General features: G+C 33.9%; 3 protein-coding genes and 1 pseudogene across 3 annotated transcripts; 1 reads left to right on the top strand and 3 right to left on the bottom strand.

Annotated features, from left to right (window-relative positions):
* Positions 1 to 15207: 15207 nt before the first annotated feature.
* On the top strand, positions 15208 to 17567 carry LOC128235867 (putative nuclease HARBI1). Its single transcript, XM_052950657.1, has 5 exons — positions 15208 to 15412; positions 15872 to 15986; positions 16417 to 16558; positions 16731 to 16872; positions 17497 to 17567. The coding sequence occupies exons 1-5, from the start codon at positions 15208 to 15210 to the stop codon at positions 17565 to 17567; spliced, it is 675 nt and encodes a 224-aa protein (XP_052806617.1).
* Positions 17568 to 33444: 15877 nt separating this feature from the next.
* Positions 33445 to 37996, bottom strand: LOC128236285 (uncharacterized). Its single transcript, XM_052951172.1, has 7 exons — positions 37095 to 37996; positions 36519 to 36712; positions 35421 to 36264; positions 35073 to 35189; positions 34644 to 34789; positions 34320 to 34377; positions 33445 to 34085 (listed from the first exon to the last, which is right to left on the bottom strand). Exons 1-3 carry the CDS (start codon positions 37780 to 37782, stop codon positions 36169 to 36171), a joined length of 978 nt encoding a protein of 325 aa, XP_052807132.1. The 5' UTR covers positions 37783 to 37996; the 3' UTR covers positions 33445 to 34085; positions 34320 to 34377; positions 34644 to 34789; positions 35073 to 35189; positions 35421 to 36168.
* A 3923-nt stretch (positions 37997 to 41919) lies between these two features.
* Positions 41920 to 47467, bottom strand: LOC128236197 (uncharacterized; annotated as a pseudogene).
* Positions 47468 to 57614: 10147 nt separating this feature from the next.
* Positions 57615 to 65738, bottom strand: LOC128235353 (interferon-induced protein 44-like). Its single transcript, XM_052950167.1, has 7 exons — positions 65716 to 65738; positions 63064 to 63611; positions 60256 to 60323; positions 59844 to 60026; positions 59382 to 59525; positions 58956 to 59127; positions 57615 to 58613 (listed from the first exon to the last, which is right to left on the bottom strand). Exons 2-7 carry the CDS (start codon positions 63590 to 63592, stop codon positions 58267 to 58269), a joined length of 1443 nt encoding a protein of 480 aa, XP_052806127.1. The 5' UTR covers positions 63593 to 63611; positions 65716 to 65738; the 3' UTR covers positions 57615 to 58266.
* Positions 65739 to 72089: the final 6351 nt, after the last annotated feature.

The following is a 72089-nucleotide window of genomic DNA, read 5'->3' as shown; positions in this document are numbered from 1 at the left end:
AATAAAATTAAGGCGACTTGTTAAAGCTAATGTTTTCTTCCAAATGATTATATTTACCCTGTAGAATATTTGAAGAAAGAGACGTCCCATGCAAACATTCCTAGCCAGCCAAAGACGGTTTTAAAGATAACTTGGATCTGCCAAAGTTTCATTAAATCAAAAGCCTGAGAGTCTAGTTATTTGTAAGGACGCAATATTCAACCTTATATATTTTGTTTGAGGAATTCATCTTCAAAAACCAGTAAGCAAGTACATTTTCAAAGTATTGCCGTTATATCCACGGTTTAAATAAAATCCAAGCAACTCATTGAGTCTTTCTGCCCACTGACTGCTGGTAACAATTTAATTTTACGAATTTTATATGAAACTTCACCATAAAAATCTGAACAAGCAATACTGTTAGCAATCAGCGATTTAAGACTACCATTGTATTTTAATATAATATTATAACGACCAGAGGTTTCCTTAATTTATAAGTCGACTATATTAGATTTTATTCAAAACATTGCTCCAACTAAAGGACAAGTTCATAAATTTCAGATCAATGTTTTTGATAGTTTCGACGCTGTACGATACAATATTAAGTTCAATATGTTTTATAATAATAATAATAATAATAACTTTATTTAAAGAAGGTAACACATTAAGACATGGACATCATATTATAAACAAACATAACACAAGACTTATATACAATGTGGCCTTCTGATAGAACATACACACGCACACACACACACACACACACACACACACACACATAAATACTTAGAATGACAACGTATGCATAAATTTGTTATTTCAAAAGGGTACGTATTAAAATGTTGTAAGAAAACATAAAGAAACATGAATATAATACATTAATTATAACATCAATGCCGAACAATACATCAATTTGTAAGGTTAACAAAACATTAAAATTAATTAACTGAGTAAGTAGGACAGTCACACATGTATTTAACACCTTACCCGAGATGTATAAAATGTTAAAACAATGAACAGAACAGAATTTATTACACGTAAACTATACAGTTTTTTGTGTTTCATATACATAATAAATATATTACAATTACAATTATACAGTGAAGTGTGAAATATTAAATAAATATTATAATCAACTTTTTTGAAGGATGAACTGAAAAGTACTAAAAAGTATACAGAACAGAACATATTCTATAACACGTAAATTTAACAGTATGTGTGTTATGGTTACATATAAACATATCAGCATTACAACTAAACTAAGCTGATAGCGACTGGTATTATTGACATACAAAGGATGAACTGAAAAAAGTGTTATTGCAATCATCAAAGTTAGTACAAGGTTTTTATTTGACATTTGTATATGAATACATGATGGAACAATCATTTTCAATATATAATTGAATACAGACGACAATAGAATTAAATATCATAACTTAAAGGTAAAACGTGATTTAAATATTCTAAATGATAATGTAAAAATAAAAAAAACTACTTATTACGATGAACAATTAATGATATGGTTTATATATTCATTAATAATGTATTACGAATCTTAAATGCTTCCGATATATATTTACCTAACATAAATGCTTCAGATTTATTTTGTGTATTTAACAGCTGAACAAGTTTAAACATACTAGGTCTAACTCTGTAATAACGTTTAATATAATTTTGTCTTAACATAACATATAATGAACACTTAAACATAAAGTGATACTCATCTTCTAATTCATTAGAATCACATAATTGACAATGACGCAAGTTTCTTTCCAGTCTATCATATCTACCAGTATGTATTCTTAGATTATGGGAACAGATACGTAATTTTGTAATAGCAATTCTCAGGCTTCTTGACGCGATAGTGTCTAAATAATATTCAAATTCAAATGAGGTTTTTAGTTCTCTATACAAAGTTAACATACCATTTTCGTTGACATTTCGTTGCCATTGCTGTAAATATTCGTCTATTAGACGTTGTTTAAAAATACAAATAAAATGGCTTTCGTTTATCTGTGAATCATCACACCATACATAATAAAATCCATATCGTGTAAGAAGGTTCTTCACATTACTAAACCAGTTTGACTTATCATTATCAATATCTAACATAGCATCTTCAATGACCGATTGAATAATTATATTATCGCTTTTCTTAAGTTTAAACCAGTATTTTAAAATCCGTATATATCTATTAATATGTAACGGGTATCTACCCAATTCACCATATATAGCAGCGTTGGATGTTGTTTGTCTAACCCCAAGTATAGTTTTGCAAAACTTCAAATGTATCCTCTCCAACTGTGCAGATTTTGTAAATCCCCATATTTCACAACCATATGTAATAATAGATGAAACGAAGGCGTCAAATAACTGCAGTGCTAGCCTTGGTTTACATTCATACCTTTTTAAATTAGACAACAACGTGTTCATTGCTTTTAAACCTTTACCGTACAGTGTTTGGGTATTAAGATTAAAATTACCAGTATAATTCAACGTAACGCCTAAATAGTTAAAATCGTTAACAATCTCCACGTTTACAATTCCATATATCCAAGTCTCATTTCGTTTTGTACCACCCCTTTTGCGAAATACCACAATCTTTGTCTTAGCAATGTTTACCTCTAAGCCCCAAGTAGTACAGTAATTATGTAATCTATTTAGTGACATTTGTAAATCTTCTGGGGTTTCACCAAGTACGACCATATCATCGGCAAATAGTAATAAAATTAAACATATATCCTGCAAAGCTAACCCACAATCATTTCTATTTTGTAAATATAATTCCAAGTCTTCAACGAATAGAGAAAACATTATTGGGGACATTATCTCCCCTTGCCTTAAGCCTGCTGCGATATCAAAGTAATCTGAATAACTATTACAGTGTTTTACACAGGACTTAACTGACTGGTACATACTGCGTATAATACGTAACATTTTACCATCTAAATTGGATTTATACAACTTCAACCATAACGCATTCAAATATATGGAATCAAAACAACGTTTCATATCAATAAAACAGCAATATAATCGTTTGTTCAAGTTTACATATTTTTGAACAATTGTGTGAAGAATAAAAACTGCATCAACTGTAGACCGACCTCTTCTAAAACCAAACTGGGCGTCAGAAATAACATTATTTTCGTCACACCATTTTGATATTCGCTGGTTAAGTACACATGTAAACAGTTTCGAAAAATTGCTTAACAGAGTTATTCCTCTATAATTTTTAACGTCAGTCTTATCGCCTTTTTTGTGTAATGGTATGATAATTCCCTTAGTCCAAGCTATCGGAAAATTTCCGCAGTTTAAAATGCTATTGAAAATCTCTGTAATATATCCACCTAAGATATCACATGCTTCAATAAAATACTCATTTAGCAATTTATCTTCACCCGGAGATTTATTCTTCTTAAGCAGGGCAACAGCTTTACGAACTTCATCGTATGTTATCGGGTTATCTAGGTCTCCCAAAATATTATCAAGTTCATTAAAATCATAGTTCCTGTTAAAGTTTTCAGCTTCCTCATTATTATCATGATTAATATCAGCGAACATTTGCTCGAAATGATTTTTAAAATCCTCCAGAGGTACATTAACACTTTTATTTGCGATCTGTGAACGAAAATATCTCCAGAATTCTTTAGGCCTATTACGTTTCAAATTTTCAAACTCTTTCAAACGTTTAAATTTAAAAGCTCTACGTTTCTTTGACACAGTAGTTTTATACAAACTTTTCAATCTACACAATTCAACTCTGTCTCGATCACTATGCGAATTATTATAAACATTCAAGGCGTTTTTATACAAGTTCTTAGCATTTCTGCATTCTTGATCGAACTATTTAGCAGAATCAGTGATAAAGCATTTTTCAAAACTTGGGTATTGTATTACATGCCTAACAAATAATGGGTCGGCAACCTCACGAACAATATCTGTAAAAGTATTCACCATAAAGTCAACATTAATAACATTTTGTACATGACAATTTTGAACTAAATTATTAAAATCGACAGTTCTAGCAATTAATCCATTTCTGAATGCGTCCTTTTCTTCATCACTCCATTTTAGATATTCACTTATGTGTGGTATTTCTTTAATTACATGTGTATTGCACGCAATATCAAAAGACAATGGTGCATGATCACTGAAATCATTGAAATGACCAACCTCAAACTTATCAACAAGATTAAAATTATGTTCATTAAGTATTAAGTAATCGATAACTCTTGAGCCATTTGTATTGAAACATGTATAATTGCCGACGCCAAAGTCCGCTCCCAAACGGCCGTTAACAATTCTTAGTGCAGTGGCCTTACACAAGTCTAATAACTTATTTCCATGAGAGTTACTGCCCCTGTCCATTGAGTATCTAGGTAAGGGATTGTCACATACATAATTATCACCATCAATATCTGGGACATACATGTCACAAATAATGCTATCTGTTTTACATGACGTTCTGGCATTAAAATCACCAGCAATCATAACTGTGCCTAATGTTTGATATTGATTTATATCATCCTCTAAACTCGCAAAAAGATCAGTGTCTATCAATCTAGCAATAGGTGATGAATCCCCCCACATGTATACTGCTGCAAGATATATATCAGTATCAATGTTAAAAAAGTGTTTGTCAATTTTTAACCAAATAATTGTATCATGCCTATTTTTAACTATCGAAATACCTTCCTTAATAGTGTTGCGAACAAAAATAACAATACCACCGCTATTTCGTTTTGCCTGCCTATGCCTATACTTCCTATAATAATTATAACAATGGTACCCTGGAATATCAACATTGCTTGATTTACCGGTCCAAGACTCAGTTAAAACTATTAAATCATGCTTTACAATAAAAGAAACAAAGTTAGTGTCTTCACGCTTTGCTGTACTCAGCCCATTACAGTTCCAAATTAAGCACTTCAGCCCATCCGGCCCGTCCTATGCTTCTTTCACGGGTCTACCGTCTATGTACAGCGTGTCGTACGACACCCATGCCCTCCTTCCGGCCTGTTTTTCTTCTTTAACCCGTTTAAAGAGACGCCTCCTCTTCGCTGCTACTTTCGGTGGGAATTGCTCTGAGACGTAAAAGTCAGTGCCTCTCAAATTCCTACTGTTACTGCGCACTTGTTCGCGTTCACCGAAAAAACAAAATTTGCCGACGATGCTGCGGTGTTTCCTATCGTTTCCGTTTCCCGTGGCTCCCCTTCCGTCCGGTTGGCTCTGCTTCTGGCCCATCCTGTGCACCCTCTCGAAACGCATACTATCTACTACCTCTTTAGCTAGTTTTAACTTATCGATGATAAACTCCCTCACAATCTGTTCAGACCTCGCTGGGGTCTCGCCTGTTTCTTCCGGAATATTTCCAAAGATTAAGTTGTTCCTCATGCTCTGAGATTGTACATAGTTCATATCCTCCTTCAACTTATCTTTGTCACGTTCCAGATCCGCGATCCTTCTCCTGGCCCCCTCCAACTCAATATCCACGGAGTCAACCTTGTTTTCCACTCGGTCAAGTTTAGCACTGTTTTCCTTCGTAAAATTGTCTATGTGTAGCCATAACTTTTTTAAATCTCTGTCGAAATTATCCACCTTTTTGTCAAGCCCGTCAAGTGTCTTAAGCCTTATATCCATATCAATTTTAAATCCATTCTCCCCAACATTGCTATAATATCAGAGTTCGTTGGTCCTAAGCTATTGTTGCCCGAATGGTCTTCCATATTTTCCTGGGCTTTGTCACACAAATGATTAAGAGGTTCGAATAAGTTGCTGATTGGTACGCTAATCTCCTCGTATAAAATAGAATTTGCTTCATTCAACACCTGGCTAATTGATTCCGATCCCTCCGGCGTTTTTTTGTGTATTGATACGTTTGTTTTCACTATAGTCATCGTCACTTTCACTCCTTTTTTTTTCTTTTTTCTTCTGCTTTTACCAGTCATTTTAATTCCATTTTTATATCAATTTCAAACTCTTTAAAAGCACTTTCCGATGGTATAACTTTTATAAAATCCTGATAATTTTTTCACCGTAAAACTCCCAAATTTACTTATTTTAGCTCACCACCCCAAAACACGTCTGTCCACTACAAAGTATAATCCAAAAACAATGGTCATGGAATTATGCATACAATTCTTACAACGGTTTTTGCAATTGATGATGTAAAAACCGCTTCTTGCAGCAGGCTTTACATGTCTTTACCGTGTTCGATTTACGTATTCGTTCTGGTAAAGAGTTTTAAGTTTTAGGGCAAGTTGAAATATTTATTATTAACTTCTATATCTTTTGTTCAATTGACTTAATACTTCACATAGTTGTTCAGGACCATCACACAATGAGGTTACATAACTCCATATTATCCTAAATACAAGTTATGGCCCCTGATTGACTTAGGTTAAAGTTTTAGGGCAGGTTAAAGTTGCCTGCATGCATGCATATACTCTTTATTTCCACCCGTAAGTGATTTAACAATTATAGGAATGAACATATATACAACAATACAAGAAGAGAAGGCTTGCCGAAAAACGAAATGCAAGCATACATGTCAGGATGAAAGTTTATAAATTGTTCTGTTCTATTCAGCAGAAGGGTTAGGGTTCCGGCGCCTTGCACGAATAATGTTTCTAAGTTTGTCTATAACTTGTTTCACTGATTTCGTTGACAGTCGCTCGCACTTCTGCAACCGAACGGTTAACGCGGTGGGTGTACTGAAACAAACATTTTGTTTAAACGTTACTTATCATTATTCGATCATTATACAATATGCTATTACTCAACATATTTTACAGCAGCTGTGAAAGAGCCTTAGCACTAACTTAGTGTCCAACACTGGTTGTCTATTTAACTGTGCTATTATCTGAAAAATATAAAGAGTTATTGAAAACGATATTGAATAGGTACTGAAAATATTTACCGTTCGACCTTTGCCCTCACCTCCAAGTCTATATACGGGCCAAACAGACCGAACAAGTCCTCCTCCTCCTCCTTTGGCGTCCATTTCACTCTCTTTTTCCCCTCAGTTGTTGTTTCTTTTGAAAGAAAAGTAAATTGCTTTTTATCTAAATTTAAATGAAAAAGAATCTTCTACAGTACATATTTTCTTGAAAGAATTACAAAAACATTTAATCCATGCATATAACTAGCAGACTAAGTCCTAAAATTTTATTTCCAATCATGGGTCATGTTGGTGTGACATGTTACACAGTTTATATAATGCAAAACAATGATTGAAACAATAACATAATAAGTAAATGTGACCTCTAGAGTGCTAACAAGCTTTTCCTTTGATTTGACATAATGACCTAGATTTTGACCGCACATGACCCAGATTTAAACTTGACTTAGAGATTATTAATATAAACATTCTGACCAACTTTCATAAAGAAACATTTAAAATGTGACCTCTAGAGTGTTAACAAGCTTTTCCTTAAATTTGACCTGGCGACCTAGTTTTTGACAGCATATGATCCAGATTCAAACTTGGCCTAGAGCTAATCAATATACACATTCTGACTAAGTTTCTGAACATACAGTCATAAGTGCTGACAAGCTTTTCCTATGATTTTACCTGGTGACCTTGTTTTACCTGGTGACCCAGATTCGAACTTGGCCTAGAGCTAATTAATATAAACATTCTAAGTTTCTGAACATACTGTCATAAATGTGACCTCTAGAATGCTAACAAGCTTTTCCTATGATTTTACCTGGTGACCTAGTTTTTGACCGCACATGACCCAGATTTAAACGTGACTTAAAAATTATAAATATAAACATTCTGACCAACTTTCATGAAAATACAGTCATAAATGAGACCTCTAGAGTATTAACAAGATTTTCATTCAATTTGACCTGGTGACCTAGTTTTTAACCCCAGGTGACCCAATATCAAACTCATCCAAGATTTTATTGAGGGTAACATTCTGACCAAGTTTCATTAAGACAGTGCCCAAATTGTGACCTCTAGAGTGTTTACAGTCAAATTGTTGACGACGGACACAGGGCGATCACAATAGCTCACCTTGAGCACTCCATCGATAATCGGTTACTTAAGTGGAACCAATTATCGATAGTGATATTGGAACTGATTACCAACACTACCTTTAAGTACTTACTGAAAAATGCATTCAGAAAAATATGAATTACTGATAACAAGAATTGTTTAAGGAATTTAGGGCGGGATTAATGTAATTATCAGGTTATGAATGCAATTGGGGTGGTTAAAGTGTGTGGAGCCCGAAGGTTGGTGTGGAGAGGTGGTCAACTATTTTCAAAAGATTGATAATCACATGAAGCACTTTCTTTTCAGAGTCCCCCTCAGTTAGCCAGTGTTCAGGGAAAATAACGGGGCCATTCCCAAGTCATCCTCCGTGCTGGCTCAAAATGTCAGCAGGGCATGGAAAATGTAAGTTTGTGCAATATACCCTAACTTTTGAACATTACCTATTCAGGTGATGTGAATGTGTGGTTAAGCAGTCTGGTAGTTCAGTCGGTAAAGCACTCGCCCTGACAGTGAAGGGTCCCGGTTTAGAGGCCAGGTCCGGCAGAACACTTTTCTCGCCCAGTGACAAAAGCACTGTTGTTAATTTGTTGTTTGATGTTAAAACAGTTTTACATTTTTTCAGATCTGGAAGCAGCAAAGAATTTTCTCTGACAAGGTCACGAAAAATGCATGTGGTGGAGGGAAGGTCGAGATTCCCGGAGCAGCTTGCGGTGCTCATGTCCCACCGGCCAAGCACTGGAGACCGCTTCTACGATGTTAGAAGCAAGCGATCAACCTCCATGGCCACCAGCATGATGCTGTAGGGAGCAATGAAAAAAGATTTATTGAACTGAAACCTGGCATAAACTGTCATATTATAGAAAAACAATAACACTTACACAGGAATCCCAATTTATGCAATTACAAATTCCACAATTCTCATTCATGATTACATCTTAAGCCATACTTGTTTCAGCACCAGAAGATTCTGCATCTGTATGCATAGAGTCTCTCCCCCCCCCCGCTTACCCCAACCTAGAGAAGGCCACTTCGTCCATTGATTTGCCCGCACCTGGCAAATTATTTTAATATTTTTATCAATAACAATCAATTACCTGGACACAATTACCAGAACCAAGTCCAGGCTTATTATAACAAGTGAGGCCAGAACTTAACGAAATAAAAAGCAATACAATAATGTATGAACCTATTATATCCACAATAATGCGTGTTTCAGGATATTTATTATGTCTCCCCCTCTCTGGGGGAGACATATTGTTTTTGCCCTGTCCGTCAGTCCGGTAGTCCGTCAGTCCGTCCGTACGTCACACTTCGTTTCCGATCGATTACTGGAAAACCGCATGACCTAGGACACCAAACTTGGTAGGGAGGTTGGTCGTGAGGTGTAGAGGATCCCTATTGTTTTTGGGGTCACTAGGTCAAAGGTCAAGGTCGCGGCGACCCCCAATATAAAAAACATTTCTGCTCAAAATCTTGAGAACGGTTTGACCTAGGTTCACCAAACTTGGTAGGGAGGTTGGTCATGAGGTGTAGAAGATCCCTATTGTTTTTTGGGTCACTAGGTCAAAGGTCAAGGTCGCGGCGACCCCCAATGTAAAAAACATTTCCGCTCAATATCTTGAGAATGGTTTGACCTAGGTTCACCAAACTTGGTAGGGAGGTTGATCATGAGGTTTAGAAAACTCCTATATTTTGGGGGGGTCACAAGGTCAAAGGTCAACGTCGCTGTGACCTCTAATGTAAAAAAATATTTCCGTGCAATATCAGGAGAATGCTTTGATCTAGGTTCACCAAACTTTGAAGTGAGGTTGGTCATGATGTCTAGATGATCCCAATTGTTTTGGGGGTAACAAGGTCAATAGTCAAGGTCGTGGTGACCTTCCATGTAAAAATCATTTGCGTGTAATATCTTTATGTCTCCCCCATTCATGGGGAGACATATTGTTTTTGCCCTGTCCGTCAGTCAGTCCATCAGTCTGTCAGTCAGTCAGTCAGTACGTCACACTTCGTTTCCGCCCAATAACTATAGAACTCTTAGACCCAGGAACTTCATACTTGGTATGCTAGTTGGTCATGACTAGTAGATGACCCCTATTGAATTTGGGGTCACTAGGTCAAAGATCAGGGTCAACGTGACCTTGAGGTGAAGAAACGGTTTCCACTCAATAACTAAAGATCCTTTGGGTCCAGGAACTTCATACTTGGTATGCTAGTTGTTCATGACTATTAGATGACTCCTATTGATTTTGAGATCACTAGGTCAAAGGTCAAGGTTGCCATGACCTTGAAGTGAAGAAAAAGTTTCCGCTCAATAACTAAAGATCCTTTGGTTTCAGGAACTTCATACTTGGTAAGCTAGTTGTTCATGACTAGAAGATGACCCCTATTGATTTTCAGATCAAAAGGTCAAAGGTCAAGGTTACCTTCAGGTAAAAAATGATACGTTGGCGGTGACCTTAAGCTTAAAAATGGTTTCTGCTCAAAAACTTAAGAACGCTTGTACCCAGGAACTTCATTCTTGGTACGCTAGTCGGTCATGACTAGTAGATGACCCCTTTTGATTTTGAGATCAGAAGGTCAGAGGTCAAGGTTGCCATGACCTTGAGTTGAAGAAATGGTTACCGCTCAGTAACTAAAGAACACTTGCACCCAAGAACTTAATACTTGGTATGCAAGTTGGTTATGTAGATGATCCCTATTGATGTTGTGATCAGTAGGTAAAAGGTCATGGTCACGATGACTGTGAGCTGAAAAATGGTTTCCGATCAATAATTGAATAACGCTTGCGCCCAGGAACTTCATACAATGCAAACTTCGTTTACATTTTCCATGATTAATCAACAACACTTTCTTCTCTTCACTATTTAATATAATCGAATAAACCAAACTTCACTGTTGGTTTGTCTCCAGTCCAAAGTTACAAATTTCATGTCCATCATTTATTTTTTCTCAGCTACGACCACACAATAGGGGAGACAAGCGCTTTTTCAAAAAAGCAATCTCTAGTTAATATTTGGATATTCTTTTTGTTCCCTAGACGCTACAAGTCAACTGAGCCATACCAAATTAAAATATATTGCATTACCCCTCTTGTTGTATAAATGTATCATATGTTGAAGTTTTTCGGCAACTGGACACTTCTTGTTCGATAGTCCTCAGTAGGCCCGTCGTCAACGGGGAAGGACAAATTCTACAAGTCTCATTCATGATTACATCTTAAGCCATACTTATTTCAGAACCAGACATGAAATGGGTCTTGGATGAGGAGGATTGTGAGTCGGCATGGCACCTCCAGCTGGAAGCGGACTACATCCCCGCCAACGGATGTTCCCGATTCTGGTAAAAAAAATCCATTAACATTTAATTAACGAAAAACAATTAGCTTAACAAACTAAGGGCTTAGTCCAAATAACTGTACGTTTATGTTGTATCCTACAAATAATTATGAGTTTGACGTGGTTTTTTTTCATTTCTTGCTGTCAAAACATAGCGATATATACATGAAGGGCACCTGCAAGGCTTCAGGGCACATTTTTTAAACAATCGAAACAGCCTGGCCGAGCTGTTACGATTGTATTTACGAGGTCTATCTCAAAGCTTGTCGGAGGTGGCCGAGTTATTACGATTGGGTCGAGTTGTTTCGCTTGGCATAATTGTTGTCTGTGTCAGTCAACTTTCGTTTTATTGGAAAGAAAAATAATGTGTTTTAATGCATTAAAATTCCCTCTTAATGTATAGTATTTTTATCTTCGTCCTATTTACTCATAAGAGTAAAATGTGTTCACAAAAACAGGTACAAAACTTAAAGCCTGGAATTCACATATCATGCCGGTACAAATAAAAGGTGAATTTCATGCTATTGGAATTCATGTAATAGACCATTGACATTATTGTTTCTGAAGTAACATTTTTGGTATAATTGTGAGTTTTTTTGTACCGTAGGATTAGCTTGGGAAAACCAGAATATCTATAACTCCTGGCTATAACTATTGCAACAATATTATCAACCATAATGCCCTTCGCACATATGTATACACGGTGATTATTTTTACCGCCTGTTCCTTGCAAATTGGAAAATATGTTGATTTTTTTTTTTTGGGGGGGGGGGGAATCAGACCAAAATAGCTAACATAATATAAACTATACATGTTTTCTTTTTTTATGCATTCATTATGCTGTGAAAGAGTTAGTATTGTAAAAAAAAAAATTGTGTTCATTTTTCAAGAAATGTATCGCTTTTTATTCATTAATGTATGTAATGTAATTTTTTAGCAAGGGGAAACAGCCTTTAGAATGCATTATATTGTACCAAAAAATCACTGATACCCTACATATTACCATTGAAATAGTAACTTTTTGGGGTTATCTACATGCACGTTTTTCTTCTGATTTTATTGCGCCGATTTGATGCGTATTATACGTAAAGATAGTATTAATGTAGTATAAACGTCAACCTATGATTACATTATTAGCTGCTTGGTCAGCTGGTACAAATACCAGTTTTTATGTAGACATGATATCCATGATAAGTTTTGGAATTAACGAACTAGACTGGGGGAAGGGGCAATGGATTATTTAAAAATATCTATTCTATGTATTTGGTGCAGGTATGAAAAGGAGTCAAACCTGAAAAAAGTCATTGTTATGTATTCCCGACTGCTTTTCCGGACATGTCGTTATCCTAGTTTAAAGTGGTAGGAGGCTTCTGATCATCCTCGGGAGGCAATTCCTGTTTCTCCCCACAGCTTTGCAAGGTTGTACAGTACAACGCAACCAACACCACCTTACTCACTTTTTTTTTAGATGAATGGTTGACATATGTATTTAACTTAAAATCAGTATTCAAGTACATAGGCATTGGAAACACATACGAGTTCCTAGAACGTTGGTGTAACTCTGTGCAGTACATGGAATCGCCTCCTGAATGCACCAGTCTCTTTCAACTACGTTTCTTGTTGAACAATGTGCATCATTGAAACGCTGCTGTACTTCATTTGCTGAAAATACATAATCATCAACATCACACTGCCAACACCACCGTCATCATCTTCACGATCACTTACACCATCATCATCATCACACTGCCATCACTACTAAACCACAACAACAAGAACAAACACCACCATTATCAGCAGCAGCAGCACAAACCTAAATCAGCAACAACAATGGTAACTTAGCTATCTTCATTGTTATGAATATAATTATCAACTGTTTCAAATATTCATCCAAATTAAAATACAAGAAATATGAAGGATAAGCATTAGAATTAATAGAAATGTTTATCACAAGTGCGTGAAATACCTTGGTGCAGGTATGGGGTAAGGATAGACACTGCGCCCTAGCAGCATGTTAACTTACAAGTCCTGGAAATTAAGCATAATCAAGTAAATACAAATTTTGTTTTATGTGCAATGCATTAAAATCATTTTCATGAAACAGACATGATTTAATTTCAGTTACTTGAAACATATATCATATCAGAGCAAAGAAATAAAAAAATAATGATATTACGTACAAGCTCATAAATTATACGAGCCACTTGGAATAAATACTTGTAGATAAATGTGACATATGATTTAATTTTATTCACTAACAATTACCATGATGATGCGTCTCCATGAAGTGAAACAATTCTGAATACATGGGCATCATGGGTACTGCCAGGCCAGATATTGATGCCCCTGTGAAACACAAACAAAATATATCCATTATCATTTGTAGAAAGCATTTCGTAACATAATGTACATAAGTCATTTTTTCATATCATAATGTAAATTGTGCATTTTACTTTATCCATAGTACATGCAAATACCTCATGTGGTGCCCCTATCATTTATCGAAAAAGACTATAGGTAGCTGAAGAATATTGTACATGTATAGGCATTCCTTGAAACTGACATTATAACTTCTTCACATTTACATCAGCTGACAATATCAGTCAGACATTCATGTTGATGTTGTGGCGATTCCTGTGAGATTTTGTCGGCATCGCCACTACATAATCTTGCGAATAAAATTGAAACATGGATTTAGAAGAATTTAGGTACTGTCTTGTATTTCAAATTAATTTTACTGCATTGAAGTTGAATATGTTATTCGGCCTGAAAACAATTTCATTATACAACGTTATTTTCGTTACCTCTCTGGTCACAGTTGGCTTGCACATTTATGCTGAGGAAATGTTTTCTGTTTACGTACTGTTTCTCGTCTTCACTAGGCGTTTGTGACTGTATATTCTGCGAAATTGTCGAGGTAGCCTAGCGTTCACAATGTCAAGGTTGGCCATATTTGTTTTGGTTAAATCAGCTAGCCAAACAACTTGAGACCGGTTAGATTTTGTCCAAAAAGTTAGCCGAATCGCTGGTTAGGATAACTTATTTTTTATACAACCGGTTTTCGAATATCTTGACCAAACCAGTGAGAAACAAAATATAACCGCTGGTTTGGACTTATCCACAGTCGGCTGCAGGTGGCATACTTAAGGGGCCGGTTGCTCAAAACCACCGTTAGGCATAACGGTCCGTTAAATTTCAACATGGCGTTAAATTTCCGTTGCTCAAAGAAATGTGTAAGTTTTAATGAAGGAGTTAACGGTGAAACTGACCGTTAAAATTAATTGAGATAAGACAACTCGATTAAAGTTAACGGCAGATTTATCATGGCAGGCATAGTTTTACCAAATGTCAGGAATCAGCATCAATATAGACATACGCTCCAAGTTCAGCATCTTGATGATGGCGAAATGCACGACAGGTATCAATTCACAAATAATAGAGTAGCATTTTCGGAGGAAATCATGACGGAAGAAAAAAAAAGAGACACCGAAACGCCCTGACACTCAGTGTGCGACAGATGGTGCTTATAACCTTTCGGTTCCTCACCACAGGGCCGTTTTGAAATGTTGCTGTGATCTGGCAACCAGTCACTTTCATCAATTATTATAACCAGTCTAATAGAAGCTGATGTAGGGAACCAGCTAACAGGAAACAGACGGACTTTGACTGACCACGACTGAGACGGACTAATTACTTCTTGACGATCACCTTATATCCATCATCATCCGATACATAGATTCGACGCTAGTGCTCATCTTTATCAGGTATGTTTGTTTGGATATTAGTTATTATGTCGGGATCACAATAATGTTGTAGGAGACAGCCTGTTACCACAAATTAACAGTTTCGTGTGTGGTAATTCACGTGACAGATGTTATTTGTAAAAGAATGAAACGGTTCATTGTATGGCCTTCCGGCGAAGAGAGGAATAGAGTGAGGAGCGGATTCTTCACATCGACTGGCTTCCCTCACGTAGTGGGGTGCGCCGACAGGACGCATATCTGTATCCAGTCCCCTTCTGTTGATGAGCCGGCTTATATAAACCGAAAAGGCTACCGCAGTCTTAACACGCAGGCAGTTTGCAACCATGAAGGTAAAAATGAATTTCATCAGAAACATTCCAAAGATATTTTTCTTGTAAACGCTTTATCAAATAATTTTTGCTAACTCGTCTTAGACCGAAACGGTGATAAAATCTAAAACTCGCCCCGATGATCGATCTATTATGACCAAGTTCGGATTGATAAGAAAGTTATAATTATCATACAAAGTTTTACAAATGGTCCACCTAAATGCTTTGCATTTAACCGGACACAGCTTACAACTCAAACCCAACCATACTCAGGGACGCCTCCAGTATTTGATGTTTGAGGGGTTTTACTTGTGTGCTCCCTCTCATCCTACACCGACTCAAATAGACTTTACACGTGAGATTAGGGAACTGTCCTTGATGATAAAAAAGGCGTATGGTGTTTATAATCATGTCATAAAATTGTAAGACTGAAAGTTCTGGTAAACTAATTGATAAATAACTTAATCATTATTTTCCTAGGATTCTTCACAAGTGTCAACGCCAGTTGGCGGGGCTCGTGCAATGATGCACACGTGTTCAGGACATCGGGCCTGTGCAACAGCCTACCACGAGACAATGTGTGTCTGGAAGACGGGTGCTGCTTGGAGATAGTGGGTAAGTCGCATATATAAAGCATGATGTCATCAGATGAAATTCGTGACGGATCCGTGGTCTTGTTGTACTTGACTATCAATCCAGGGGTCGTAGGTTCGATTCCCCGTCGCATAACTTAAAATACTAATCGTCTTCCGGGAGGGTCGTAAACTATTGCACGTTAAAGAGTCAGGGTAGCTCTTACCACGGTTACATTCTGTCTGTGCACAGTATGCTCCTAAAACCTGAACTGACTAACAATCTTAACGGAGCACTTCTCGAATGGGCAAGGCCCGAGCGCGAGTATAAATAACCTTCCACACCCACTTAGATAAAATCAGTTGAGATATAGAACTTTGCATAACATGATTGTAACATCGGGACGATGTTATTGTCACTTTTATTATTGATGTTTTTATTCCCCGCACCAGGTATCCTTTAAGGCCATTCCTAATGACGACGTTTATGAACGCTGACACTCCTGCCAAGGAGTGGTATCAGCTAGCCCACGTATGCATAGAAAGGGCCTTTGGAAAGCTCAAGCGGCTATTCCACGTGCTGCTGCACAGTGAGGTACTTTGTTTAAAATGTTATTCGAATAATGCAACTATATTCAGCCAATAATTTTAAATGCATAAAGTGACTGCTTTCGTTTTTAATGTTACCACTATCCTTTCTTAGTTGTGATAATATTAAAAACCTTGGCTATGTTTACTATTTATTTATTTATTTAATTTTATATCAGATCAGACTTAGTCCGGTCAAGGCCTGTCGCATAGCTACAGCCTGTGCTATTCTGCATAACGTACCAGTCCTGTTTAACATGCCAGAGGTAGAGGAAGGAGATATAATACCGAATATTGAAAATAATGTGCAGGATGATGTTGGTACTGGAACAGCGACACGGGATTTTATTGTAAACAATTACTTTTAATCAACGTCATGATCATGGTAACATCATCATCCTCATGATCGTCATCGTGGTGGTATAAAAAAAGCATTTACTGTTTGTTTTGTTTGTTGTCATTTTTACATTTCTGTTCACAATACAATTACGAAAAGAACACTTGAAGAATTGACTTTTGATGAATGAGTTAACTTCCTCATTGTCCATCCGCTTATCGTATTTTTCGAGTACACGTTGTTGTGTCTCAACCAGCTTTTGCTTAAACAGATTATTAATCTTGTAAATAATAATAATAATAATATTAATGCTACTGCTACTTCTATTTACTGCTGCTGCTGCTGATGATGATGATACTAATGCTGCTGCTACAACTTTACTATTTCTGCTGCTACTACTACTACGACTCATACTACTACAATTCTACTACTAATTTTTTACTACTACTATTATTAATAATAATTGGCAGGAACAGCCACAAAAAAAACTTAGTTCGTATGCATTTCATGTCACAACAAACTTAAGTTTACACTTTTGACAGTTACACGTTCGTTAATTTATGATTTTGTGTAGAGAACAAATAACCATATTACTTAAATATTATAAGCTTACACAGAAGCTCTCATTGCAGAAGTTGCCCGTATGCTTGAGGTGCTGGGATCCGGTTTCTCTTCATGAACTGGGCATGTTGCCTCGAGCGTAGAGGGCTCTTCTACCTCCTGAGGGACCACGGATGGAATGTTTGCAATATAGCTCAAACCACCTGCAATAAAATAGCAAAAGTTGACGTTTATTTCATGATAAAGGAACAAGACAACCACATTGTAAATAAAAAAAATCATAAAAGTGTCAAACAACTGTGTGTTAAAGAACAAAGAATCAAAGTACGTTTTGACATCTTCCAAAATTTACCAAAAAAAAAGACAGAAAAATTAATCAATAGTGAATGACTATCGATTCTCATGCTATTGAAAGTGGATTTAATTTATTATATACAAATTTAACTATTTAAAGTTGTAAGGATATAACAATTTTACTTAACCAAGACTAGTTTCCCATTGAAATTAAGCAACATACTTTACAATGTATTTGAATACAATTATTAATAGTGTTTCATTTTGCAACAGTTTGTAAAGGGAGCTCACTGCGTCGCAATTCAACTCTTGGTATAGTTTTCTTTGCGGGTTTTTTTTCATGGAAGTATAATGCTTGATGATCTGACCATGTGATCGTGTTTCTATAAAACTGGTAAAACAAATAGTGATTACAGTGGCTGTGTCGGCAAGTGAATGGAATGACAGGTACGTGTTAATGTTTATGTTTAAGCCTGGGCAGCTTTGAAGAGTTAGACTTCCCAAAATTGCCTGATTCGTCAGTCATTTTCAGTAAGAATGCATTTCTTTAAATAGCAACAGGTTCTACGTTTATTTATAGAACATAGGGTTTTCCACATAGCAGACGTTACTTTGAAATCATAAATTACTCTAACCATAAAACTCATAAGTTCAATCCAATTATGTCGGAGTCACTCCCTCCCGTAATGCCACTGAAGCTTGCTCGAATGCAACGTTTAGACTGGCAAAGCCCCTCCCACTCTCTGGTCTCTGCAGCTTTTCACTATATTTTTTAAGGTTTTTTTTATTATTCCATTACCAATAACTTCACTTACAGTTTAGTAACAAACATTTTCAAATGATTAAAACTTGTGTGTTGTAAAAAACTTCAAAACAAAACAACATAGCAGAACAGTGAAACTATCAACTTCTCCATTTCTTCTTTTTTTAAGATGACACTTGGTATTATTTATTATTTTGCAGTATAAAACTAAACAAATGAAATTCTTCGGCAGATCTTATGGCAAAGCCCAAAGATGAAATTATTGCTGCTATTCTATGCCATTCATTTTTTTTCTGTTTAGTAACTTCGTTTCTAAAGATAGAGCGAAGTAGCTCTTTGGTTTCTACTACGCTCATCAGCTCTTCTAACATTAAAACATTTTTATTAAAGTTTGTTTTTCTCTTTTGTGCAGACGACAAGTCGGCCATCTTGGAAGGAGAATGATGCATTATGGGACGTGAAGTAGAAATTTAACAGCCTGTTTAGGATTTAACACTGGCGTGATGGCCTGAACGCTGACGTTATTTAACGGCAGCATTACGTCTCTTGAAGCAACAGGATTTTAACGGAGCGTTATCTTACGCTCTGTTAGAGATTGTACGGTTTGTGATGCTCATAGTTTCAACCAATGACTGCATCGTTTCTTTGAAAATAAAATGCCTGATGTGCTCTGAAATGTATTCTTCCGTCTGCAGATAAGAGTCTTTCAAGAAATTATGCTCCACTCTCCTCAAAACATTTTAAAGACCGAGTTCACTATAAACATAATCTGAATCACGGCGCGCATATCTATGACAACCACGAATTATCACATATCCATACCCATTTTTTTCACTATGCACAAAATGGTTCCAGCAAAAACAATATAATTTTACTTAATATTGTTTAACTGAGTTGGGAAAAAAGCATCTACCATAGCTGCTCGTGTAAGGTAGGTTCATCCCGACCTTCGCGCAGGGTGTTTTGCGGAAACACCCTACCACGGCTGCGAAACAGTGGCTCCAGCTCTTTAAGGAGCCTTGTTTATAAAAAAAGAGCCAATGACACTTCCTAGCTAGAGCAAAAGAACGGATATCATCATAAAACGAAAGTATGACTCGTTATTTTATGTAATAACATAATTATGAGGGCTTATGTGAGGAATCGGGGAATGCGGTGCCTTATAAATATGTTTATTCTTCACACGTATTTCGGTTATTTTGTAAACATATTGTTTGTGGAGTTATTAAACCGATCCTCCCATCAAACACATGCATGTTAACAAACGAAAGTAGAAAGTTTTCTCCAATTTTCAGTTGAATTTCACTCAAGATGCTTACATTTAAGATAAAACCAGTATTATCGAGTGCTTTTATTTTGTCGGGAATAAAAATGACCGCCTGTTTACAGGAATAAGCATGTTTATACTCTTTTTCTGGGTTGAGCTGGAGCTTAAGAGGCTGGGCCTATCGTATTGATTTTTTTTAATATTAAAACCAAATCGTTATTTACGGCTAATCTTATTCAGGAGTTAGAGTGTATCTTTAATATAATAAAAATGGTGTCGTTTATCCCCCGAGATTTACAAACGTCTATAAGGTAAACATCAGCAACCGAAAATGGTCTTAAAGATAACTGTCAATCTCAAAGCTCACGTCAATCGAAAACTGCCATCGTTATCATGGGATATGTTCTAGTCAGTCATTGACTAACAATATTACAATCATGCAGTTGTAGTTCGATCAGTATTTTTTTTCGTATTTTATTGCTGAGATATGTTGAAAAATTCATGATGTCAAACATTAACAAACAATGCCAATTCTCACAAGTAGTTTGCTTTTATTTGTTTGACAAACTGAAATTTTCGTATTGCTTTTTTAAAAATCATTAGGCAACACCAAATTGATATTTCTTTCCTCGGATTTACCGCTCCTATTTTTTTGAAAATGTAAACCTCCATTTTGATCGCCAAACAATTTTTTTTTTCAGGTAATAATTTATTAAAAGGCTAAAAATAATCAAGTTTAATTTTTCTACGCTAGTTTTCGTGTTTTTTAAAGGGAAGTTACCGATGCGTAGTGTTTTTATACTGTATCTCGATCGGTTTAGCTTTAGTTTCAATAAATTCAATCAAAATGGCGGCTCGAAGTTTGGAAATTAAATCTTAATTTTGACAATAAATATGCTTTGAGCATGCTTGAAGTCATTGTTGATCGTTTCATACACTAAAGGATCATTATTTAAAGCAATCATTATGCAATAAAGCATGTGTATCTGAGACTGGTAGCGATTATATTGCGTAATTAGTGACTCGTTTTGAATGGAAATCGGAATGATCAACTTAGTACTATTTTATTCAAGTCATAATACAAGGGACCAAAATTTTACCTCGTTACGACGATGCTGAAGATGACAGGTCATCTTAACTGGAACATGAGTCATTGTTTGGTCCAAATTGATGTATCAAGCTCATTTTTGATCAAATTCTGACAAAACATCAGTTTTGAACAAATATATTTTCACAAATAGCGATATAAACACTGGTCTGGATATACCTCAACATAAGTAAGCCTTAGTTTATCACCTTATATTTTGTTTTAATTTGCAGCATTATCCGGGATTGTAATGCACTTGTCAATTGTAACCACTGCCCCGCCCACCCCTCGCCCTTGTTCCAGGGGTATACCGGGGACAGCAGAGGCAATGGGCTGTGTTTTTACCTTTCAGGTGGCCCCACAGTGCCTAGTGAATGTGGTTTTGTCTTCATATTGAAAATAGTCGGGAAAGGGCCTCACATAGGTATTCGGGGTTGCAGGGCCATTTGGCAGGGATTTTACCAGCAGTTTGTCCCTGCAGGTCGGGTATTTTACCCGGGTTTTGAGAGACCGGAAGTCAAAGTCCGCGCTTTTCCGGACATAGGGGGGGAGGGCATAATTATACAATTGGCTGGTGCATTAAAACATCTAAATAACCAAAAAAAGTACTCTGAAAAATACCCTTGTTCTTTTTGTTTTAATAAGCACATGTCATTGCATTTCCTGTGATAATAAAAACAAAATTTAGTCTATGTTATATGGAGTCTGCTGTTGGATGATGCCAGTGTAAGTGATCATTTTTTACAAATCCAAAATCAATCGTAAGTTATGTCTAAATACAGTTGCATATGATGTTAAACTGATTCAGGTAGATTGATATAAGTCGTTTCAAACTTTTTACTAAAAGCGGGGTTATTTATTATTATGAATGATCGTCATATTAAAGTACGTTTTAATTATATAAGAAATTAGATTTATCCATATAATATTTGTACTAAACACGGATGAATAAATAGTATGTATTCCGACATTTTCCCAATGTCCATAAGAGGTTCATTTTCAAAATGGCATTAAAATGGGTTTAAGGGCAATTATTTTGAACAATCTTTCTTATTTATATTGAATATAAGGAAAAATATATTTTTCACTCTTCGCTCGCTTCGGTGTTTATGAAAACTGACAAAAAAATAAATGTTTTTTTTTCGCTCGCTCGCTCCAATTTTTTTTGGCAAAAATCCGAGGAACTAAACATTAATTTGGTGTGGCCTTAACACACATTCTGAAAATTGTGTCGAACTGCTTCTATAAGAATTTAAAATAAAAATCATAGCATAAAAAGGGGGATCTTTTGAAATAAAACTTTTATGTTTGTTTATGAAGTATAAAATTGAACAACCAGTTCAAATAAAAAGGTCCACAGTTAAATATTAAACTACTTAAGTTTGAAAAAGAAATATATGGAAATGTTATGCATTTTATGGTAATAAAGTTAAAGCTTCTACATGTTTGTGTATTTTAAGGTATTAGCCATGTAATACAACTCGGGAAACATCGGGTAACATCGACATATATCGCCACTCGCCGTAACAGATCGCGACGAACATCGGGCGTATTCGGCCTGTACCGGATGTTGCTATTTTTAGAAACAGATGGTATTTCCCGGCTATTCATAGGTCAATAATAGAATTTCTACATCGTAGGATTTGAAAACATTGTGATGTTTTTCTCATGAATATACGTTTAAAATAAATAAACACTAAAAGTACACGCTGACAGTTGATTACGATACATCCAACAATTTGAGTCATTACAGTTAAACATGGATTATAAGTGAAATATACGCGTAAGAGAAGATTTTCTCTCGAAAAAACGAACTGTCAACAATCGGCATGGAACTGGGATATTCGTATCAAAGGGCTCTGAATGTAAGTATCCTTGAGCAGTTTTGTACGTTGTTGTGTTCAAAACGTTTGTTTTTAATTTATCTTTGGAATTCTTAAATCATTTTTATTAGCTAAATGTTATGTACATGTTACATATTTTATATGTACTTATGTACATAACTTATGTTTAAGATATAATATGAGTATGTAATCTTTAAATTGATTGTTTTATCTTAGAAAAATATTAGACTTAAAATTTTGTTTAAAAATGATGTGTTTTGGTACGTGATCTATTTCTAACATACCACAATACATGTACATACCCGTTACTTGTTTACAAAATGCATATTTTCAAAATTAACCTGTGAAAAAAAGTTGTATGTGGTTTGGGGCTTGAAGCCGCATCTACTAGGACACTATTGGCATTCATTGGCTTGGTGTAGGTCTCGTTAAAACCCCATACTGCTGTGAATCATTATCAACCATATGCACAACAACTACACATTTGTGCCTACCAACCCTTACTCTTGGCTAAAACAGATATTAGTGTAGAATGTATAATACTTGTGCATTTGTATTTTACGGTGGTAGTTTCTGCTGGTTGATAATCAGAAGTCTAATTTCTTCCAGGCAGGAAAATGACTGAATATTACTTAGTCAACAACACTGGGTTATGAAGAATTTCAGCCTGCATTAAATACTATGTTGGATCCTTGAGAGCGGATTTGACAGCCATGTCCATCCACAAGGCAGTCGCATCTGATCGAGATGATGTGAGTATTTCATATGAAACATATTTGACTTGGTTTTTGTTTTTATAAACCTACTGTATTCAATAATCAAGTGGTGGTGGTGGTGGTGGTGATGGTGGTCAAGTGGTGGTGGTGGTGGTGGTGGTGGTGGTGATTATGATGATGATTATGATGATGATGATGATGATGATGATGATGATGATGAATTTTATTGATAAATTTAATAATTTTCTTTATATATATATACATGTATGTATCAGCTTGTTGTTGTTTTTTCAAAATAATGTCGAGAAATTTTAAACTGTTTATATTTTATTTTGTATATGTATGGCAGTTTAATTATCTATACTAATTAGTTAGAAAGGCTTTAAAGTACAACTTTTTTTCCTTTACAGCACTAAACATTCTTGATGGGTAAAGTACCTGAAGGTGCATGAAAACCAAATCAGCATTGACTCAGCATTGAGTAGTTATCATCTGTGCACACACTACAAGTACAAAGCATGGGAACAGACCAAACTTTAAATGCTGAAGAGTGAAGAATTATTGTGAAAAAAACTAATTGTTAGAATACCAATGACAAAATAAAACAGATATACATCAAATTACCCACAGAGATTGTTTACATGTTATAATATTTAAAAAAAAACATTAGTTGAGAACTTTCACTCTGATATTTTTGGAGGGGCGAGCCCACTTAGTGTTCTTGTTTCTTCACATATTTTAGTTTAAAAGTACACTCATTTGTTTTAAACTCTGTATTCTTAGTTAGTATCATAAGTAAAATTCATTTATTTGAAAGAGTACATTTTATGAATAAGTCCAATTAAGCTTTATAATTTTTTACAAGAAAAAGGTTGATTTTTAAGCATTTTATTAGCTATAAAAATGTATGGTAACATGACATTATGTATATTTTCTTCAAAACTGGACGGTAAACTATCATAAATTGTCTTTTAAATTGTTCAATAGACATCATAGATAATATCTAAAATGATTTCAGCAGCTTACCTTATAATTAACTATTTTTTATGAATTTTATAAAACTGCTATATATTTTCAAACATCGAAAAACTGCTCTTTTCCGAAGAATCATAAGATCATTCAAAATGATTTTTTTCCATGTGTATCAATAATGTGTTCGTTTGAACTTTAGTTTTCTGTTAACTGAAGTTTATTTTACCACAAACTGTTGTGTATATTTCATAATCTCTGATAATGCGAAAAAAAATCAAATATAGACAAAATATTTACTTGTCGCTCTTTGTAGCCCTTGGAGTTTGGGGGTGGTTGTAATGAAACATAAATAACTTTTTTAATTCACGGTAAAAAATCTTCAAAATTTGGATAAAAGTCCCATAGTGTACCGTGATTATAACTATGTTGTCGGTTAAAGCTTTTAAAAAAGTGTGTATTACGCGGCTAATACCTTAAACAAATAACATTATAGCACCAGTTTCATTATAAGAGCTGTTGTGTGCATATCTAACTTGATGAGCCTTTCACTTAAGATTTTGGATTAAAAAAAATACTGTTGTGCATGAGTGTATCTACACAGCACAACATTCCTCTTCCAGAAACATGAAGTTGAATATCTTTGGCTGATCATCGTGTAAGTCTTCGTTGTTCGTTGGGATCCAAAGTGTCAAGATGTTTTTTCAACAGACACCGACTGTAAGTTTCTGAAAAGCTGGAAGTAAGGATTTTCTATAAAAGTTAAATATATCTTGACTTCATAGCCTTTTTTATACGATGTGTAAAAGGACATATATGGACTATTTGCTCTGACAGCCCATTTTAGATTAATGAACGAATAATTTGTTTTTAACATATAAAATCAATTATTTTAACGTAATGCTATGATACTGGGATGGAACTTACTTTGTATATGTTCTTTCCTATATTTGATTACGTTCTTTTCCGTGTCCGGGCCATCAAAACATTATTCATTTTATTTGTTATTGTTTTTTTTCCCTATTCAGGTCAACTAACATTCATAAACAAACACTGAGAAATATTCATTTGGTGTTAAATAAACACCTTCGTGAATTTATCAAAGTATGGAGTGTGTACCTCCCCCCAATTTGCGTAACGGTGCTATGTCCTAAACAACGATGTAGATCCTACCATTCCTAATGTGCAACTTCCTTAAATTGTAAAGTCAATGTAAAAAAACTAACAATTGCTTATATTTTTTGTAATACAACATTGTAGCTCTTTAAATTATCTATAATAAATTATTTATATTTATTTTAAAAAGTGTCCATACTTTTATTTGTCAAAACCGTTACGGCCTCCAGCCTTTGTATCGGTACTCATAAGAGCCCGGTGAATTTGAATTTTGCCGCGCAATAAACTTCCTTTTGACCTTTACCATCTGCGATATAGCGATATTTCATCAAACTGCAGAAATGTCACAATAGTCAGTAAAATATTAAAGTTATCTTTATTATATGTCTACACCGTTCATATGTTTTCTCTGTACATTAGTAAGATATTCATATTTTATCATCAAATACATTTAAAGACATAATTATAATTCCATTTCGATTAAGTCTTATGTTTTCGCGACAATAACATGCCGTCTCTTCGTGGTGCAATGCTTCATTGCCGGCACCGTTACGTTCGACACGTTACGATAATTTTGTAACGGTGTTGCCTGTTTCGTAACAGTGTTGACAATTCAATACTTTTACTTCTTAACCAATTAAATGAGTATGCACACTTTTATTCGAAAGTTCAGTCTGAGTGATACTGTTCGCCTAATGTGGTTTGTTTTATTTTATTTCAATTATATTCAGCATGAGTCATTCTGTTGACAGCGATACTGGGAGCACTTATGAGACAAACATCCAAAGTTATAAATGCCACATATGTGATCTTAAGCCCAACTTTATCACTCTTATTCACATTCTTCAGCAAATAATAAATGCCGGACCATATCTATTAACACTACCCAATGGTGAGATGTATGTTCGGTGCAAGTTTTAGGATTGTGAGCGATATTTCCATTTGCTTTGTATCCATCCAACTTTTCCGGACGAGGCTTTAAATGATACACACCTAGCTGACCTACAAGAAAATGGTATCCACTGTCCAAAATGTGAACCTTGAGTTCATTTGAACAATTACTAACTTATATGATCAATTTGTTATTTCAACACATACATAAAAAAATGGCATTAACAGCGAAAGAACGAATGCGACGGTATAGAAATAAAATCAAACAAAACCAAGAAAGACATGCTGAATACCTACAAAAGGAGAAACTACGATGGAAGAAGAGAAGGGAGGAGAACAAACTGCGATATGAAAGACTCAATAAGAAGAATGAAAAGATAACTAATCAAAATAAACGATACAATATTAGAGTTATCCATAAAGAGAGCAAATTACGTGGAAAGCTGAAAAAGTTGCTATTGCATTGTGTTGTTGCAGAACAAATTAGAAGGAAGATGAAGAACAAGAAAATACTAAATGCAGAGGAAAAGAGAGTGCTTTCAAGTGTTGTAAGCAAAAAAATACTAAAAAAGAGTAACCTCATGAGTACCGCAAATGAACTGTTAGGTATAACACAATTACGAATGCAATATCACAGTATGAAACAAAATGAAAATCGCTTTCGTCGGCGATAATACAGAAATTCAGTAAGTGATAAGGTAACAGAATGGGTTAGAATGTTTCTAGAAGAAGATATTAACAGTAGAATGATGCCAGGAAAGAAGGATACGAAAACAAAAAACAAAATAAAGAAACAAAAGAGAGTTATTACAAACAGCATGAAATCGTTTCACAAACAGTTTTTGTCACAAAATGACAAAATGAAAGTCTCTTATGCAATGTTTTGCAAATTGCGCCCGTTTTGGGATGTCGACCCTACATGTGAAAAACGAGATACATGTACCTGCAAAATACATGCAAATGTTGAGTTTAAATTTTCTCAATTGAAAAAGCATGGCGTTTTGAAATGTAAGACTCTAAAAGAAGCGTGTCAAAGTCTGTGTTGCAGCGAAATGAAAAAGGAATATATTTACAGGGAATGTTGCCACTGTAAAATAAAAGGCTATAATCTAATGAATATGAAGATGGAAAACAAGTGTGGGTGTATTTTTGGCAGAATCGACATGAACAGAGTACAATTATAGATAAAACTCAAAATGTTCAAGTTACAGTTAAAGAAAAGGTCCACTGTACCTTATCAGTTCTGGTTGACGAAATGAATGAAGTTCTTAAAAGCAAGTACTGTCGACATGTGTACAATATAACACATCAGCATGAACAGCTTAAAAATTTAAAAGACACTTTAACTGACACGGAATGTATTGTTCATATCGACTTCGAAAATTATGCTTGTAAAATGAGTACCGAAGTCCAGGGAATGCATTTTGGGGCTTCGCGTACCAAGCATCATCACACACAGGTGTACTTTATTTGAAGGGTAGACAACCGACATCATTTTGCAGCATTTCCGATAGCACCAGACATGATCTAGCCAGTATATTGGCTCATCTACATCCAATTTTACAAGACATAAAAGTTGATTACCCAGATATTGACACAGTTAATTTTGTTTCTGATGGATCTACCACTTAGTATCGGTCAAGAAACAATTTCTACCTAATGAAACAAAAATGTATTGAAAAGTATGGTTTTAAGACAGTTCCATGGAATTTCACAGAGGCAGGCCATGGCAAAGGTGCACCAAATGGTGTTGGTGGTTTAGTCAAGAGTACAGCGGACAAACATGTCGCATATGGCAATGATATTTCAGATGCTGCTGAACTTTTCAAGTATATAAATGAGTCCGACATTGCTGTAAAACTCTTTTATATCACAAGTGATATGATTACAAAGATTAACGAAGAACTTTCAAACGTTGTAACAATTCCTGTCAAAGGCACAATGTTTATTCATTAGGCCATCTGTAGTAGCAAAAGTGAATGCATATATGTAAGAAACCTTGCATTTTTTTGTGTAATGCATCGACATTATGCGATTGTGTGATCTTTAGGAAGGTAGTTTTGGTCAAATCTAATAGCAACGGTCAAGGTGTCAAGCACATCATGTATGTAGGACAGAATCAGCTGATCATATATCAACAAATGACGTATCAGACACTTTGGGGACTTCGGCTGAGTATGAATTCTCTGTCGAGGCTGTTGGAAAATGGGTGGTTGTTGAATATGACGGCTTGCCATTTAAATTTAGATTAAATTTGTAAACGGCAAAGTACAATATTACAAATCTATAAGATATTTAGATTTCATTCAGTGGTTTTATGATGTGTTTGCTTGTTGTTCAAAAGCTTTCAAGAAATTCTTACAAGTAAAAAGTGTCACGTTGTTATGCCAAAGATATCCATGTACAATTTTCGCCAAAAAGCTGTTTAAAATATATTGGCGAAGGCATTTGGAGTCGGTCGTGCAAAACTTTACGATGAATACAGGTATGTGTTTATTGTTAATAACATAACATAATATTTATTCAGCATTAAATGACATATCATCTATAGCCAAAATGCAAAACATATGAAATAAATCATATGAAACAAATTATCGTGAAGAGCAAAGACATAGTCAATAGAGAAGTATACTATAAATCATATCAATTCTCATCATAATTAGGTTCTGATCGTAACAAAAATGCATGATATAGATATTTACTAACACAGTGCATAGTTTTTCCGCTGTCTGAGGACAAAAGGGTAATAAATTTTTGTTTTGTTGGCCAATGGCAAAAGTATGGTTTAAAGAATTGTTTTCGTAGATTGTGATATTTTGGACATACTAAAAGAAAATGATATTCATTTTCGATGGTATTCATATTACAAAAGGTACATATTCTATCTGTTCTTGGGATGTTATGATGTCTTCCCGTTTCGATTAATAGGTCATGTGAGGAAACTCGAAATTTTGTAAGGGCAATTCTATATTTATTTATGTGTATACTATCTAGATATTTTTCTTGCTTGAGTTCATTTTTATACCAGCGATATGTTTCTAGTCTGTTTGAATCATTAATATCTGTATTCCACGACTGTTTATAAATATCAATCATTCTTTGTCGTATTAGTTTGATCGAAATCGGTTGTATATCTTGATTTACTAGCATTAACGATACAACTATAACAATGACGACGACCAGGTCCTATCTTGGTAGAAAGGTGATGACAACACCGTTACGCTCACATCAACACCGTTACATCTCATTTCATTGAATTTATTTATTAACAAAGAGACAAAAACGGACAAAACTTAAGCCTATTGAGTTTGATTGTATGCAAACAAACATTTCTACAAGTAATCAATATTCTCATCAGTCAAGTTCTCTAGAGAATGTGCAACTGTATTATTTTTTCCGAAAAACAAGAGTTTACGCCGTTACGTAAATATTTTAAAGATCTCAACTGCAATTAGTTGTTGTCCTTAAATACTGTTATGATACTTATGATATTTATAGGTTTGTTGAAGAATAATTTTGATTCATTTGAAAATTATGACTTATTGGAACGTTTTATGTGCTATTGTCCGTAACGGTGTTAATATCTGAAATTTTGGGGACATCGACAATTGTGTAAACCACATGAGTATCTTTCATTCCACATTGTGCCTAACGAATTAGAATAACCTTATTGTATATTTTTTTCAATAACAACTAACAAAATTATAGATTATTTAATGTTTATTTGAGATTTGTTCCTAAATACGGTAAGGAACATAATCAAATATTCACCCATTTACCATCTGTGGGAAAGATCCCTCATAAATCATGTTGTAGTGGTTGAATATTTGTTCGACTTACAAGTAATTCTCCCCGGAATAACCAGCAACAAATAGTATGGTGCATATGCTGGCCTTTGTATGCGTCTACAAAGCATAACCTAATATTATAATTGCTGTATATTGCATTGACTTTGTTCAAAGACTTATTTTTTTTTAAATTATTCCATTCAGTAAATATTAGGGATGGCAACGAGTAGTAAAATTAATACTCGAGTACTCGGACAATCGTTCGATCGAGTACTCGGGTACTCGATTACTCGGAAAAATTGATGATGTGTTCGCAAAGACAAGATTGTGTATACATGTATCGTTAATGACGTATATTGTGAGTTGGTCGTATTATTGGTCATTTTCACCTTTAAAGTAAACTTTCATAACGTATTTTAACATTAAATGATATAAAAAGAAAACAAATGTTGTTTCATTTTATACAAGTTTGCACTGCAGAAATGAACAACAATCAGAATTACAATGAACGAAAATTAATAGCATACATAAAAATAGAGAACGAAATTCAATACGAAGTTCAGTTGTTCAGTTGTACTCTCTACAAATTATTTTTTATTAAATGATAGTTTTTCGTACTGTGTAATTGTTGTTTACCTCATTAATATTCATAATTCTTGATTTAAAATATCAACCAATCAATTGTGATAATCATTGCAAAACTAGTTAAAATACGCCCATTAAGAAATCAATTATCGATACTTTTTCGCTCCTTAGCGTCCATTGTTTGGTGAAAGGTCTCTAATTGGTATACAATAGAATTGTGTAGGTGAAAATACCTCTATCAAAACTTATACACGCTAATAGACATCAGTTCTAATTTGAAAAAGGGGTCCTTTGTTGACAGTTTGCAACTATCACAACAACTGTCAACTAACTGATTGAGGTCAATTGTGTACACAGCGGGGATTAGAGGGACCGTAAATTGTCCTCTTGGCAACTAACCAGATCTGATATTTTGTCTGTAAATCGTGTATTTGGTGATTTTTATAGATTTTTTTCCCGAGTACTCGAGTAGTGATTTGGTACTCGAGTACTCGGACGTTCGATCGAGTACTTGGGTACTCGTTGCCATCCCTAGTAAATATAGCACTGGAATTTTGTCTTAATGGAATATTGACACAGAAATAAAAGACACGTTTGCTTCAACATAAGCTTGCTTAATACTGTACTCATTCACTTCCCTCAATGTACCCTAAGGATACCACTGCCTCGTCCTTCCAGGGATCGTATTCCTTCAAGTACGCCCGTCTGGCGACTCTTACTTTATCCTGCATTGTTAAAGTTATATTACAACTTGTGTTTTAGGCTTTCAAAATGTTATTAACAAGATAATAATGAACAACATGCAATACATGAGCATGTCCTACAGCTGACATTAAGAGGACTAGTTATACCCCCCAAAACAAAGTTTGGGGGGGTATACTGGAATCGGGTTGTCCGTCTGTCCGTCTGTCTGTCTGTCCGTCTGTCCGTTTTTTTTTTGTCCGGGATTCATCTTTGTCGTTATTGAACAAATCTTTTTCAAACTTTCAGATATTAATGGCCATGATGTAAACTTGCGCCTCTGTGAAATTGGTACGGGTCACATGACCCTGACCAGAGTTATCTCCCCTTGATGTGTTAAAGTAGGCAAAATAAGCCCTGTCCGGGATTCATCTTTGTTATTATTCAACAAATCTTTATCAAACTTTCAGAAATTAATGGCCATGTTGTAAACTTTCGCCTCTGTGAATTTGGTACAGGTCACATGACCCTGACTGGAGTTATCTCCCCTTGATGTGTTAAAGTAGGCAAAATAAGCCCTGTCCGGGATTCATCTTTGTTATTATTATACAAATCTTTATCAAACTTTCAGAAATTAATGGCCATGTTGTAAACTTTCGCCTCTGTGAATTTGGTACAGGTCACATGACCCTGACTGGAGTTATCTCCCCTTGTAGGCAAAATTAGCTTTGTCCGGCCTAACTCCAGGGCAAACAACCTAGACATGGAGGGGTGGGGGGTATTCGTTAGCCTATGGCTTACAGTTCTAGTTAATTTCAACTTGATATTTCCCGGCACAACTTTTTTTACCACAACCTACTTTCGACCGCCCCCTGAAAATAGGTAAAACACTTGGCGTCACTCCTGGTAAAAATATGCTTCAAGTGCTATTCATGACAGTAGAACTGTCATTAAACTTCATTCAAAAATAATGTGAATGCTTCAAACAACATTGATAAGAAATTTTCAATTAATGCCAAATTAAACCCTTCATTTAGAATGATTTCACATGTAAAATACTTCTTTACAATCATGACGTTTTTGCTTGTCAGATTTACACATCTACCAGAGCCTAAAACCTATGCCCTATTGCTTAGTGCACAACATTTAAAAGCGTATCAAAATATGATATATTACTTATTCGAAAATTAATGCAATATATCTACACGTAACGATATTGAATGATAATTTGGCTCTCACTTACCATAAAATTATCATTTTGTATTTGTGTGAAAGCCATAAGAAGGGATGAATCATTTTGTATTTGTGTGAAAGCCATAAGAAGGGATGATGCATTCCTTTGCTCCTCCTGTGGTGATTAGTAACTATAAAGTTTCAAACATTTAATTACTTTTTTAAAAATAAAATACTTTTAAACAGTTAAAACAAATTGAAATAAACAAAAATACTGTGCACAAACTTTTGTTGGGAAGTGTAGTTAAAGGTCATGGTCAAAAACAGGTTGTATTAAGGTCAAATACAACATGTGACAGCTGCCGTTTTGGATGCCCAATGTAAACAACAGACGATTGAAACATTTCTTTTTTTTTTCAAAGATAGATGATTTCTTCAAATGGTACGACCAATGTTGTGTCTGTGAGGATCCTGGTGTGACCAGACAAGGGTGTGATATACCTGGACTCATGGAGAGAGAAATTTTGTTTAACATGTAACAATAGTAATCTTTTCAGCACTTTACATTAAGTGCATTAAAATAAAGATATCCATTGCGCGTTTAAGTTCCAAATTGTGAAAAATTAACACAACATTAAAATTCTAATTCTGAAATACAATAGTGTTATACTCGTACATACAGTCAGATTTAGTGTCTGTATTGACAATAAAATGAAAATAGACAACAATGAAACTTTGATAATTGCATATTTATTAAAGTGACACTCTTATTCAAAATCGATACATACACGTGTATAACAAAGTTCAGTTTTGACTGATAAACCTTAAATTACTTACTAGATAATGCACTTATGAAAAAGAATTAATTGATAAAACGATTGTAACCGTGTATTTAAAAGCAGAAAGCGAAAAAATATTAAATGATTGATGAATGCTTAAAGATTTACTGTGGTCTACTATATGTTAATAAGGTAGAAATGCCATGTTTTATGCTTATTTCTATCAAATTAAACTCGGTATCCTTCATAAAAACATTGTTTTAGACATTAATTCATCCTTTTTGGAATATTCAAACTATTATTAATTGTGGTTCATCTTATATGGGAGTAAGAGTACATCTTTAAATGCAAAGAGTTACGGATAACAGCTTTGATTTACAACTTCAACTTCCTATTCATATTTGATTTGAAACTGTCAACAAGACGTTCTAAGGTTTCGTCATATAGATCATATTGAATATGAGTGACACGCATGATAGCATGAATGTTTTTCAGTACGTCTGTTTCTCTTTTTGGTCAGAATGTTTCCCATGAGAGAGAAACTCCTCTCTACAACAGCAAGTGAAGATGGCAATATCATTGCAAAATAAATCAGCCGATACACAAGTGGGAAGCAATCTTGAAAGACAGGATCCTGTAGAAACTCTTGGTATATAGTGCCCACAGTAGTTTTACCATGTCTCCTGTAATAAATTAAAAGGTTGCAAGTATGACGCATATGGAGAAAAAAATCTTAATCGCACAAAAAAATATTATTTTGACAAACACTTTTTGATAATTATCTTATTTTTACCAAGTATATAAATAGAATATATATTGTAGCAAAGTTGAACAAAATTTATTCTTCAATTACGAAAGTAAGAAGCCCTTAATATGCTTGTAGTAAGTTTAATACTATAGAAAAAAATAGACAATACCTTTACAATTTCTGTTTTAGAGTTTTACAATAATATAGTCATTTGCACAGCAATTGGTCTGAAAATGCAAAACAAGTGAAGAAAGAAATAAAAACAATATACCAATAAGTTATAACAATACGTTAAACAATCAAAACAAACAGTACTGACAAACAACAACTACGGTGGGTTTGTAAACCAAGAGTTTCAACAGGAAAACATAACTTTTTTATAAAATTGACATAAATTTTAACTCATTTCTAACTGTTTAAAATAAATTCAAAAAAACAAATTTTCAAACTTTAAAACTTATTTGAACAATAATGAACTGCATCTAGTCTGTACCTTAGGAGGAACAATTGGGTTTTGAAACTTCTCAATTCTGTTCGAAGAAGATTTGGATCCATCAATGCTGGTCTCACAGTGACATGTCCCTGAAAGTGGTCTTCTTTGGGTTGACCGTAAAATTCTGCCAACTTCTCCACAAAACCCTGTTGGATAATTGAAAATGTGTCAATTTGGAACCCGAAATACATATGGAGTTAGTTATATAAACTTTTTAAGTGCTGGAGCTTTATTTCAAACAGCCTTTCTTTGCAAACAAACCCTGGTGGTGTCTATGGACACTGTTAAATCATGGATGCTTTTCTATTTAAATATCAATCATTGAATGCTAAAACTGAAAAAGGCCTAACAGCCATTGCTAATGGCTTTCATTTTATAGATAATGACAGCTGTCTTTCAATTATCAGTTTTTCCAGATTGAGAACATACCTCTCCATACTCTGGTAAATCAGCTATTGTGTCAGAAATCCATAGTCGATAAGACGGGATGACCAGTAGAGAATGCATCTTGTATTTCCTGCATCAAATCATAAACCAACGGAATTCCTATTTCAAAAACATAAAGCACATTCAGTTTAAATCTAAATAAGAAACAAATCAACATTAATAATTACAATTTAATTTAACAGTGATTGTCTTTCACTTGGTTAAATTATAATTATAGTACATTTATTATGATATTTTTAAAGATGATTATTCTGTCCTTACAAAACAAATTATCTGATCATCAATCATCATTTTCTCATCTGGAACCATAAAAAATGAATATATACCAACCTGTCTCTTTAAGGTATATTTCTGGTGTTACATGTTGCTGATTGTCATTGTATCTCACTCTCCTCTCTAGAGTTGTCCTATCCTTGATCTCATCAAAGAGGGCTGCACACTTTCTAAACTCAGTATCACTGGTTTCTAGATTGCTTGCTCTGTACTTCTCAATAATGATTTCAAGCTCCTGGGTGGTGTTCTTCACATGTTCTGGGAGGGTCGTGAAGTTGATATATTCCTCCTAGAGATGTGAAAAACAATTCAAACAATATTAAAGGGCATCTTACTCTTAAAACCACCAAGCCTAGTTGTATCATTTTCTATCCAAGGTAGGCTACTATTGTAAGATTTGTGAAAAGTTTGTATGACAGAAAACCTCTAACATAGCATTTGTTACTAGAGATGTAAAATTAGGGACATATCTGACAAGGCAGCTAAAAGCACACCAAGAGAGCATACAGCGAGTCAAGTGTATCAAGTATACACACATACCTGAAATAGAAATTTAAACTGACAGAACCTACCTGAAATGGAAATTTAAACTGACAGAACCTAAGTGAAAATGTAATCACTGTCACAAAATGTGAGGTCTTGCAACAAAGATAGTAGTCTGATAATGTAACTAAGTCATAAATTAATAGTCAAAGTTTAACGTGAAAATCTTGTCAAGGACATTAAGACTAGTATGATATTTTTCGCTCAATCATTGCTAATTGTTTTTTAAAAAACCCAGCATAGCTGTCATAGAAATCACAATTTACCTTGAAACAAATCTGGCAGCAGCCTGGAGGTGTGAAAGCCAGCGAGTAGTGCAGGCCTTAGTGATTGCGAACGGCTTAACCCCATAAACAGTCTGTCAATTTTAAGAAATACGATGTTTAGAAAAGAGTGTAATGATTTGTATTGACATAGATTAAATACTTAACAACATCTTTTATAGGTCTTTAAGATTTAAATTGAAAAAAGTCCAAAAAAATTATACTAGTTTGTGGCACTTAAAATAAGGGAGGCATGCTCAAAATGATGTCATTATACTTCTACTTGTGTGACTATTTTACATGAAATTGTTTCTTATAAAATTAGTTTTATATTATCTTTTTAACATACCTGGATATGTCTGAAAACTTTAAACTTTCGTGGAGAATAATCAAACAGCTTCCAGAGTGACAAATGTGCCGAGTCAACGTCTTGCAGGACCGGGAATCTTTTTATCAGATGCGTCAAACATAGGGCCAGACGGTGGTTCCGACAGTTTACATATGTTGAAAATGAGCTGAGGTGTGACATCCTCCTCTGAACACCTGTTTTGAAATATCAAGGAGCCAATTTCATTTAAAGGGTTAAACAAAAGTGTCAAACAATGATGATTCTTACTTAGATGTCATGAATTTTTATTAAAATTCTCTTGACTCCATTGGAACTAGGATTGGAGCCCATACTGCGCCATTGCTTAGGAATGATATTTTCCCGAAATACAAACGTACAATGGCTTAGACCGGTCAAGTACAGTGTATGTATTTGCTGACTGTTACCAAAAAATGTTGTCAAATTTATGGAATCTAAAATATTTTTAATCTATTCCTATATTTATTTAATTATTTTGTATATTCTTTTTCTTGATCATAGTCATTGAGTCATAGTGAATAAACTAAAACATTTAAATTAAATGAAATTTAAGATAACCTGTTTGAGCACCACTCATTGTGTTACATCCGTCAAATCCAGTGAAACGCTTTTTGTGTATGTCGATGCCTTTAGCCACAAGAAAACCCTCCAGAGCTGACGTAATGTATGTTGCATCCCCTTTGTTCAGCTTGATAAAACCAAGAAAATTTGTTGCTACAGAATTCTCAGTTCCAAATCGAGCCATGACACTCATTTGACTTCGATGTGCCTGATCAGAGGATTCATCCGCTAAAAGTGAGAATTCCTTTTCACGAATACTGCTTAACAGATCCTGTTCAAAGAGGTCGGACATACAAATTAACATTTCATTGATGGATGATGTTGATAAGTACTTTGATTTTACTTCCTTATCTAAATGTTCTTGTAAGTCCTTAACACCGAGACTCGCCACTAACCTCACTAGATCCTCTGTGTTTTCTGTGAAAGCCATTTTTTTCTGTATGCGAAAATGAATGCATTGAAAGATCTTCTTCACAGCAGCTTTGTTTTTAGATATGTCACCTTGCTCTTGTGTTAGAAGTTGGCGATATATGTTTACATTTGGTTTATAGTCACTTAATCTCTTCATTGCTTCTTTGTGTTTAAGGCTCTCTTGGTGAGCGTTTAGCTGCCTTGTCGGATGTGTCTCTAATTTTACACTTCTAGTGACAAATGCTGTTTTGGAACTTCTCTGTCGTGCAAACATTTCACAAATCTTACAACAGTAGCCACCCTTCGATACTGAATGATAGAGCCAGACTTGATAAATGCTTTCATATTTAAATGAGCTAAACTTTCTCTGGTATACACCTTTGCGCCTGACTCAGTTTCGCTTTGAGTTTCAACTTTTTCTTACTTTGTTGGTGTACCGGCAGCGTGGATTTTTTTTTTTTAAATCTGATAATATTTGCCGTTTCTTGACATTTTGCCTATACATCTCAAATTGTTTACAAATTTGGCTGAGTCATTTTGCTCCGCGTGACTGAGCGCTTTACGGCCAGCCCTTTACATTAGAAGCGTGCGTCTACTTGATCGGGTATCGATAAAAGCCGTCATTCGGTATTCAATATGTAAGCGAATTCGCAATCGCCGATTTCCACGTAAATCTTCAAAGTTTTACACAACTTTTACGAGTTTTGACGCCGATTTAATAAAAAAGAAATTTGTTCACAAGTAGCTATAGGGAATTGTGAATTTTTATTCATATTTTTGTGAATTTTAGCGTTTTTTGGCGATTGTGAAAAGGCCGATATTCGGTGTCAAATTGTTAGTAAAAAAATCACTGGCCCCCGAGTTGTTTTATTTTTAAAACACTACACAGTGCGCAAAAAATAATTGGTCGAGTAAGTCATGTGATAAGATGTTTTCGCGGGAACTTCATCAATCTTACACTTTCATTAATTCAGTTTAAATAATTATGGCCTTTAAGGATTTTTGTTTTCATATTGATTTCCTGTTATATTGAGCTTTGTCAATTTTGTTGTTGTTTTGTATTATGTACAATTACTACTTCTATTTCCTACATTAAAAAAATTGTCTCATTTGTCAAGTTGAATTGTTACATATTTCATATTTAATATGTGAAAAAACACACACAATATTTTTAAAGATGCACTCACATCAAGACTTATCACAATTAATATTATTGTTTTGATTTTTCAAAATGGGTTGATAGATGTCGACAACAATGTTTCTTATGAAGGATATTTTGCGAAGAAGAATTGATATAAAACATGGCATTTTTGCCTTGTGATACTATTTAGTATACCACAGTAAATCTTTTAGCAATCACCAATCATTTAATATTTGTCATGCTTTCTGCTATTATAAACAGGGTTACAAGCTTGATATCAGTAAACAATATTTTCACTAAATGCATTATTTAGTAAGTAGTTATTGGTTTATCAGTCAATTTTATGTGTGTTATACAATTGAATGTATTGATTTTAAATAAGAGTTTCACTTTAAAGATGATCATTTAAAGATAATGAATAGACACACAAAAACTAGACACATTTGATACTAATTATATGAATGAGTATTGTTAAATGGGTGTTATTCTTTGCTGTCTCCAGTTTATTATACATTTAAGGATTTTTATAATTGCTTTTCTGGTATATATCAATTTAATGCAAATAAAACACACTTGAAACTAGACACATTTGGTACTAGTTATATAAATGATTATTGTTTACATAACAGTCTATTTTTTGAAGTCGGAATATGACATTAAATATAGAACGTGCAGTTTCACTAACATTTTCTTGGTTCGGCCAATGTACGAGTATAAGTCATAAAATCTAAGATAAGAAGGTATTTTTCAGTATAGATATGAAGTTGAAAATTGATAATACCCTTGGTTCATACATTTGTGGTCCTGTCTTATCTAGTATCTGTACAAACTCACCTTTGCCATGCATGCAAGGCTAAGCCTCCTTTGTTGACAATATACTTTTCAGTACTAATGCATGAACAAATCCACCTTTGCCATGCATGCATGGCTAAGCCTCCTTTGCCATGCATGCATGGCTAAGCCTCCTTTGTTGACAATATACTTTTCATTGCTAATACATGAACAAACCCACCTTTGCCATGCATGCATGGCTAAGCCTCCTTTGTTGACAATATACTTTCATTACTAATACTTGAACAAACCCACCTTTGCCATGCATGCATGGCTAAGCCTCCTTTGTTGACAATATACTTTTCAGTACTAATGCATGAACAAATCCACCTTTGCCATGCATGCATGGCTAAGCCTCCTTTGCCATGCATGCATGGCTAAGCCTCCTTTGTTGACAATATACTTTTCATTGCTAATACATGAACAAACCCACCTTTGCCATGCATGCATGGCTAAGCCTCCTTTGCCATGCATGCATGGCTAAGCCTCCTTTGTTGATATATTTTTCATTACCAATACATCGACAAATCCACCTTTGTTCATGTATGCATGGACAAACCCCTTTGGCTGAAAAATACATTTATCATTACCAGTACAAGGACAATTTCACCTTTGTCCCTGCATTGTGCCTTTTTTGTTGATAATTATACATTTCAGAACTGATAGCTGGATAAACCCACCTTTTTCCATGCATGTATGGATCAGGCCTCCATAAGTGAAATTTCTATATTCGCTCATTCAGGAACATACAGATTGGTCCACCATGCAATATATTAGCTTTTCTTTCTAATGTATTAGCTCATGGGAAACAGAACTGCCTTGTTTACCCCCCCCCCCATAAATGACAGGTTGCATGAATTGTAACACATTTAATGACAGTCTCTTTATTTTTTGTTAATGCAGAAACATTTGTGCATTATCTAAATAACATTGTTTTTCGAAGTGAATAAGGCATGTGTATGACATGTAAAACAATCCTGTTTAGCTGAACAAAAAGTCAATAACATTTGACAATTACAAAACTCAGAGCTTTTTCATCAAAAATTGTGAAGAGGCCTGGCCTTTTCAATTTGGGAAATTTAAACGTGTGAAATTCTGCAAATTGGGAAATATAAATGCGTCAACGTCTCACAATGGGAAATTGATAACAATTTAATTTTATGGACTAATTGGTCCTCAAATAATGTTTAAAATTAAACAGCATTCTTCTTTTGTCAACTTAAACGATAAAAAGAATAATTTGCTCAAACAGATTAATTTTTATTGTAAGTTTTTGAAGTAAGATCTTCCTTTAGAGAAAAATTTCTAGAAATTGTGAAAAAAATATCTGGAAATTGGGAAGAAATGCCATTTTTCCCAATTGTGAAGTAGCCAAATTTCGGCCCCTAGCAAAGAAGGTAAAGAAGCCCTGAAACTGAAAGTATATTTCACTGCTAAAACCTTGAAATTTCTGTTAGAACAATAAGTTGTTCTTTGTCATTAGTAGTCATTAAGTAATGAAATTTAAAGGACAGAAATGTTTTCAAGGATTGAAGGATATTGTTTTTGAACTCTAGTTAAAGAGTCCCATCAAATGATGGCAAACATGAAATGCTAATATTTCATACTAACACTGCCACTGCAAATGATTCACATATGTCATTAATTTTGTTTTCTATGGTTAGATTTATAGTTTATTTCAGTCTCATCTTGGTACAATATAAAACCCACAGCCGTAATTTAAAGAATGAGATAGACTGCACTAAATGCAAAGGTAACTTTACAAAAAGATTTAAACAAAACTGTTATGAATAAATGAAAATGCAGCCAGTATTTCTTTTAGTAATGTTATTAATTACATCTGTGTAATAGGGTTTGCACAAAATATGTTGAAAAAATGTAAAAGATACATGAGTATTACTGGATAAAACTACCATGGTTCGAATTTAGACTCGCATACTCGCAAAATGCGAGCGATATCTGCAAATTGCGAGTGACTTTTATTCAAGCTCGCAAAATTCTGTGAGTGGCTTTTGATAGACAACACAATGTTAAAACAAAAGTGGAATAAACATGAACATGTAGTCAAGTGTGATCAGTCTGTAAATGGCATGTTTACACTACCAGTATAGAGTGGGCTTTATGAAGTCACGCTCTATGTTTTCAAAAAAAAGAACAAGTACGGAAAAGGCCGAGTATAATCTCGAATCTTTCCGGGATGCTCCGAGGCGTGCCAAATACAAAGTGAATACAAATGACGTAATCACTTAGCACAGTCATTGGCTAAATTTAACGCTTTCGCGCATTATATGTAAACCCCATCAACCTTAAAATATAATATCTGCCCAACTGTCAAAGTGAACAATGTCAATGGACAGCTAGAAAGAAAGAAAATTGCAAAAGTTTGCGAGTGCTCTTCAGAGTTAAATTCGAACTCTGACTACATCATCATTTCTAAGACGTAAAATCAAATAAAAAGCTGAATAAAACAATGTTTCTTGCTAAAAAAGTCACCACAAGGCTTTTGCTTAAGACCTCACTGAATTTTGTTTGTGTTTGGTTTGGCAAAATAACATATCTTTCAACAGCTTTAAAGAACTCAAAGTTTGGTTCAATATATATTGCAACATCATACAGTGTTTGCCTAATATAAGCATACATGGTGCATGCTTATGATACATGTAACTCATTGTCAGTGTTTGTTGAATGACAACAGTTCATACTTAATCAACATGAGCATCCACTTCTTCTCGTACCTGCTTTGGAAGGTGTCCAGAGGGTGTGAGACTGAACCCGGAAAACCAGATGACATTGTTGTTTATAATTTCAATGAACGGTTCAGTCTTACCTCCCCTGGACCCTTTCACTCTTCTTGTTGCTGGGGACCAAGTGGATGTTTTGGCCCCTTTATACCACCTAATCTCAGTTTCCGTTGTAGATATAACAGTAAGAATTTTTGCAACTTGTGGCCATTCATCTGCATATTTGTCCATGTCAAGCATGACGAAAGTGCCTGGTGTAGTTGTTGTTGTAGTGTTTGATGAATGTTTTTTACTAATCTTTCCAATTTGTACAGGCTTGTGGTTGGATGGTTTTGAAATGTTTAATTCAGAGAGCAGATCTTGGATGTCTGTAGTGGTAGCTTCTGCACCTTCTGCCCTGTTTGCAGTCTTTTGCAGTATGGCGTCAAGTACGTCTCTTTGCTCTTCATCTTGGTCCCAGTTTTCTTCTGATATGCATAAAATGGACATATTTCATACATTTTTATTATTTGATTTAAATGTATGCAACAAGTGTGTCATTTTCAAATGTAAACAAGAAATCATACGTGAGCACATAACTTTTTTTATGGTATCATTTGTTTGAGTCCTTCGCGTAAATCTTCATATTGTTAAAGCATTATGCTTATCGTGACATTTTAGTTATAAATGTTCAACTGTAATTGGATTCATTTGACAAATAATGTATGACGTTAGAACTCCAGCTATCCCTTATACAAACAAATATAGTATGTTGAACATTTTTAAAATAGAAAGTGATCCATTGCAACATTTTTCTGCTTATAAAAAAGGTATTTTGAAATTGGTCACTGTTGTGTTTTTATAAAATTCATGTAATGATTATGGAAACCAGAAGGAAATACAAAAAGCTACAAACCCTCTTCTTTCAACGTAGAGAAGTGCTCATCCCAGAAACTGTCCATGGACGGGTTCTTGAAGAACCTGAGAAGTTAAATGAATGTTATTGATGTTGTTTTTACACATTTTGTTGAGGTTTTTTAATATTGTAAGATCTTTTTTTTATGAAAAAGATTACATGACATGCACAAGAAATAATTTAAACATGGAAATGATCCAACTGTGAAGCTTTCATTTCTTTTCTATCATGTTTTATTTTGTAATTTATCACGTATGTGCTATTCTTTAATGTATGAAGTAATGTTGTCATTCAGATATTGGTAATTTTATGACATCATGCGTAATTACGTATTCCTATATTATGTGTTATTGTTGTGTATTTGGTGCAGTGGTTAGCACATTGCTATTCACCTAGATGAGCAGGACTCAAATACTGGACTGAGTGCATGTGAGTTTGGTTTGTGGTCAACTAGCCTTACATGTGATTGTCCTCAAAGTATTTATTAGTTTCCCTCACGTGAAATCATGCCAATGAACATGGTCAAAGTGATTTTAAGAAATAAAATATAATTATTGCGACTGTGGTAGGTTGAATAAGTTCAAACATGTGTATCTCATTATGAGTTGTTAAAAAAAATGAATTATTTAAGCTTAAAGTCATAAATTCTTATGACGAAATTTCTTACTCAGCAAAGGTTTTGATGTCGGTTATGACCTTGTCATCAATCCTAGCCAGGGAGGGGCAAATCTTATGGACACATCCTGTTCGGTGTGACTTCAGTATGTTCTCTCCCTCGCATTTCTCCCAACTCTGAAAAAAGGGGGAATGTGTCATATTGCTGTCCCCTAAGTATTATCATCATACTTTTTATTAAATGGGGTACATGTTTTATTTCCTCTGCAGCTATTTTAAGTTTTTGTTAATAAACAGATTCGTGCAACAATTTCACTGCAATTTTGACAGTTTAACTGACCATAAATAATACATTTCACGTCAGAATAGGAAACAAAGTGTTTTTCATAGATATTGAAATAAAGCTATATATACAACTAGTTATGCTTAAATTGATTACTCTAATTTGCCTATCTATGCACTTAAAAATTAATTATGATTATAGAGTTGGTTATCAAGGATATTGGAATACCTTTATTTAAAAAAAATGTTAAAGAAGGAATATTTCAATATGTTTTTAAGACAATATTAGTGATTTAAGCATCATATTTTTGTAAGGGACATGAGACGTTTCATGCGATTAGGGGGTGATACTTTCATAAAGCTCATGCTTAACATAATTGTTTTGTACCTTGTCCGTTGACCATTTCTTTGTGTATATCACAGCGGCCCCGTCTTCCTTCACTATCTTGAAGCAGTGAGGGTAGCTATGGTTGCGGATGTTGTTGAGTGGGATATATTCCCCAAAGTTATAAACTTCATGTAGCTTAATACCTGAAATGTTGCATTTTATCGTCAATGTGAAATCAATTTGCAATTAAGTTTTAAAATAATATGTACCCCTGGTACTGTCTATATTGTAATGCAGTACATGTTAAACATGCATGTGTACTCCCAAAAATATACATCACATTTTAATACAATTGATGTAATAAATTAAATAAAAGTAAATATAAAATGTCTTAAAACAATGACTGTATGAAGCATACAGAGTTAAAGCTGTAAATCTTTTAGTACTCACCAGTCATTTAATATATTTGTTTCATCTGAGATATCGAATACAAGGTTACACTCATCTTGACAGTAATTTATATTTTCCTAAAAACATTGTTTAATAAACAAACATTGTTCAGTAACTAGTTAAAGGTGTTTCACTCACAAATGATGTTTGTTGTACATGTTCACGAATTGATAATGAATGAGAAGTAAAAAAATCTTCCCACCTGTAGGTTTAGGTGTGAAACACTGCTCAAAACCATTCAACAGTTCATCCAAAGTGTAAACATCATGTGAAGCAAGCCATATGGAAAACCTGTGGTGCAAATAATAAATAGGTGTTCATGCAATATTAATGCTGTCAATAGTACTGTGTTTAGTAGATTTTTTTTCATTGTTTTCATAGATGTAATCTTCATACCACAACAAATGTATCCAGGAATGAATTATGTATAGAAAAATATCTCACCTGGAAAACAATTGGTCAATATCTTCATGGGTGTGCCCGACCATGAGGAATGACAGCTTTATCTTTCGGAACACACCAAGATGTACCAACATTGCCAGGAAGCCCAACATGTACCTTAATACATGAAAGCATATTGAATGAATGTAATAAATATTAATTGACGTGGTACACATTTTCATTGAAATAGCAATGCCATTTTAAAACAATTACCTGTTAATGGTAAAGTCATTTATATTTATTGTTTAGAACTTACCTGTTCTTGTTTTGACCTGGACAATTATCCAGCTGCAGGTAAAGTATGGGTGGGAGGCAAGTCATCAACAGAAGTGTGTGGACCAGAAATAAAAGAATTAGTGGGGTTTAGTGTTTTTGCGCATGTAATATCTCAGGCAGATATTTCCACTGATGAAAAACATCACTCCATTAGTATTTGTCATATTTGTGGTGCACGAGGAGGTTTGTTTCAGTTTATTTAATCAAAACATTAAGTTACAAAACAAATATATTTAGGCAAAATGTAAGGCAAAATCAATTATACTTATTCAGACAGCTTTGAAATTCAGAAGGGGTATGAAATTAAACGCATTGAGGTACTATGTTACAGAATTAAATATTTACCGCTTATAGTAAATGAGCTGCCATGTGCCCACTGGAAGGTGTCAAAGAATCCGTAGGCGCCATGTACTATGGATCCCATTAGGCTGACCTTTACCTTCCACAGACTTGATAAACCCTTGGGCATATCAGTGGTGTGAGGCACATTTGTTTTTTTCCTGATCCATGCCATCTAAGATGATAGACACATACTGGTCTGGGTTGGAACGGGCCTTCTGGGCATGTTTGTAAGACTTCTTCCTTTCATCACTAAAGACATTGTCATAAGGGTAAAAAATATTATTCACATTGTTTAATGAGCATTTGCCTCTTCTATTCTATATTAAATTGACTTATGACAACGTGCATGATGAATAAGTGAAATAAGAAAAGCTGGTGGGAAAGAGAATATACACTGTTTCCGCTACCATTCAACAGCTTGTCCGTAAAAGGTGTCCTTCCTGTCAGTCTGTCCTAAAAAAAGGCAAATCCGTCAGGAAGGCATGTATTGGACAACTGTCATGCATATATGTAATTTACTTACTTCTGCTGTTCTAAATGTATGCCTCTTATCTTGAACAATTTCTTTCTGGTTGTCCGGCAGGTTGTTCGTTCTATCTCCCGCTTTATTTTTGAACAAATATCGCAGGTTGTGAATCTGGATCTCTGAAAGACATGTATTACCAGTAAATTGTACACAGCAATCTTTGACATTTCATGTATTCATTTTTCATTATCTTGTTTTATACTTTTTACCACAGCAATTGAATGCGTTCACTCCAGATTTTTTTTATAACTGGTACTGGTCTTGATGGTCATCATGTTATTTGGCAACATGTACTGTTCGGATAACAACCTGTTCGAATTAGTAAATAATATTGTCAACGATCATGCAAGTTGTAAGATACAAATTTAATCATTTTCCAGTAAAACAAAATTATATAAGAGTTTCACTGCAGTGGTCGTAAAAAGCACTTTTCTTGTAAAATGATTTCAGGGCTTGCTCTAATTCTTGGTTTTATACAGCAGGGCTTGTTAAAAACTGTTATTCCCATCAGAAGTATAAGAATGCGGGCTTGTTCATCCAAAAGACTAATTTTGATGACTGTCACTCAGTTCAAACTAACCTTTGGTATGATAATGTGGGATAAGTATTTGTTCCAAATACGAAAGAAGTGAGTTTGGCTAACTGGATTGTGTCCAAACACCTCTGCTTCGGTTACCATCATTTCATACACGGCCTTCTTCGTCAGGCAGCAGGGAAGGTGCAGTCTTGACAATGAATAAAATAATGCAATGAAAGACTTATGCTATGCATAATTTTACATTGAGCATCAAGACACACCATTTATCTTTCCTCAAATTTTAATTTCATGGCGTTGAAATTATTATCTTTCAGTGTAGTTCACTTATGCAGTTGTTGTTTGGCACTAGGGTCAGATGACCATGGCATGGACATATAGGCAGTGAATTGAAACTTGATATAATTTATGATATCCAAACTCATGAGAAAATTTATAAATCATACTTGGTGGAATCTGGCATTTTGTCAGCATATTTTGCCGCTGTTTTTTGCAGCCATGACAGCGCATACTGACAGTCTGCTCCTACTGCTCCATAAACCCGTCCTGGACCAACTACTTGTTTTACACCATCTAGTTGCAACATATTATGATATATTGACTCAAAAGTACATTCATTAAAGCCCATTTCAAGATCATTTTAATCGAGTTATATTTCACATCACATATCATGTACTCTGATCTGTTATTAAGATATTAATAAAGGGGTGTTCTTCGTGTTATTATTCATTTTGGACTTGATTTAGTATTTCTTTTCTGGTATATTTTTATTTAATGCACAAAGAAATTATTATAAGTGTTCAGTATCAATTTCACACACTGTCCACTATTATTCTGTGCATATTTGGCCTATTTATGCTTATGTGCATTGTTGTATTTCAAAACCTATGTGAAAAATAGAAACAGTATTATTTCTTTCATACATAGTCTGATACATTTTCAGTTTGTATGCATTATTTTTATCATATTTGAAAAATGTGCCATTGTCCAATAAGGCACATGCTATTTTTGTGTTAATATCATTATCAACTAAATACATCCATTTTCAACACTTCTTTACCATGTAAATGAAGAAGTTAACATTATAATTCCATTGACCAGATTTTTTAGGCAATTTGTCCAATTTCATACATTTTAGTATTATTAAACAGCTAAAAACAAGGCATGTTATGTTTTAAATGCATTTCATCTAGTCAACAATGTTCACTATTTATATAACAGTTCAATAATTATGTTCTATTTATGTTTGCAACTTTCAGACGAAATGATGTTTATTAAAGTACTACAAAAATTGTTAAGTTGTTGTTTCATAATATTACCCCTTTATGATGAATCCCCAATATAAGGAGGAAACTTGTGACGTTCCCCCTCCCCTAAATGATTAGAACTGCAGTGTACAAGAACAATAACTCTTTTTCAGCGAATTGCAGAGTTATTCCCTTTGTACCTTTTCCAGTCCGGAGCATAACTAGAAAACTACTGTTTCGAATTTCATTAAACACCATTCAATGGTAAAGCACAACGAGAGGAAGTGCAATGCACAATAACTATAGCTGTATTTCAGCTTATTACAGAATTATTGCCCTTTTCCGCTTTTTCTTGTCCAGAGCATTACTTTAAAACTACTTATGGTATTAAAATAAAACTTGGTATATGGATAGGTGGCAATGACAAAAAGTACAGTGCACAAGCACCCTAATTCTGTCATGTTCATTAATGTATCACACCCCTAATGAAATCTTCCAACTTGAAACTCTTCAATTTCAATGCTTTAGCCTATGTTGTTAAGCAGAAGACTACAAATATTTTGAAAATTTCATGGATGCGGTTCGATGCAACATAATATGCTTGTTGGCCTTGACTATTCCTTGTTTTTCAACATATAACAAATGCATAAACTATTAAACGGCGCCCTTTGATGTTTTGCATCAATGGTCTTTCTTGTAATACCTTTTTACACGTTCTGTTTCTTTTCTAAGATAATTTGGACCTAGTATTTAGTATGTACTCATTGGACTGTATACTACATATGGGTTTTTACTAGTGATAAAAATAGATCGGCAGGGGTCAGTGGTCATGTCAAGTTACAATGTATTATGTGCTCGCTGATCTGTCAATATGATTATATCAATAGGTCATTCACTGTTATATAAATGCTTCATTGATCAACAATTGTAGTCATACAGGTACAACTAAACCTTTGCTGTTAAGCTTTACTTAATATCTATTAAGGTTATTTCGCTGATAAGAGAGTTTTATCTTATCAATTATTGTAATAAGATTTTATTAAAGTTGGAATTGTGTTTTTGGAGAAATGGCATTTTTTCTGTCTTTTCTACATGTTCATTTTCACTTTGCACTTATTTTTATGTTCTTGTATATTGAGGTATAAGTTGTTCATGCATTTTTGTCTGTACATTATTTACCTTTTACTGTGATGTATGTAACATTAAACTGTGGTCATTCACTGTTAGGAAAATGATAAATAATAAGGTTTCTGTGGGCGATTTTTGTAATGACTGATTTAAAAATTATTACTTACAACTGTCGAGGTCTAAAAGACACCAATAAAAGAAATGATGTTTTTAATTTTCTAAAAGCCCAAAAGGCACATATTTATTGCTTACAAGACTGTCATTTTATACCGAATATGGAAAAACAAATTTTCTCACAGTGGTATGGTCAATCCTGTTATCATAGTTTTGGTACGTCAAACTCCAGAGGAGTTTCTATTTTATTTACAAAAAATATTGATTGTAAAGTACATGGGATTGAATGTGATCCACATGGAAATTATGTAGTGCTTGATTTGACCTATGGATTAAAAAGGTTTACATTGTGTGCACTTTATTGCCCAAATTCAGATAGGCCAAGTTTTTATACAGATATTTTCAAATAAATTTAAGTTTGAAAATGATTTTTATATTGTTTGTGGTGATTTTAACCTAGTACTTGATGTTCAGTTAGAGTACAAAAATTATCAAACTTATGATAATAATAAACATGCACGTCAGACACTACAAACAATTATTTCGGATAGGCATCTTACTGATTGTTTAAGAGCATTGAAAGGAGATATTAGTCAGTTTACATGGAGACGACCTACCCCTCTACAGCAGGCCAGACTGGATTTTTTTCTTGTTTCTGATGCTTTATTGCCAAATATTAGAAATTGTATTATACATATTAGTTAAAGATCTGATCATTCTACAGTTAGTCTTGATTTAAAACTACAAGAAGTTAATCATGGGAAAGGCCTCTGGAAATTTAATATTTCATTGTTAAGTGATATAGAATATTTAAATAGTATTAACCAAAACGTTGAAGAAATCAAACAACAGTACTGTTTACCTGTATAATGCTTGGATAAATTGTCCGAAATCAATAATAATGAAATTCAATTTGTGATAAATGGTCAGCTTTTTTTAGAAACATTGTTAATGGAAATTAGGGGTAAAAGTATTTCCTATTCAAGTTATAAAGCTAAAAGTAAAAATACTCAGGAAAATGATATTTTAACAAAAAATGGAAATATAGAAAAAGAATTTGAATGATGAAAATAAGGATAGATTAGAGGCTTTACAGAATGAATTAAGTACAGTAAGAGCAGAGAAAATAAGAGGACATATTATCCGATCAAGAGCAGAATTTATTGATAATGGTGAAAAGCCTACAGGTTTTTTTTTTGTCGGCTTGAAAAGAATTACTCTATTAGTAAATGCATTCCTTTTATTGAGAAGGAAGATGGTTGTTTTGTGTATGAGCAAAATGATATTTTAAAAGAAACATCCTTGTTTTACGAAAAATTATACTCTTAGAGTACTTCAGAAGTTGACAATAATATTGAAAATGACTTGAATGAATGTTCTGTTCCTAAACTGTCAATTGATCAGGCACAGTCTTTAGAAGGTCTTATAACTTTTGAAGAAGCCTCTTCTTCCTTAAAAAATATGAAAAATGATAAAAGCCCGGGTTCGGATGGATTCACTGCAAAAATATGTAAGGCTTTTTGGTCTCGTTTTGGATATTTTGTAGTTAGAGCTGTAAATTTTGCTTTAGAAAATGGATCAATGTCTATTACACAAAAACAAGGTATCATTACATGTATTCCAAAAGATAATAAACCAAGGAAGTTTCTTAAAAACCTTAGACCTATTACCTTGCTCAATACAGTTTATAAAATTGCGTCTGGTTCCATTGCAAACAGATTAAAGACTGTATTAGATTTTTTAGTTGCAAAAGACCAAACTGGTTTTATAAAAGGAAGCCATATTGGTGAAAATACTAGGCTACTATATGACTTAATGAAATTCAATGAGGATAATAATATACCTGGTCTGTTAATGATGATAGATTTTGAGAAAGCGTTCGATACTTTGTCTTTCAGTTTTATTAAAAAAAAATTCTTTCTTTAATTTTGGACCAATGTTTATACAGTGGATTTCTTTGTTTCTGAATAATACTGAAACTGCTGTTCAAATGAATGGTTTTCTGTCAAATTTCTTTAAAATTGGGAGACGGTATAGACAGGGAGACCCGATAAGCCCTTATATTTTTATTTTGTGTGCTGAAATGTTATCAATAAAATAAGAAATTGTAAATCTATCAAGGGCATTTCAGTGGACGGTGTTGAATACAAAACACCCCAATTTGCAGATGATACATCTCTGTTACTTGATGGATCAGATTTTTCATTGAATGCTACCTTGAATTTATTACATGATTTTTCTTTATATTCTGGCTTGAAAATTAACTTTGATAAAACACATTTAATATGGATTGGTTCCCTAAAATAGAGCACAAGGTCAAATGAAACAAAATATAAATTGAGCTGGGGAGCTACACAGTTTAAATTATTAGGTTTAATTTTTGATGTAGACCTTAGCAAAATGATAGAATTAAATTTTACAAGCAAACTAGAAAAGGTGAAGATATGTATCAGTTATTGGAAAAGTTAACTCCAATTGGAAAGATCACTGTTGTAAAATCATTGTTATTACCCATTTTTACACATCTTTTTATGTCATTACCAAACCCTAGTACACATGTGTTCAATAAAATCATAAACATGTTCTATGATTTCATTTGGATGGACCCCATAAGATAAAAAAACTCTGTTTTAGTAAAGGAGTACAGTAATGGAGGTCTAAAAATGATAGATGTTGTAGCATATTGTAATAGCTTAAAACTCTCTTGGCTTAGAAAATTTGTGAATAGTGAAGGAAAATGTTATGTGTTAATGAACTCATTGTTTCATGTCTGTAAAGTATTTAATACAGGAAAATTGTTTGCTGAAAGTATAATAAAGAAATTAAAAAATATTTTTTGGATTGATGTACTAAGCATATTTAAAAGCTACATTGATAAATTATCCACTGATACTGTTGAGAATATACTGGATACACCTTTGTTTTACAACCATCATTTGAAGATTGGTAATAAAGGTATCTTTGTCAAAAGTCTTTATAATAGAGGAATACGTTTTATTAAAGATATTGTTGATGATACAGGCACATTTGTAACAAAGAGATACTTAGAGAATGTACAGGGACAAATATAAATTTCATGTTGTTTGAAGGTTTAATTAGAGTTGTTAAAAACTACATTAAAACATGTAAAATTACATTTAGTAATAATGATAGAACTCAAAACCCATCAATGTCATGTTATGTTAAGGATATTTTGCTTGAAACCAAAGGTAAAAACGTTTATAATGAATTGATAAAAAATAAGGATACTCCAACATGTCAGGCTAAATGGAATATTGTTTTCCAGGATGTAAATTAGAAAAAGATCTATGGATTGGTATTTAGTATTACAAAGGATACATATATTCAATGGTTTCAAACAAGAATCATACATAGGATTTTAGCTACAAACTCACTTTTGTTTAAAATGAATATTGTTAATGATAGATTATGTACATTCTGTTTGTCTGAAGAGGAAACCTTGATTCATATATTCTGGAATTGTGAGATTATTCAAACCTTAATAAACTGTGTTAAAGAGGTTTTTTTCTGCCATAAATGATTTTTTCCCATTAAATTGCCAGACATTTTTGTTGGGAACCACTTGTAAAAATTCAATTAAATATAATATACTTAGTTATGAAATTAAAAAATACATTTATCTCTGTAAAAGGAGAAAAATAAGACCGTCCTTTATTGGTTTAAAGAGTAGTTTAAAATTTGCTTGGAATATTTATGAAAAATCAAATATTAATGATACAGAACTTATAAATTGGTCAGTTGTAAAATTGTTTATCTAGACCACATACGTTTTAAAAACAGTAAAAACTAATATACTTTGTACAAGAACAACTGTTTATATTTTCTTTACTTTTTTTACCTCTTTGCTTTGTTTATAAATAAATATATATATATATATATATATATATATATATATATATATATATATATATATATATATATATATATATATATATATATATATATATATATATATATATATATATATATATATACGAGGGGTGTCCGGAAAGTTTTGAGACTGCATTTATACAAAAATTACCACTCATAGGATGCATTTAAAATTTTATCAGCTGTCAATTGTATCTAATATAAACAAATCCTGAATGTTTCAACAATATACTGTGAAGTGAATGTATACAACAAACAATGCAAAAAGTACAGGTTACAAGCCACGGAGCACTTCGTTGTCTCATTTCGTCACCTCATTTACAGTTTTTCAAAATACGCTCCTTCTGCACGTACACACTTACGGTGACAATCAACCCATTGCTTGAATATCTGTTCCAACCACCCTTTTATGATATTATGAACAACTGTTCGTTTTAGCTGAACGGATCCGCCAATTTCCCTCACTGTCCTCCGCCGGTCTTCTTGTAACATGTCTAGCACTGACTTTCACTCTGACTCAAGACTGGCGTTCTTCCACTCAGCTTGAAATCGCACGGCATTGAAACGTATATGCCAGCGAAAAAGAAAAAGCCCTTGAACATGTTGGCTTTGATTTATACCGTGTTAGAAACGTATAAGTATTTGTAGGAGTTATTCCGCTGCCAACTCAGTGTTTGATCATAGCGCGCTGCTCCGTGCGTGACGTCAATGTTGGATTTTTTTCCGACATCTTCGAAATACCTCTCTACTTCCGCTGATCGTTACAATCATGTCTACAGTTAGACTGCGTCAATAATTTACACAGTGATGCAGCTGACGTCATTCTGTCGTCATATGTTTTGACGTGACGTTTTGGCGTCTATTATTCAGACGAAGTAGTATATATGAATTTTGAATAGTTTTCAGAAAACGTCAATTTCAAAGTGCTCCGTGAAGCGCTAGATGGGCTGACTTGACAATCATTTCCTTCCTTATCATGAGATCATTCAATTTTATTTTCAAAAGGAATCGCGTGAATAGTCTATATACACAGCTGTTTATTGTTTGTGATTTATATTAAAAACATTTTGAAATATAGACACAGTCTCAAAACTTTCCGGACAACCCTCGTATATATATATATATATATATATATATATATATATATATATATATATATATATATATATATATATATATATATATATATATATATATATATATATATATATGTATATATATACACATATATATATACTTAGATATGTGTTCACCCTTTTAGTTATGTCATACTTAACACCTGAAATAGAAATAAAAAGACAAGAATGTAATATAATAATTCAAATTATAGATGATGTTTTGTTTTAGATGATATCATTATTGATATAATTGAAATTTAATACACTAGTATGTAGAAAATTCCCTATGTTTATGAAATGTTTTGTGAGGTGTGTTCCTGTGGTGTGCCCCGAACCACGCATACCATAAATGTACGGGGGAAAATAAAAGGTAGCACACACGCACGCACGCCCGCACGCACGCACACACACACACACACACAAAGAAAAAAAAGGTAATTTGGACCTTCTTTAGACTTTTTACGCTCCCTGTACGCCTTTTGTATCTCGGCACAGGTTTTCCCATTAGCTCTGAAAAGATAGAAATAATTTGTGAATTACGTTTACATATCATAAATGATGCACAGTACATATAAACACAAACACAAAAAAAATCACCACTCAAAACAATACACAACATCGCATTGCTACCAGTTTATGTCAAAAGGAATAAATCAACATTATCTTATAAACATAAATTTACAAATCAAAAAAGCACGTACCTCGGCTGTTTAAATCCTTTCCTTAAGTTTGGGACATGCCTTTTTCACTATTTTAGCAAACATGTTGAACTCATGATTAACAATTGAAATGGTATACATGACTTTTACATCATTAACTGTTAGGCCTCACCCATACCTAACTAAAAGTGGCCTTAAACATTGGAATATGTGTATGCTAGGAGTTGCAGGTCACCAGGACACGCATTTTACGTATTTGAGCGACTTAACTTGGTTTAGCTGTTTATTTTCATTACTCGTACTTCATACCACTTAAAACTTTCGAATTTAGATATTGGTATAATAAATGTTGTGGTCCACAATTTCGGAAGCACCCCCTATTATCTCACAAACCAGTAACTTATCTTTCTCCGGTCATTTTTTCGCTCTTAATTTATTTGTTGGGGAAGTAGACATCTTTTTTTAGTTCTCTACTTTTCATCGGCTGTAGACAATGGATTTGACTGATTTTGGCCAATAATCTTCCAAATATAGGGTTCCGTATATGGAAAAAAATTCAACGGGAGTGGTTTCCCGTAAAAATAAACGGAAAACTGGTGCATTGCTTATTTGAAGAGTATTCAATACATAGCAACGGGACTTAAGAAATCCCTAGGAATCCATCATGTTAGTTGATTACTTCTTAAGAACGTTGATAAATAGAAACTAAGACAGATTCCTATTTTAAGTTGATAGATATTTCATTTTTTTTAAGAAGTTTTATGAATACGGCCACAGATCTTCACTCTTGTGAATTATTCTTTCTTACGCAATTGCAGCATTTTTCAAGGTCATTCGGTGACTGTTCAAAGGTTTTCTTGGCTTTCAGATGGTGTATCCTTATGTTTGTATATCAGAAATAAAAATCGATTGTTCCAGGACATTGGGGCCTTGGAGATTTTTTCCAGATGCTTTTTCGCACTTGCAGTGTCTGTTGCGCCTTCTTTGGTGAGCTCTGAGAAGCTCTTTGGTTGAGCCTCTTATCAATTGGTCCGACATTCGTGGAGCCTTTGTTATTCAATTCACAAGTATTGAAGGCAAATATGTACGTATGCAGCCCGTCTAAATCAGATGGATGAACCAATCTTTTTGCAAGTCATCAAACTTCGTTATATTTACATCTAAACAAGATCCACTGCACCATAGAAATAGGTATTTCCAGGTCAACTGCTTATTAGTTTGATTATTAGCAAACTAGCTAAAGTTTGCAAATAATGAACGCTATTCTCTAAGATCAACTTCAAAACAATATTTAGTTTTGATACAAACACCTGGCACTTACTATTTCATGAATTATTTTGTAAGTATGCAGGTTTGGAATACTCTTCCCGATAAAATAAGAAATGCAAAAAAGTTATACCACATTTAAGCATAAATACAAAGTGCGCCTCTTGAAATGTGCATATCATTAGTTACAAAAAGGTATTTCATCTTTTAATTATCTTAAATATTAAAATAACTGTTGTTTTATGAATTGTTGTGTTTTATTGAATGTATGTCGGCGTGTAAATGATGTATATTGAAACAACTTAAACTGTTTTGTTAATTAAATATGATTTGTAAAGAATAATTATATTCAAATCATCTATAGTTCTTGTATACGAATGTATAAGTGCGATGCAGATATTCTATGATTTCACAATTGCATTTTGTTTTTGTTTGTTTGTTGTTTTTTCATAGAAGGCCACATTGTGTATATGATGTTATTATTATTATTATTTTGTAGTTTTGCTGTTCCATCACAAACAGTTGATCACGGAACTTTAATGCTTTGTCTTTCAACACTCGCAAGACACCATATACCTCAAAATATATTCAAAGTGAAAGTAACTCGTATTGTCTATTTAAATTTATAAATGGTCACCTTTTGCACTAATTACGTAAAATGTCCTACCAATAACTATTAAGACATTACCTCTCTAATTCGAATTTCCAACCTTTCGCATTACAGTCCCACACGTTATCTACAGCACTCGTATGTCCTTACTTAGTGATTTTGCGTAAAGGAGTTTTATACGGAGCTATAGCATTTAAGGGCTAATGAAAATTACAGTGGACTTGTTCAAAAGGTAACAGCTCTCTGTTGAGAAACTGTACATAAGAAGTGGGTAAGGTAGGTTTAAAAAGTTTCTTATAATGGTGATGTTAATGCAAAAATGTGCTACTTAAATTGTTATAAAATGTCGTTTCTATAGTTTTAGTAAAGACTTTTCTGTTGCTGCATATTCACCTGGTCATGCTTTTCTTCTGTGCATTCTTTAAATAACTAATATCTAAATTTAGTCAAGAAATCTATTTGATTTCAGAAAAATTATGTGTGAACTATATAGTTAACAATTACATATTCACCGAAAATATCCGAATTTTACAAATCAATATTTGTACAGACTGAGATAAATAGTGGTCGCTTGGATATTAAAATGGTTTTCTATCATTTAACTTACTGACTTCCTTTTGACTCGATATAAACCCTTAAGAAAAAGCGAATGATAATCACGAAGACTTACTATGCATTAACTAAATTTATTCGAACAATGTACCAACTATAAATTCTCTTTAAGGCGCACGATATATGTTGAAGCATTTTGGTTTTAATTTCAATGCTCTGTCGTGCTTTACTCATTTGAATTTGATGATCAAAACAAAACAAAACCATATGGTTTAGGTACAGATAAAAAGATATAAGCAATATGTTTGCTCATATTTAACTTGGAAATTTGTAGCTCAGAAGATATTGATTTAAAACAACCATTATTAAAGAGTAATATTTTCGTACCCAAATCATAAGGGTTTTCTTGGTTTTTATCATTAAAGACAAATGACTTAACATGATAATGCTTTAGCATTAAAAAAAGAAGAACATTTTTAGCATCAACCAATATTGTTCGCGTTTAAACCTAGAATTCGAAAGTTAACTTTTTCATAATAGCTACAACTATATTTTGACACATCGAGCATGCAACTGAAAGATATATTCAACTGATTCAAACCTATTAAACTAAACAGTTTATAAAGAGTTCAATGGGCACTACCAGACAAAATTTCATAACGAACATTATTTAAAGTATAATTTAGATTATGTTCATTTTAGGTCACTTATCAAAATCGACCTATCAAAGCAGATAACGATGCAAATGTACACAAAAATAGTTTCTTAAACTAAACTTTAACTTTCCTATGTTTTGTGAGGGATTCTGTAAATAAGACCTGCTTGTTTTCTTTACACTCCACTCTCTCAACATCGTATAATTTGGACATTTGATCAATCGCAATTACTACCATACTCTTCAGTGCAACAAGCGCTAAAGTGTTCACAGGAGCTCCTGATTCCACTTCACGTTCATAGTTTTTGATCGGAAAGACGACGTTCGGGGGGACTCCAAACAGGTCTGCTGTCCTGTACACCAATTTTCCAACGACCGGGTTTATGAAAATATCATCAAGTTTCTGACGAGCATCATCGTTGACTTTGTCAACCTTTGTCAGCAAAACCGTCAATGGAATGCCTGAAATTATAGTTTTCCAGATGTATTTGTTTTAGTCCCAATTAGTGTAGTTGTAACCAACACCATAAACGACTTAATAAGACAAAATCAACATACATGTAACTAGATTAGTCAAAATATTAACATTTGAAGATAAATACTTAGTTTGACTAACACGTATCACTGAGATACATACAATCATCAGACTATGCAAGGCTAATCAAAACAACAAATTGCCAGCTGTTTATGCTTCATGCTCCATAAGGCGAAACCGGTTGGCGAATGGAATAAGGTAAACCCATGTGATATTTTTTTATTAATGTTTTTCTTGAACCGGCACACCCACACATATCTTATATTTACCCTTTTCAAATACGACTTGTTTGAAACGCTTTAACTGGTCTTGAACTCCTCCAGGCATGGCCTCTACTGTTGTAGCATCAACAACCATCGCAACACAGTGAACAAGGTTTCCTACCTTCGGCTCGAACACAAAACCCTGAGATTTCAGTGATATGTGTTGTGCAGGATTGAACTAAAACAGACGAAAACATAACTGATGGTGATGATGATGTGGAGGAGGAGAAGGACGAAAAGGATGATGATGATGATGATGATGATGATGATGATGATGATGATGATGATGATGATGATGACGACGACGATGATGATGATGATGATGTTGGTGATGATGATGATGATGATGATGATGATGATGATGATGATGATGATGACAATCATGCCGAATACGGTGCTTAAGTATCTCCTTAATTAGTTAACGGGACAAACCTCGTAGTTTTTTGGCACGTTGCCGTCCAAAAGGAAACGTAGCTCACTGGTGTCAATTCCTTGAGTCATCTCCAAACCAGGTGTGTCACAGAGTTTGATGTCTAGAGGTGATCCCGTTGTTGAACGCAAACGGTAAGAGGAGTACTGAGATAAAAGATCAAATTTTGCAATTTGAAACTATGTAATTTTTGAATGCAACAATATTGTAACAATGAACAAGTGGATATTGTAGTCGATCATCAGATTAAATACTTTATATTCGTGTCAAAACCGGACAGCATTAAATGACCTATAATATAGGTAGATGTTGTTTACAGTTCGCTTTGGAATTTGTTATATCTACTATGCGGATGCCACTGTTATAGATAAATAAATGTTTGTAAATGCCTGTATATTTCGAATTATGTGAAAACTACAGATAGCATATTGTTTCAAAGCTGTATATTGGCTTTATACTCCAACCTTGACAGTGGCGCTATGTCCACCCGTCCCACAGTTGGCAAGGCGAACCATGCGGCCTGCGACGGCTGTGGCCACTGTGTTTACAAAGCTAGACTTGCCAGCGCCCATTGGTCCAAGTAGCAACAATCGGGGCTTTATGGGGGGTTTTATCGCCAACAGTTCTTCCATCATCTTTAACACATTCTTGAAATTTACACGAGATAAAACTAAAATAAAGGTAACAGACACAATTGTTTAATGCTGTGAAATAACATTGTGGTAAACGAAACTGAACGTAATTTAAAATGTTGAATGCCTTAGAAAAAAATTTGTAACAAACGAATTGAAAGGATAACTTGTGCCAAGATATTTAAATATTAATATGATTATCCTGTTACAAAGAAATAATTGACTGATGAAAGTACAATGATACCTCCGCGACCGACTGAGGTTGTGTTCGCCAAGGGCATTCTATGTCGCGATGCCATAGCCGTTCTCCATCTAAACACAATTTTGTAAAACATGACTGGTTGCTGCGAAATGTGTCGTTACATCTGCTGTATATTAAGTAAGTAAATAGGTATCTATTTCGATGTCTCTTAAGATTATTAATTATATAATGAATTGTTTTCGTAAAACTTGTTTCGATAGTTGGTGTTAAATCTAAAACGGAATACTAAATACCATTCATAACAAGAGGACTATTAAAATGGCCCATTTATCGCTCACATGTGCTTAGTCTTTGTCGTGAGCACTTAAAAACTAAGAGAAACATTCTGACCACATGTGTTTAGAAATGAGCTAGATATTCCCCTTAACCATGTTGAACCAGTATTTTTTTTCATTTGAAAGTGTGACCTAGTTTTTTTGTTGCCTTACTTGACCCAGTAATGACCATTCCCAGATAATTATCTGATACCGTTCCGCCAAAATTGGAGACAATATGTGGATGAAAGCAAGATTTGTGTATAATTTGACATTCGTCACGCAATTTTGTGGCCCAGATAAAGGTCTTCCATTTCATTTAGAAAAGTATTCTTACCACGTTTCCTAACGATTATACATTTGTTACTTAGTATCAAATTAGAATTTGCCCAAGATTACATAGATATGGATAACTTAAAAACTAACATGATATTAAGCCAAAGCTATTCTTTCTTTCATGCTCTCCGATGAAATATGGAATTTATCGGTGAAATAACAACAATTTGACATTTTTACTGCACACTCAGGAGTGAAATATCTACTTAAGGAAAAGCTTTAAAAAGTGCAAAATTACTTTCCCTTGATCACAACCGAAAACATCATTTTTGAAGTAGTTAATGTTGCTCAAAATAATAAGTATTAAAAAATGCTACATTTGGTTAAATAAATATTGTTTTGGAAATAAACATAACCTACCGTCTATGAGAAAAATAGTAATCGTGTTTTTCGAACGTTATCTTAAACATAAAGCTGAATGTTCGAACATTTGCTTTCGTACTAAACAAATAACAGACGAAAACAACTGTTCGAACATCAAATCGATGCTGAATCATTTATCAAATATGGTTTGAACAGTATGACTTTATATTACGAACTTTCCCGAAATTTCTTACAACAACTACATTTTTACCCCGGCAACGCATGAACATTTGTAATTGACCAAGCGTGGCCTTTACTCTTTATCCGGAAAACGACCTATTTTTAAGCGAGTTCGACTGATCATGAAACAGACTCTAAAATTATAAATACTATTTTCAATCCAATATTAATTCACATTTGTTTTCCTAACACGTTTGACCTTCCTAATTTCCACTCAGTAAATGGCAAACATTGTAATTTGGTCATGTATTCGTGCCCAGTTCAATTTATAACTACTTTCTTACATTAACTGTTATAATTTGGAACATGGATTCATTAATAAAAGTTTATTAAAGGAAGTTCATAAACAGTTTGAACTAAAGCACGAGTAAATAATAAACTATTAAAACACCTTGGAGAACTATTATTCCACGAGCCGGTAATAGAAATGACAGCTACGTCATCAATGCTCAAAACTTTGCGTGAGGGCGTCCCACAGGAGGCGGCGTAGCGAACTCAAAAAGGTTTGTTTTTTCATAAAAATAAATTAAATAACCAATAAAACTCCAAAAAATAACATAAAAGAAAACTTATTGATTTCAGTGCAAGATGGTACTTAATTTCACTCGTGATCATAGAAAAACTAGAAAATTAAACTTCTCTATTCGTTACATAAAATACAATCTAACACTGAAATCAACAAATAACCCCTATATATATCGAGTTGGGTGTCCATATGATTAGTCAAGTGACCCTGATTCAATATAAAACTTGTTCAATATCAATTTGACCAGGGGCCGTATTTATAAAGCAACCTTGTATGTGTGGGGTTGTTTTTTTAATCTAGTAGAAATTTGCCTTTTTTCTTAGCTTAATTTAAAAACAAAATTATGTTTGAATACTAAAATATTTGAAAAGAAGCAAGAAAATGGTTTAAATAATGAATTTATATGAATAAATTTGTATTTAAAATAGTCGTGGTCAAAATTCGGATATTTTCACTAAAGTGAACACTTTCAATAAGAAACTTTATGAATAAGGCCCATGCTCTGTTCTTTAAGTCCAATTTTAAAGGGGCATGCTCCATTGCAGTCTCTCTATTTATAGGTGTGTTTTTTACTTTCCTATTCACTGAGAGTTGCATCAAGATCGGGACTTAAAAATGTGTCAAAATGACACAGATGCTCTAAAATAATGTTTGTCACATGAAAGCTTCTTTAAAAGTAAGCAATACCGTTTTTCGAAAGGAACCGCGCGCTCATGAATATCTAACTTCTGTTAAAGTTCTATTGAGAAATAATCAAAACTGAAGGCTTTATCGCGTTCACAAGCAATTGTTTGGGGACGCATGGACGCACTGGCAACAGACACCGCGCCATCGCATAAGCTCTTCTCGCCTTTGGCCAGTAGAGCTAATAAAAACCTAACTTTGCTCTGATCATATACACATGATGATTGTGCATTGGTGAATGTTCGTAGCGAATCCGTCAAAAAGTACAAGAGGAGATCGACACACAAGGCTAAGTTGTATAGACAGACGGATGGGCAATAGCAACTGTATATGCATCCAATACAAATGTGTGGATTAAAAACAACGATGAAAGGACGGATAATAAGGACTTCTAGTAGCTAACTGGATCACATGCTGCTCAAATGATTTACCAGTAACGAAATATACCTGCAATACTGTACACCTCTAGATCTATGACCTGCGTGCATTGGTTGTTCGTGTCGCTCATGGAAAGGCCGTTGGTGTCGTAATTAGTTGCAGTAAAGCCTCCGATTTCACTGTTCAATGAAAACTCACCGTTTTCTGGTACCAGTGTTTTACCAGAAAAACACCCGAGAGCACGTGAATAAGGTCCATATGTTTTACTGCACAATATTTCACCTGTAGCGCCTTTTGTAAGACATTTTGTGAACCGCCTGTGTCCCAGGTATCTAAGTTGTATCAAGAAGTTTTTTCTGTCTGCTTTCCAAGAGCCATCGCTTTGCCAATCAATGCTAGTGTAGAAACCAAGCAAGGATTTTTGGGCGTTATACAGCATCGTAACGGTAGGACCCTTGTTGTCACAGCGTCGGTGAAAGATTCCGGGATCGCATGCATCTCGAGCGATGCTATAAAGCAGGGTGAAGCGTTTTCGGCCCTCTCCTATCATCTCCTCAATATCGTCCATGTCCTCCTCTGTTAACCGTCCGCAATACATAATCGCTTTTTGTGGATTTCTAAATAGAAGACAAAATGGCGTGTATTGTCGAAGGTAGCACAACGGTTGTCTATTGCGTTACCTGGTTGATGAACGCTTTTCCCAAACCTCTTATCATTGCGCACTAAATGTTTTCAATACATTTGTATAAGTTCAACATTGTTATCCCTTGAGACATATTTTGTTAAATAGCGTGCTATTGCAAGGGGAACCAAAACAAAACAAAACAAAACTTTTAAAAGTCATGTTTGGAACTACTCAGTTACTTAATAACTGGGCCAATGTAAAGAGTTAAATTGATTATCAACACTAGTGAAAATCACATACATGTAGTATAGCCGGAATAGATCGTCAATAGTACGTGTTATATTACATATAAAACTGATAATTCCAGTGATATTTCTTTATTTCGGTTGGCAATTGAATACATGTGTATTGTTTTGTTTTATTTCATAAACTTTAATATATGTATAGTTACTGAAAGTTGAATGAATGTTTAGGTTATTGGTGATATTTCTTTTCAAGTACGTCCTTAACCAGATTAATGAAATGTGCAACAGGGACTGAAAAAATCACGGTTGTTCATTAAGAATAATGCACTTAAATAATTCGAGAAACTAATATAAATATTATGCAGATATTGCAAAATAAAATGAATCATTATATCAAGCTTTCTTTACAATCGATTACACAAATAAGAATTCGAGGTTTCATGAAAAAATAGAAAAATTATGCGACATTGAAAATAATCAATTTATGAAATGTGATGCATATCAAAACGTCGCTAAGAGGTTGTATGTCACACTTTTAATAAGTATAGCAGTTTCCAAACAAACATTTTGATTCGAATCAAACGCAAATTGTATTTATGTACGAATTGAACACATATGCATCAACAAGACTGAGCTGAAAAAAACACAATTTAATTCTTTTGGCATGCACACCGGCGAAATAATCGCCCTTTGCTATTTCCGTGACCGATGAAAAGCTTTTGCATTGGTTATCTACAGTGTGTGTATACCACGTGATAAATCACGTCATAAATGATGCGTCAGATAGCAATATTTTGCTTTAAATGAAAACTTTAAACAAAGATAACTTTACTAATGAGTTTAAATGAGAGTTTAGTTTCTTAAAACACTTCGAAAAACCTTTTCACAAAACCACCGCCTGATGGAGCACTGTCAACACAATATATATTAGAAATAGGTTTGTCGAATTGTTTGTGGAAACTAATGACCTAATGAAACTCCGGTATCAAAACGAAGGCAGGGTTCTTTTAGCAGCATAGAATGCCCTTTGATTCATTTAAAATGGTGAAGAAAAGAAAAAAAATTATGTGTATTAAGTCATTATTCTGAGTAGAAATGGAAAGCATTTATGACATAATTCATCACGTGATATACACACACTGTATCTATATGACCGAATATCATCTGTTATACGTGTGCAAATACAACAAATAGTAATTTTATTTGGACAAAATCACCCCATTAGGTGTCCTTATCGTTTTTTCTTAATACCACTGTGACACTCAATGTGATCAATGCTGATGTTTAGCGTTAAATTAAAGTCTTATTTAATATTTCGAAATACATTACTTCCATATTGTCAACGATCTGTAATCAATACACAATAAAGGAATGCTAAAGCATTGAAATCCGCGTTCATTTTTATGCTTTATCAATAACTGATAATGCAGCGAATTCTCACATGTGAATACATAAACAACCACTATGGATTGCATTGAATAAATAAAGATATTCAGCTACAATACGGTATTATGACAGCGTCATCAATTAAAAAATGTTGCCCAAAATTGTGTATATCATACATCATTTATCCTCGTAATAGCTAAATATTTATGCAAAAAGCATAAGAAATGACCATTTTAATAATAGGCAAATACACATAAATACCATTCAAGCTTTTTGCTTTGACAACTGTTAAAACAAAATAGAAATCGAAAGCGTTATCTTCAATACATAAATATGGAATACATTATCAATCCTACAATTGAATCATACTGAAAATGTATGCCTTGAAAGCAATCGATACTTAGTGTAACTTCCACGGAATACCCAGAAACTAAGCTACTACGAAAAGTAACAAAATCAGACTACCTCGTCCTCTGGATGACCTGACATTTAAAGTGGCATTCAACAGTTATCAAAATTAAAAGGTAGCATTCAACAGTCTTCTAATTTAAGTATTTTGTAAGATCATTATTTCTTCCATAATGTGCTTGAATACGTCTTTAAAGTAACGAAATATATTAAAGGAGATTATTTGTGCTTATTATTTATCAATATTAAGTAGATCAGAGGCGAAAAGTACTAATATGCACGTTGCGGTCCTGCAATCCAACGACTTTCGGAACTTGGGAACGCTAGAAAAGCTTCATATCAACTGAGAGAATCGGGCCATTTTCTTACCCTTTGCACTAGTAATATTCACAATAATCATTTCCAAAACTTATTGTGGTCACTACATTAAAGCGTGTGACGACGTTGTCTACCTATAACAATCGTTATGTTTGACTGTTTTCCGTAAATGATTTGAACAGAACAGAATATACACAGTATTGAGACTTATACCACAGTGCATTGCCTAAATACATAATGAATATTATTGGCACGTGTCCAAACATGTTATATAAATTCTTATTTATATACATAAAGGCATGTTCTTAAGACATAGACTACTACACACACTAATTACAACAATTACCTTCATTTGCCATGGTAACAGTTGATACAAAATACTTTACAAATGGTAAAATACAGCGTCGGATAAGTAACATTATTATCATAAAAATGTTACTTAATAAAAACTGTAAGGAAAATCAGTATATTTTTTTCTATATTAAGTCGTATTATCAGTAATGAAATAATGTATGACAAATGCTTCATGAGTGCATTTACAAATATGTATTATTTTGTTCTTATCAGTTGAAGTCAGCAATTTATGAAACTTCAAAGCTGATGGAATAACATTAAAATAACCTTTGATATAGGTGCTTTGAAGTTGAAAATAATCTACAAATACGTATGAAGTGATATTCGTCCTCTATTTCCCTATCGTTCATAACGAGGTATGTCTTTACGTGAGTATTGTCTTAATTGTGTACTGGGTTGAACAGAAATCCCCAGTTTAACAAAGTAAAATGTAAATTCTTAGGAATTAAATATAATTATCGTTTATATTCAATAGTGTTATTAATATTATGTGAAATACTACATAATAAGACTTCATATCCAAAACCGTACTCTTACTTATATTTACACACCATTCTGTTTAAATGTTTCTATTATTCTGCACTTAATTTCGCTTGTATAGCCATGCACAAGTAAAGTATAGTTATCAAATACATATGCAAAACCATAATCATTTAACATAAATTATTTTTAAAATTAGAAACTCAGTATATATAACCTTTATAACAGTCATCAATAGCCCGGCTAATCACAGATTTCATGACAATGTTATTACTTAAATGAATTAAAACAGTCTTATATTGATATATATATATAAAGAACACTTTCCTATGTTTCCATAAACAGCGGCATAAAATGCGTTTATTATTTTATTTCTAACAAAAAACTTGGATTTGAAAACTAACTTCTTTAGGAATAGTGAAACCCCATATTTCATATACAAATTTTTATATATAATTGTAACGGAATTGGATGTTCCGGTAGTATTGGATTCATTGGAACGTACGGCATTGTCGGATCATAATGGATCATTTTGGACTTGTTGGAACGATATAAAAGGAGAGGATTATGTTTTGATGGGAGAATAGTTTTCGGATTGAGTAGACATCATGACACTCTGTTAGGGTATTGTCAAATAAAACGTTGTTGAATGTTAAATTGTATTTTTCTTGTTTATCCTGCCCAAAGAATTTTAGGCGCTTCATTGGTGGCAGCGGTATGATTAACATGTACGGACGTTGTATCCCTGGAATTATTTCGGCGACAAAGTTCTCCATATCTTCTTTTTTCTGATCGTCGGGTGTCACATTGGGAAGTTGACGAATTTTCAAGATGTCCTCCTCAGATAATATGGATTTGGAACAGTTAGGACAGGACAGTGCAGTGGGAAATTCAGTGCTTACTTCCATTATCTCCAATATCTTTGGATAATGGTACTGTGGAGAGTGTTTCGGTCAAAAGGAACGGGCGGAGTCATCTGTGGATACGACTTTTGTTACTATGTATACCGACTTTTAGCGTGGTTGCTTTAGCACGCTACGGGTCGATTTGGATTGACAATGTACAACCACAGAAAATGCCAAAGAATATGTGACAGCAAACCAACATGTGGTCCTGTTGATAAGTGTGTTTGTTCTTTCGTTCGTTGTGTTGTTCTGTTATGATATTTAAGGTGTTCACCGGAACAGGCGGTTGGACTGAAGAGCGATAATTTAGTATCGTCTTTACCTCAACATGGGACTATAAGTGCATGCAAGATTAAAAATCACCAACATACAAGTGCTTGACCATCCTCCCGTTATTTCCCGTGCAGACGAACTTTCGGTGGAACCGGAATTAAGGTCTGGCATGATTTTTGTAGGTATTTTGAGATTTTGAGTTTAACCATGGGTTCAGAAAGACCCTACTGTGTTCTCTTCGTGATCAGGCCGAAACATATGCATATGGCATACCGTCTCTCATTAAGAGTAATTATGATATGTTATTTTCGATGATGGAGCAGAGATTTGGAATCATAAACATGAAAGATAGCTACGTAGCTGACGCCAAGTTGCGACGAAAACAGAAGAACGAAACATACAGAAAGTTTGGTCAAGCAATTGGGGCCTTTTACAGAAAGGCATATTCAGAGAACTCAGAAATTGTAAAGAACAGACTATGTCCCATTTTCTTGACAACTGCCATGAGCCTACAGAGTTTAGAATATCAGCTAAAAGAACAAGGCCAAAGTCACTTCAGGATGCAGTAACAGCAGCGATGCAAGAGGAGTGTTTACGCTTATCAGAGCGTGACAAACTAAAAGACAAATCGTGTGTTTGAAAATGAAATGTGGAAGGGTTGGAAAGCGTTATGGTGGAAGGCCAAGTGCATGGTACAATGTATCTGAAGCTAGGAATAGTGAACAACCGGATCAGATCCATCAATCGGGAAACTAAGTTCGACCGACTCGGAAGGTCGCGGGAAAGTCGAAGAAAGGATTGTGACAGACCTATTAAGAACGGCGATAATGTAATTAATGTGCGAATGAACATGGCATGAAGGTTTCGGGAAAGGTGTGTAATCATTCTGTAAATTGGATGATCGACACTGGTGCTAGACGAATATTTATCACAAGCAGTTTATAAAAGCATTACACGTCGGTACAGGCCGGGACTGAAACCATCGAAGTTTAAGTTCGTTGCTGCAAATGGGAATAAAGGGACATGTGATGGTGAAACTTTAGTTCTTTTAACGTTTCAAGGGAAGGATGTCTACTTTCCTGTTATTATGGGTGGTGTTACGGATAACACATTCTACGGGAATGCTGAGTTAGCTTGCCTTGCCGAGAACATTTGGCTGGACGCTGATGATGACACGGAGGAGTGGTATGACTTCAAAGATGCCATCTCATCAACATCGCCTGAAGTCATCAGAGGGCCACATATACTCATCAAGGCCATGATGAAAAATAGACCACACAAGCTCCAGGACATAGAAAGACTGTGTGCAACAGCAGTAATTGTGTCACTAAGCACTGCAGAAGTAGAACCTGTGTTCTAAGAATTGACCAGAACAAAGACAGACATAAGGAATCGGCTGCAGGTTGACACTGTGCACCATCTCCTTATGCTAAATAGAAAAGACAAATACTTAGCATTTGACAAATGTGTACGAAGATGGTACAAAATGAAAAACAGACGAATTTAGATTTAACTCCAAGACGTGAACTTTCTCGAATAGCCTCGTTTATGAATTTAAATTATTGTGAATTTGGCTTAAATCAAACATATTATTTTTTAAAAGCTAATAACATGCTCAAATACTGTTGTTATAGTGCTTAAAGTGACACTCTTATTCAAAATCAATACATACACATGTAAAACAAACATACATTTTGAGTGATAAACTACTTACTAAAAAATGCATTTATGAAAAACATTAATTACTAAAAACAAAATTATAACTGTGTATTTAATAGCCGGAAACGCAAAAATATTAAATGATTGGTGAATGCTAAAAGATTTACTGCGATTTACTATGGTCTCATAAGGCAGCAATATCGTGTTTTCTGCACATTTCTTATAAATTAAACTCCGTAACCTTCATAAGAGCGATTGTTTTCGACCTTTTTTCATCCTTTTTTGTATATTAAAACAATTGTATTAAATGTGTTAAATCTCATTTGGGAGTAATAGTGCATCTTTAATATAACTATAGTATATTATTATGCATGCTACTTGATTGATACTCCAAGTCTTATGTCATTGCTTTTGAATAATGAATTGCAGTTAAAAATGTTGGTGCTAGCTTGACATATATTTTAAGATTGCCAAAATGAATTATAAGTTATGTAAAAGGATATCCACGCTTAAACCAGATAAAAGAAACAAATTTGAGGCATTTTAAGAAGTTTGAGTATTAAATGCTCACGTTGAATGATTTTGTTTATGTTTTAACTGCCTAGCCATATATATGGCATATGCAATATTTATGCAAAAAGCTACAGAAACAAGCTCAGTAGCAAAACGTTTAAACATAAACCCGGTTTTGTGGCACTGGGCAAACGCCAAAGATATAGAACACAAAATCACAAACAAGAAACATAAAAGAACAGCACAAAACTCCACTAACAGCAGTGCATACATACCATATATATATATATATATATATATATATATATATATATATATATATATATATATATATATATATATATATATATATATATATAAAATAGGTATGTTTATCAAGAATTGTTAGGTACCGCCTTGGAACGGTCAGTAAAATGTAAATTTACTGGGGGTTTAAACCAGTTTATGTGCACAAACCTCACTCTTATCCCAACGACCCTTAATAAAGATAAAACGCAAAAGGTTTCATAATAGTGTCATTTAGTGCTTTTTAAGTCTCTGAATGCTGAAATTAGTTTTAAATTATGCCATTTTTTACTCAAGTTTGTTCTTATTTATTTATTTATTTATTTATTTATTTATTTATTTATTTATTTATTTATTTATTTATTTATTTATGAAATAAGTTATCGTTTATCTCTGCATTTCCTCCGTATTTGCACTGTAAATTGTCCTGAAAAGATATAAAAATAAATGGTCAAAGAGCTTAATCTTTTTGTAACTTATTTGAACTGAAATGTAAGTTTTTTATTTCATGACTTTTACAATACTTTTTATCAAGAAGAGATTTTGCTCTGTTCTGGTTCCATTAAATATGTATCTTTAAAATATGGCAATGACATAACTTACCAAATGTAAGGCACACATGTTCCTGGTTATTTGTACGAACTTGTCCCCTTTGATTATTGTTGTGTGGTTGTCTCATAATAACATTCTTGTTTGATCTCATTGAATTATTTATTTAGTATTATTCATGATTATTTTGTGTGTATTTTCTGTGATTACTGACTGTATGCATGCTATTACTGCAGTCCTTTGAACATAATAAAAATACAATAAATACTGTTAACTTGCATCTCATTGTTGTTGACTTACACATATTGCTAACACTTTAAGGCATAAGGACACACTAAGTCACAGTAATATAGTAATGTTTTTCAAGTCTTGATTGTGATATGGCTTACCACCAGATTCCTTTGGATGAATCCGACAAACAAAAGACACCTTTTGCAACACCACGAGGTGGATTGTATCCATAACGATGCCTTTTGGACTATGTAATGCTCCAACAACATTCGAGAGACTAATTAAGAACGTGTGCGTTGAATTACAGTGGAACATCTTAGTGCTCTATTTGGATGTCATTATAGTGTATCTGTTTGGTAGAACGTTTGAAAATCATCTTAGGGATTTGGAAACGGCATGCGATCGTCTCAAGAAAGCAGGATTAAAGTTAAATACAAAGAAATGTAACCTACTTCGAAAAGAAACAGAATTGCGCAGTTTGTTTTTTTGGATTTACATCTTATTATCGAAATATGGTAAAAGGATTACGCACCACTTGCAAAACCATTGTATAAACTCACCAAGAAAACGTTGTATGGGAATGGACAAGAGATTGTGAAAAGCATTGTATCGTTAAAAGGGAAGCTGATTTCATATCCTATATTAGCATGTCCTGATCCAGACGGAGGTCAATTCATAGTGGACTGTAATATCAGTAATTTTTCAATTGGGGCTGTGCTTTCGCAGATACAAAAAGATGTAGAGAGTGATAGCCTATGGAAGTAGGGTCCTAAACAGTGCTGGACAGAATTATTGTGAAACTAGACGTGAGATGCTAACTGCAAAATATGTTCATGAATATTAACTTGGAAGGAAGTTTCTTAT

Source organism: Mya arenaria, chromosome 5, assembly GCF_026914265.1.
Source record: "Mya arenaria isolate MELC-2E11 chromosome 5, ASM2691426v1".
In the NCBI taxonomy this organism is placed as follows: domain Eukaryota; kingdom Metazoa; phylum Mollusca; class Bivalvia; order Myida; family Myidae; genus Mya; species Mya arenaria.
The sequence above is the reverse complement of the archived record's forward strand: the minus strand, read 5'-3'. Positions and strand labels throughout refer to the sequence as shown.

What these genes read in the sequence shown, in the direction of transcription:
- LOC128235353 (XM_052950167.1), bottom strand. Translation starts at nt 63,592, where the DNA reads ATGTATTGCGGACGGTTAACAGAGGAGGACATGGACGATATTGAGGAG. An exon ending in AACCTCAGTCGGTCGCGGAG is followed by an intron (nt 60,027 to 60,255) that starts GTATCATTGTAC and finishes GTAAATTTCAAG; the next exon opens with AATGTGTTAAAGATGATGGA. An exon ending in ACGTGCCAAAAAACTACGAG is followed by an intron (nt 59,128 to 59,381) that starts GTTTGTCCCGTT and finishes CGTCTGTTTTAG; the next exon opens with TTCAATCCTGCACAACACAT.
- LOC128235867 (XM_052950657.1), top strand. Translation starts at nt 15,208, where the DNA reads ATGAAACGGTTCATTGTATGGCCTTCCGGCGAAGAGAGGAATAGAGTG. An exon ending in GGCAGTTTGCAACCATGAAG is followed by an intron (nt 15,413 to 15,871) that starts GTAAAAATGAAT and finishes TTATTTTCCTAG; the next exon opens with GATTCTTCACAAGTGTCAAC. An exon ending in TAATGTGCAGGATGATGTTG is followed by an intron (nt 16,873 to 17,496) that starts GTACTGGAACAG and finishes AAATATTATAAG; the next exon opens with CTTACACAGAAGCTCTCATT.
- LOC128236285 (XM_052951172.1), bottom strand. Translation starts at nt 37,782, where the DNA reads ATGTTTGCACGACAGAGAAGTTCCAAAACAGCATTTGTCACTAGAAGT. An exon ending in AATGAGTGGTGCTCAAACAG is followed by an intron (nt 36,713 to 37,094) that starts GTTATCTTAAAT and finishes ATTTCAAAACAG; the next exon opens with GTGTTCAGAGGAGGATGTCA. An exon ending in AAGTTTTCAGACATATCCAG is followed by an intron (nt 36,265 to 36,518) that starts GTATGTTAAAAA and finishes TAAAATTGACAG; the next exon opens with ACTGTTTATGGGGTTAAGCC.